Source organism: Mus caroli, chromosome 13 (assembly GCF_900094665.2).
Source record: "Mus caroli chromosome 13, CAROLI_EIJ_v1.1, whole genome shotgun sequence".
Taxonomy (NCBI): domain Eukaryota; kingdom Metazoa; phylum Chordata; class Mammalia; order Rodentia; family Muridae; genus Mus; species Mus caroli.
The window spans coordinates 36,901,271-36,973,359 of NC_034582.1; the positions used below are offsets into that span (position 1 = coordinate 36,901,271).

At 43.6% G+C, this 72,089-nt stretch overlaps 1 protein-coding gene across 1 annotated transcript; it reads left to right on the forward strand.

The window, feature by feature from the left end:
• Nucleotides 1-5,998: 5,998 nt before the first annotated feature.
• Nucleotides 5,999-38,836, forward strand: Tmem170b (transmembrane protein 170B). The gene is made up of 3 exons (XM_021180635.2): nt 5,999-6,404; nt 28,261-28,431; nt 31,933-38,836. The coding sequence occupies exons 1-3, from the start codon at nt 6,308-6,310 to the stop codon at nt 32,061-32,063; spliced, it is 399 nt and encodes a 132-aa protein (XP_021036294.1). The 5' UTR covers nt 5,999-6,307; the 3' UTR covers nt 32,064-38,836.
• Nucleotides 38,837-72,089: the final 33,253 nt, after the last annotated feature.

Below are 72,089 nucleotides of genomic sequence, written 5' to 3' on the forward strand. Positions count from 1 at the left end.
AAACAAACATATGTTTAACTTTGTACTTCATTTAAACTTAGAAATATGAGACAACTATAAGGAAGTGGATCATAAAATGGGAGGTTCCCTTGACAGTCAGACTCTTGAGTATTTGAAACGTTCTCTGGTTGCAAGGAGGAAGTGACATTTTGTTGTGCAAGCCGTTGGTCATAGAGTCCTTGGCAAACTAAGAGGTGACAATCACCCACTGCCTAGCTCAGTGAATTTCTCAACACGTATTGGCTAGTGGGATTTTAAAATCCCATTGTCTTCCATTCCTCTCATAATTAGGAAAGACAGAGATACTTGGGGAGGGAATAGACTTTTCTTTCTAGTTGATTTATTCATGTCTCAAACCTGAGATTAGATTGTAAGGCTGTGGACATAAGGCAGCTTCAATTTCTTGCTTTCACAAGGACAAATGCCAGATGTTTGTCTTTTCATAGTTTTTATCACCTCAGCATTTATGGAAAATAGATAGATACAATTATGTGTTATTGAGTATAGATATATAGATTATGAGTATATATGCATATATAATATGTTCAATATATTTACTAAGTATATATATATGTATGTATATATATATATATATGTATATATATATATAATGTATATATTCCCCTCTATTCTATTTTCTTTCTTATCTAGTGTTAGGGGGTTAAAATGATGGAGAAGGGTGGAAAAAGAACCCACATAGTAGTAAAAGATGCTCTGTGTGTGTGTGTGCATGAGTGTGCACACACACTCAGACTTGCCTGTTGTCTTCTATGAAGATGCAGATGTCCTGTATCTAGGGCTCTTAGTAGCATTATTTGGGCTCCGATAACGATGCCAGCCCTGACTTTGCAGCTTTCTGGCTTGTACTGTACTAGCCTGTCTCTGAGGCTGGCTTCACTTCCATGATTGTAACTCTCCTTGGTAGATACCCGCAACATCCATACCAGGTCCCCATTAACCGTTACTTTTCTCTTTCACAGCTTCATGCAGTGTCCTCTTGTAGACTTCTTGTATGGCATCTGACCTTGCCACACACTGCTTTCGGCTTTCAGCTTTCTACTACAAGCCTCTTGGTACAGCTTTCTAGTACAGTTTTCTTGGTACAAGCCTCTGGGTTGCCCTTACTTTCACATGTTTCTTGTCTGAAAAACTGTACGAAGAGGTCAAAGCTACCATGCTCAGTTGTCAGCCCTAGATGTAGCCCAGCCCCTTCTTGAACCACAGTTTCATTTCCTCTGTGTGTGGAGCCTGGTGAAACATTTTTTCTAGGTGGTTGTTTTGAGCAAGGAGTCCCCTCAGTGGGTTATCAGCCTCAGCTCATTCCTTTCATATGAATTTGAGTTTTCCCATGTTGGCCTTACTGCCAGAGGGCTTTCTTTTGTTAGGGGTCTCAGTAATTTTCCCATCACCTTGAATCTTTCCTGCCAGGCTACCTTCCCTGGCCAACCACACAGTTTTCATATCTTTTTGTTCCATTTGTCTCTCTCTCACTCAGATCTGGATGAGAGCAGTTAACAGCCACCATGCCATAGCCTGAATTCTCTCCTGTCTTGAATTTCCCTCTGCCAAACAAATGAGTCCATCACTTTTGAATTTAGCCACACTCAAGTTCTCAGGGCACGGGCAGAGTGTAATTCTCTGCCAGGATATAACAGTAACGCTATCTAGCCTGATTCTTGACAGAGTCCTCCCTCACCTATGACCTCCCCTCCCCACGCCCCATCCCATCCCACCCACACTTCCTTCTTGTCCACATCTGCTGACATTCTTCTGAACGCCCACCAGAAGAACCATTAAGCATTGCCCACAACACTGGAGGGCTTTTCTAGTTCATATTTCCAAACACTTTAACATCCCTCCCCAACGCCTGCTCCAAATGCCCAAGAACTACATGGTCAAGTTTGCACTCTAATAGCCTCACTTCTTGGTACTGATTTTCTTCTGTATTCTATTTGTGGAAGGAATACTAACTTGTTGTTTGAAGACCTTATTATTTAACTATATGCAGGTCTGTAGGCAAGTGCCCTCAGAGGCCACAGGATCCTCCCTCTGCAGTTCCTGGCAGTTTCAAGCCATCTGATGTGGGTGCTGGGAGACAGCACTCCATTTCTGCACAAGAGTAGTGAGTGCTTTACCTGCCTGACCAATAATCTCTCCAACTCCCAACCTTTTGTTTTCAAAGCAAACAGTCAATGAGGTTTTGTCAGGCTGGTGCAAGCTCAGAGCAGTCTGCCGGTTGTGATTTCAGAGCCTTCACACTGACCCTTAGAGCTTTTCCATGACACCACCGCTATGCCTCTTGGCTCCTCTGCTCTGCTAGGTGGGCAGCGGCCTCTGCCTTAGCGGGGTGTGATTGGCTGAAACAAATGCTACAAGTGGGGTTGTTTAATGTATTTCCCATCGTTCTGGAGGCTGGGAGTTGCACATAAGGGTGCCACCAGACTCCGTGTTTATTGTGGGACTTTTCCTTTGCAGAGAAGCATCTTGCTGATGCATTACAAGGATGAGAAAGCTTCTCTCTCATCTTTTCTAATAGAGTCATCAATCCCATCCACGAGGGCTCCACTGTCAAGACCTCATAATAATTTGGGAGGTCCATCAATCCAGAGAGATGCAGTCAGTACACAGCACGGTCTATGCTGCGGTTCATGTTATTCAGGTCTATTGTACATCTTCGAGGTCAGACCCAAGCTTTTCACAGGTCAGGGAAGGACACTACAAAAAATAAAAATGAAGTTTAAATATGTCGATTTTTTTCTCATTCTTCACAGCTAGAGTTGATGTTACTTCACCTGGTGAGAAATTGGGAATGATTCATAAAGGCCTGTAAGTGAGGTTGGCTGAGGAGCAGTGAGTAGCTGGGGTGCAGTGGAGGGAGGGCCCTTCTTAGAAGAGTTTTGAGCCACAGGACTACGGTTATAATTTTCAAAGTAGGAAAACATAAGTAGATGCTTTCCTTTCAGGAGAATCCTTCACAAGTTCCTTTTGCTCGTTCTTTAGAAGAAATATTTACAGGGCAGCAATTTTCATCTGGTTTAAAAAAGTAGCCATATTTAAATGTGACAGCAATAAAAACAACAACAACAAAAAACCCCTAGCACCTCATGTTATCTATAGATCCAGATTCCATTCTGAATGCGTAAACACCTACCTGTTAAGTGCTCGGATCCTCAGAATAACTCAAGAAATATTGCAATGAAATGTAAGTATAGTGTAATATGTTCTCTACAGTGAGTGGCATATGAAATACATGAATATCTATATAAAATGAAATAGATAAGGAAATATTAAGATGTACAAGTAGTGAAACTGAAGCATAGTGATTAATAACCCATTGTGATTAAATGTTCACATTAGCTGATGCAGTCAAATTAGGGCTAGAACCCAGACGCTTAGGCTTTACGAGTGACAAAATATTCAATCTGCTGAGCTATGATCGGGAAAGCAGGGATCAGTTATGAGGAAGTGGGGATGTTTGAATCTTAGATTGTTTGGAGTGAATGGACAATAGATTCTCAACCGAAGTGCTTTATCGGTTGCAGTGATAGTACCGGAAGCAATCATAGAGCCAACCTCAAACGTGGTCGTACAGGATTTTCCTTTAGACGGGAACGCTTCTCCTTGGACGGATGTAAGGGGACTCACAACAAAGTTACAAAACCTCACAACAACAGAGTTAGAGGCCTTACATAATCTTCCTGAGGTTACATAAGCAATAAACATTTGCTGGGTAAAGACTCTTGAGCTCATGTTCGTGAGGCAGAGGAGGAGGAGGGCCTATCCGTCCATAGGCAGCTGTTAACTGCTGTCAACATACTGCTAAAACACATTATGAACACCATTACTGTTAATGGTAATTTCTTAAATTATGGGCTCTCTTTCCAATATTCATCTACTAGTAAAGATGTTGGGGATGGGTTAGTTTGACCATTTGGCAGGTATCGACTCTCCCTTGTATCTCTGTCAGCCTTGAGCAAAAGGACTGCCAGCCAAGCAGCCGCTCGCTCTACCAGCACCAAGTATCTGGAACATTCCACGGATGCCTTAGGAAGGCAGCTTCAAACAGCTTGCCCTGTACTGTTTGCTATACAGCCCTTGATGGACTCTAGCTGATCCTGCAACTGCTTCTGCCTAGGGCAGCAGTTTTTCCTGGCAGCCTAGTAGTAGGATGGGTGTTGCTGATACAAAAGGGACCTCTGTGTAGTTGGTGCAACCACAGCCCTCCATTAGCATGAGTGATTTTTTGCGGTTGTTACAAACATCTCTTCTTTGGCTAGTTAACAGGTTTTCTGGTTCATTTTGCAAGCCGACGACAGGAGAGTTTAATATGTCCTTCGGAGACTTGGCTATATCAGTCAGTGAATGTGCTCATGTTACCTAATAATGTTAAATCCCTTCACAGCACCATGAGGTAACTTCCCATTCTGAACTTTAATTCAGACTAGAGAGATGGGACATATACTATGGCTGCCAGGAAGAATTCAAAAAGAGGAAGAAGAAGAAGAAGAAGAAGAAGAAGAAGAAGAAGAAGAAGAAGAAGAAGAAGAAGAAGAAGAAGAAAAGAAGAAGAAGAAGAAGAAGAAGAAGAAGAAGAAGAAGAAGAAGAAGAAGAAGAAGAAGGAAGAAGGAAGAAGAAGGAAGAAGGAAGAAGGAAGAAGGAGAAGGAGAAGAAGAAAGAAAGAAAGAAAGAAAGAAAGAAAGAAAGAAAGCCCCTTCTTTATCTAAAATGAATTAGGATGTTAAACTCATTTATGTCTGATAGTCTATACTCCTAAATTGACACTTGATTCAGCCATTAAACCCTACACAATAGTAGGTTTTAGTACGGTTCCTCTTAATGACGCCCGAACTTTTTTCTGGGAGCAGAACAAAAACATGCATAAATATAAACCTGCATATACATTATTGTCATTTTTAAGGTGCTCACCAAAAGCAACAATATTTAGGCAATTCGAATCTTCAGTGTCTGGGCAAAAACACTTGGTTGGTTTAGCTATTCTTTCTTCACTTCCTTCTGTAAACTTTAGCAGCAAAGTATTTGGGAAAAGATGGAATTGGGTGAGGGGGGTGGGGTGAGGAGCACTAACGTTTTTTATGCAAACACGATTTTTTAAAAATTTTTTCAAATTAAAAGGTTTCAAACTTCAAGGAAGACTGTAACCAGCATAACTGGAGTTAAGATGCTTCTGAGGCTGACCTTGGATTTGAAGGACAGGGAGAAGAGGCTGAGTTAAAGTGATGGGGAGATTCACAATTTTAGATAAAAAGAGTCCTATCTGGAAGAAGCGCTTGAGCCTGCCTGGGCCAGGAGGATTCATTCCGACACCTACGGGGCACTGCGTCAGTAAGTGGTCTCAGATCCTGCAGCTAGGGGAGTTCGTTTTACTGCCGGCCGGCCAGAAGGCTGGCTGAAATGACAAAGAGGATCTATTTCTGTTTTAGTAGATTTAGCAAAGGGAGAGACGTATCCAGGTCACTTGACGCACTCTCAGACAACCCTGAAAATGAAAACATGAGCATTTACACCTTTGCAAAAAGTTGCTTGCAGACGCCCTCACGGAGAGGGAAGGATCTGGAGCAGCGAAGCGCAGGCTCCAAAATTCCTGGCAGCTCCCGGGATCTATACACAGCTCTCTCATCCCCGCCCAGCTCACTGGCTCCAGGTCTCCGGGGGCGCGCAGTCAGGAGGGGGCGAGGGGCTTGGAGTCTGTTCCCTCGGAGCAGCCAATGAGCGGCGAGACTCAGCGGTGGCGCCAGTGACGTAGGCGCCGCTCCCTCCGCCCCACTGCGGGCGGACGCTGGGAGCCGACGGCCGCCTGAGCTCCGGGGTGCCGAGGGCGGCGCGCGCGCGCGCGAGGAGCGGGGGGAGGCAGTGCGCGTGCGCAGCCGCTCACCCGGGGGAGGCGGGGCCGAGGAGCGGACACGCGCATGCGCGCGCCCCGGGGCGGTCGCGGGCGGAGGGGGCGGCTCCTCGAGTGTCGGCGACCCAAAGGCCGAGCGGCAGGCGGGCGGCAGGTGCCGCGGCCCGGCGCCGCTGCCTCGACGCGCGTCCCCGCGATGAGCCTCGTCTCGCGGCCTGCCCCTGCCGGCTGCCGCTCCGCGCGGGCCTCACGGCGTGACCCGGGCCTCGTGGCGTGGCGGGCCCCCGCGGCGCGACGCGGGCCCTGAGCGGGAGCGGCGGTCCCTCCCGCGGCCCCAGGCCTCGCCCGCCAGCGCTCCTCGATGTCTCCCCGGCGGGGAGGACGCTGCCTGCGACACCCGCCGAGCGGCGCCCCCCGGAGCGCCCCGCTGCCGCCCCGCGGGGACGATGAGGGCGGAGGGCGCCGACCACTCGATGATCAACCTGTCGGTGCAGCAGGTCCTGAGCCTCTGGGCCCATGGCACGGTGCTGAGGAACCTCACGGGTAATGCGCCGGGCGGAGGGAGCGGTGGGGGACCCACTCCACGGGTGTTCGGTGCGTCCGCGAACCCGGCCCGGTGCGGGCCGCTGGAGCACGCGCGATTCGCGCCAGTGCCCCGACTGGATCACAGTTCGTGTTTCTGTCATTAACCCCCCCACCCCCGCCTTTCCCCGTGCGCGCGCACACACACACCGCTTCTTGCAGTTTCGATCTTTTTTATTCTTTCTTTCCTGGTTTAGCCCTTTTTCTTGCTGACAGATGTCAGACCAATTGCAGTACTTCTATTGCCTGCTCACCGTGATCACGGTGGACCGACCGTTCATTCCTTTATTTGCAGAGAGAGAGAGAGAGAGATGACTAAGTAGATTATAGCGGGGTCAGGGGCTGGACCAAGGTCTAGAGCAGTCGAAACAGTTGTTTTCTCTGCTATTTCCTTTTGTCTGGCTGTCTCCTTCTGGCTTCAAGTTGCTGTATTTGTGAAATTGGAGAATTCTGTGTATTTCCCTTCATTTATCAAGGTGATTGGGAATGGGGTTTAGCTATATTATAGCATCAGGTTGTCGGAGTAAGCATTAGTACACATAATATGATTTCATATGCAGGTTTGCTTGTGAAGAAACTTCTGGTTTTCTCAGTGTGGAAGTGCTTATACTCTTGAGTTCCGAGTTTTAAAAATAGCGTCTAAAGAGTAATATTGACTGGAAAGCAGTAGGGTCAACAGTTTGACTCCAGAGTAGCTGCTTTTGTGAAACCACAACCAAAACCCCAAACAAAAACTCAGTTCTTAACTCCAATTGAACATTACTATTTCAAAATCTGTGTGATAGCAAATTAATAGTATGTAGTATACATACATTTATAGGCAAAATCTGGCATGATACAGGGTTCACATGTTCAAGGAGAAAAATATAACGGCATTACGTACCTCCCAGATAATTTTCAGGTTGCTTAATTCCTTACTTATGAAAACCACACAAGTAAAGGAGACCCTGGAGCCAGCAGAGGCATCTTCTTGGTTGCATTTTTATAGTTCTGAAAAGTTAAATTTACATAAAGATCATCTCAAGATAGACTCCTTTATTTTACTTATGACCTTGTTCGTATTTGCCCACAGATTCATATTTATAAAGCATTAATTGTTTATTAAAGTACAATGATTAAAAACTTAGCGATATATATTGCCTGTATTAATGACCAGCTTGGCTCACTGAAGCTGTCTCATATGTAGCTTGATAGTCAAGAGATGCTGTCTGCTGTCCCACGTACTGCTTAGCCTGTCCAAAATAAGCAAGCAAATTCAGCTCCCAAGATGAGACAATAAGCTCACCATTTACTGAGTGTCTCCTCTGTATTACTCTAACTCTGCAAAGCATATACACAAAGCAATTCAGACAAATTAAACTGCCCTAAGCCAGATAGTGAGCAAGTGGGCCTTCAGAGCCAGTCTGCCTCCGAGTGCCTTCCCTTTACCACTGTATAGCTCTTCATTCAGCTTTGTCCTCTGCTCCATCAGACTGGGTGAATTTCTTGCTTCATCCTGCTACTTCTGCTGTTTGTACCTACTTCTGTTTTTAATCACATTATAATTTTTATCTCTTCTAGCTTGAATGTGTTTTGAGAGTAAGGTCTTTGTCTTGCTGAATTCTCGAGTCCTAGCAAAATCTGGCACATAATAAGTGCTGAATCCATGTTTATTAAAGTGAGGTTGTGAAATAATACCTAATGCAGGATTTAAACCTGATGCTGTGTTGTAGTTCACTGGAGTAAACGTGCCCTTAAAGTACAATGTGGCGTTTAAGCAACTTTTGTAGACAATCATCTCCCAGACTTGGAAGACAGGCAAGTGCATACTGAATGCATTTGTATTCTGTGCTGAATTCTGGTTTCCATTTTCTTTATTTGATATTTTCAACAGTTTTTGAGAGATTGTTTATATTCACTTTACAGACATTGAAGCAGAGAGCATGGTTATGTTTGGTAGCTAACATGAAAAAAATCTTTACATTTTCTGTTAATTCAGAAGACATTTGGCATCATAGCAAACTTGCAAGTAAAACAGATACTAAAAAGAAGCATAGTATAAAACAAGGCAGGCTATCTTGGATTATAGCTGAAGGAATTACAGAAGTCTAGGTATTAGGAAATTGGGTTAAATACCAAATCAAAGGGAAATAAACTCTTGCTTCTGTTCTTTGTACACACGAGCAAGTGTGATATTGCTCTTTTCTTAGGATTTTACCTAAGAAGCAGGGGGTCTACCTTTGGAAAACAGCCTTATGTGTGCTCTCCTTTGATAGGAATAAATGTAAACAGGAGAACTGAAAGCAGTAGCCTAGAGCAGGCACTAGAGTCTCTGAAATCTCTGTCACTCTTAGCAGCCTGTGGTGAGCGCTGTTGATCAGAGGCAGGGCCAGAGCCTGTCCCTGTCCCCACCCTCAGTTCCATGCCCATCCTTTGTGCCCCACATAGCTACTTAAGGCAGACAGGTCTGAGAGGCAGTAAGTCTTATGATACTTAAGATTAGCCTGGCACATATCTGTCCCAGCCTGAGGATATGTAAAGGTACCCCCAGTAGCTGGGCCCCATGCATTCCAATATATCCCTCCATCTCTCTCTCTCCCTCTCCCCTCTCCCCCTAACCCCAGGACTGCCTGAAACTACAGATAGCATCTAGTCCTGAACACACACACCTATGGTAGGGTATAGTTTCTATTAGATGCAGTAAGATGCTTAACAATATCACAATAAAGCCAAAATGTTTTTAACTCTGCAGTGTAATAAAATTCCCTGTATCACAACTGTTGCACTCTGGTGTTATTAAGTAAGTAAATGGGCTATTTGAACACAAGTATCACACTGCTAAAGCAGCCTATCTGATAGCTAATAGTCTATCTGATAAGGGAGATGAATCCGTATACCCTTGACAGAAATGATTCTTGCTTTGAGTGAGACAGAGCCGAACAGCATAAGATGTCTGAATGGCCAGCAAGTTAAAATGTATGAGTTGTTTGTTCCTAGAATTTTTCATTTACTATTTCCTAAGTGGTTGATGAAGCAGGTAGCCAAAGCCACAGAAACTGAAATCTTGAATGATGGTTGGCTAATTGGTCCAGTAAATAAAAGATGCTAGAAAATGTGAGATACTGTTGAGAAAACAATGCTTTCTAATCTTTTGAGTGGCTATCGTTCTGTAAAAGCTACCGACCCATGTTCACTGTATTTCCTGTCTTAGGAATCCTCTCAGACATGATCAGCTGTTTCATAGCGCTCTGTTTTAGAGACACTTTCAAGGAGTCTGAGAACAGCCATTCTCAGATCCTGTGTCTGCCACTAGAAGACCGCCGTCCACAGTTGCTGTGTGTCTACCCCTTTCACTGGGGTGTAAGTTTTAGGATCCTTCATTTGTTTAGCCCTGAATAGGTTATAGGCTTTTTTAGCCTATTAGAGAGATGAATGGTCTCCTTTCTTCATTCACAAATAACTTTTTCTATGACTGCATTCTAATTTCCCACCCCTCACTCTGAAGTGGGAGTCCATACTATGTCTAACTTCTCAGCTTTGTAAGTTGATTTTTAAAAAATTACTAATAATTAGCTGTATCTTTTTGTTTTATTTTGTTTTTCTTAACTGATTTGGCTCCCAATTTGTATTCTGATCCAAATTTGGTTACTAAGGATTTAGAGAAGAATTTTTCCTTCAGAAAAGGCAGATCCTTAAACTGCTGGCCAAATATAACAGGGTTTGTCTTGGGAAAGGGATATTAGGCCCTGGAAGGAAAGTGAGTATTGTCTTAAGTTTGTCCACTTTCTCTTTGACAGCAGAAAATGTGGGGCAAGTCCACCCCTCCTTTTCTTTATTGGTAATAAGTGTTGAGAGTCTGGGGTCCAATATATGATTAAAGATATATACCATTCATCTTACATATGTATACGTATGTATGTACAGTTGTTCCTCAAATTATGATGATTATAGTCTGATAAACTCATTGTAAATTTTTTTAAATTATGAACAGAAAAGGTACTTATACATCTATTTACCAAAACCAACACTTAGCCTGACCTGTCTTAAATGAGCTACTGTAGCCCTGGTTGACCAAAAGTCATCTTGTTGATCAAGCACACAGTGCAGAACTGAGTGGTTGTATAGGCATAGGCTTACAACATTGCAAAGCTGTAAATTTATAAGTCCATCCACTTCTAATTTGGAGTCTCGATTTCTCTGTGTGTTTTTACTTTTAGAATATTCATGTACATATTATCATAGTTTATGTTTGGAGCTTTATAGTTGATATAAACTGTTTTTGCAGGCAGCCAAAAAGGGAGGGATGGTTCACTGACCACTGGCTGGTGGTTCAGTTGGTGCCTTCCTCATCTTTGTTTTCAGATAGCTGTGCCTCCCTTGGTGTGGCTGTGTTCACCACTAGATTACTGTACCTTACGAAGGTGGCCGTATGTAGAGAACAGTCTCAGAAATCCACTGATGTCACTCATCCAGCACCTGCAGCATTAATCATACACTCTGCTTTTTTGGTATTTGTGCCATATCCCACAATTGACTATTAGTGAAACATGCGATTGGCATTTCTTATTCTTGTGTTATAGCATAGATTGCAGACAGAGTTGAAATTTGTATCATACATCATTCTAGAAGGCCCACTGTGTGTCTAGCGGAACACTTTGTAAGCTTTGAAAACTCAGGCTTACTGTCATTGGCTCTCACTCCATTATTTTGGAAGTGTACATAAGCCCCGGTTCTGGAGTATTGAGGATTCATTTTAAGATTATGCAGGCTATTCCTTTTGACTCTTTAATAATTAACTACACAATATAATTTCTTTTATTTATGCTTTCTTTAGTAACTAAGACAGTGAGATAATCATGGAGACAGGTCAGAGGTGTTGTGTGTCTGGAAACGGAAAAGGAAGGGACATCGGATCCATGGAAGGAAGCCAGAATAAAAGTGATCAGATGTGAGAGGCAAGCCCAAAGAGTTGAGCACTGACCCAGAGGAAAAATCCTAAACATGGCTACTCCACATCTCTGTATGCCTGAAATGAAGAGAACATTTCACATATGTCTCACTGGAGTTAGTGTCTAAATAATTTATTATATTGTGTAGGATTATATAAGGTGTGATAGGCTAATTGCATATTTTAATGACCTAGTATTTAAGCAATAACATTTAATTGTAGACTACATAGTAGTGCTATCAACACATGGAAGAAATACCATTAAATTATCAATTTCATTTGGTGACTTGAACTAAGTAGACTAAGCTTAAGGAAGCTTTTCTCTAAACTTGATGGAAGTAGAAGAAGCCAAATTTAACCCAAGTCTAAATGCCTATGCTATAATATAAACTGTAGAATGTAACCTAGGGGCACATATTGACTTCCTACGGGACTTAAAGAAGGTGGAGTGTACCTTCGGGGGGTCGGGGTGGGGGAACTGTGCAGACACGATGATCACCTTATTATCATGCTCTGTCCTTGCCTTCCTTTGAGGTGTGTGCTGTGTACTTGAGAATACATTGGATTTTTTCTCATTTTTTTCATAATTCACCATAGCTTATATTATCTTTATATAAAACAATTTGTGTTTAGCATTTTAGTTTTAAGGATGGGCACGTGTCCATGCTAAAAGCTTTATTTGTAGGACATAACATTTCCCTAAGCATTTTCAGTGAGCAGGACATGGCTCTAAGAAGATTTCATGTGGTGTTAGTTGATTCTCACAAGATTCCATGTAGGAGGCTCCATTAACTCCATCTTTAAACTAAGGGCACAGTCATGGAGAGATTTTGCCCCTGCTTACAGAGCATGCAGATCAGGACTTGAGGCATCATCGCTGTCCAGCAAATGTTGAGTAACTACCTGGACGCAGAGCTGTGGTAAACACAGAGGTGACTAGAATGTGGTGACCACCCTTGCAGGCCTCTAAGCAGAGAGGATTAGCTTACAAATTTGAGCTATTTGCCAATGCTGACTTAACAGTTACTCTCAAATTTCATAGCTCAGAATAAGGGGCATATCACAGGTCAGCTGCTCAGGAGTAATACTGGGTTGGATGCTCTAGTCCACCTGTCAGCTGGGCCTGTGATCTCTGCAGATTGCCCTGGGACCAGAGACACAGCTTTCACAAGCATATTGATACAGTAGGTGGCAGGAGGGCTTCCATGGAACTGGTCACTGTTGTTTTCCCCACAAAAGGTGGGAGGACTTAGACCAAAACAGAAGCTACATAGTCCATTTGACCCCAATCTAGAAGTGTTATTGTAGAGTCAGGTTGTATTCCATTGTCACATGGGCCAGCTCCTGTCTAGTATGGAACTGGAAAACAAAAGCAGGTTTGCCTGGCACAGTTGGGCCTGCTTGGTCGCCAGCTTAAACACTTAAATAGGTGTGAGGAAAGGGAAAGAAGCCTTCAGAGGGAGCAATGGTGTCAGCACAGAGGGCACGGGCATGCCATCTTAGAGAAAGAGAAGCTGACAAGAGAGAAGGTTGCTTGACATGTAGAGTCCCATAGAGTAGCTGTGAGAAGTCCCTTCAAGAGCTGAGATCCCCAGGCTGGCCATTGGTACATACTGCTAATCAGATAAAATGATCATGGAGGACTGGACACTTTCAGAAGAGCTTCTTTATGGCTTGTTGACTTTGGAGGGAGGGGGACTGTGAAATAACTGAAGAGTGGGGAATGACCTTGTATGCTGGTAGGAAGTGAGCAGAGAGCGGCTGCTTGTAGAATGTTCCAGGCTTACTTTGCTAACAGGAGTGATGCCCTTGGATGTGTGTGCCAAGCAAAGGTTGGTTGTTTTGTTTTGTTTTTAAGCAGTAATAGAAAATGAGGTTTCTATCCTTAGATTCTCTTATCCCTCTGCTGTGCACAACTTCAGGCTGATGTAGTTGTAAACCTGCTGTCTATGGGAACCACTGGGGCTGGTTGTACTGGGGAGGTCCCAGTCCTATGTATAAAGTATGGGTCTTCAAGGACTTTAAACCAGCTCTCAGGTAATTCTGCCATTGCATGCTCAGCAAATGAGAATGTGTGCTTAAAAACTAAGAAGTCTCGGGATGAGGTTTAATGATGCTGTAGTGTGTGATAGATGTTTATATGGCATATCCAGGGTGACAGCAGACAGGATCTCTATATGAACAGCTCACTTCCAAAGGCAAAGGGTGATTGGCTCTATCATAATTTATATTGAAATATTTTGTTTATATAATCATTAGCCGTAAAGAATGATCCCTATTAATGTAATAAAAATTTAAGTAGTTTTATTAAATCCAAAGTATATAGAAGAATTAAATATTTAAAGTGTTTGTAAATACATAAGATGTAAGTTACTGAAGTGTCCCTGACACTAAGCTTATGTGGCTCTTCTAGGTTTATGTCTGTAGGTAGAATCAAAAGAAACAAAAGAATTTGTGTCAGGAAAAATTTGGTTGCTGCTGTCTTGTTCAGCTGTCTCACTCTGTGTTTGTTTGTTTGTTTGTTTCTCTTTAGATTTGTTTGTTTTAAAATGTATGAGTTTTGCCTGCATGTGTGTATGTGTACCACACGTGAGCCCACTGTCTAGGGGAGGTCAGAAGAGGGCATTGGATACCCAGGAACTGGAGTTACAGATGGTTGTGAGCCATCATGTGGGTGCTGGGGAGCAAACCTGGGTTCTCAGCAAGAGCAACAAGTGCTCTAACCACTTAACCATCTCTCCACCACAGCTGTCTTACTTCAGGCAAGCTTGTACCACCCAAAACTCGCTTTCTTTACCTGTAGCACTTAACTAGTGTCAATTTTGATCTAGGCATGCACCACCATGCCTTTAATCGCAGCAGAGTCAAGCCAATCTCTGTGAGTTCAAGGCCAGCTTCATCTACATAGTGAATTCCAAGCTAACCAGTGCTATGTAGAGAGACGTTGTCTGATAAAAGAAAACAAGATTAATAATAATAATAGATATTAAGGGAAAACTGACAGAAATTTTAAAGAGTTAAGAAAAGTTCAGAAAACATTTTTAAATTTATTGATTTTTATTTTATGTGCATTGGTGTTTTTCCTGCACGTTTGTCTATATGAGGGTGTCAGATCTTAGAATTACAGACAATTCTGAGCTGCCACATGGTGCTGGGAATTGAACCTGACTCCTCTGGAAGAGTGGTCAATGTTCTTAACCACTGAGCCATCTCTCTAGCTCCAGAAATTCTTATGAGGATTCCAGAAAACAATTTTTCCTTTGTATGTAAATGTCTCATTAATCTTTGGATTCTCTTCTTTTCAGGCAGCCCTTCTTTAGCCCTTTAGTGTGCTCACTTGTAGGATAAGAGCTGTTTGATGACTGCTTCCTAGCCCTTGGACATTCTTCCAGTTCTGAAATGACTGTTGTTTTGTTTTGTTTTTGTTTTAGTCTAATGTGTTTGTTCAACTTCTCATAGTGTTTCCTTTTAACACTGAGAGTTTCCACCTAGGTCTTAGCATCCCTGCCTGGTGGATTTGCTGACTGTGCCATCTGGGTCAGAGTTATGTTGATTTGCTGTATTCTTATTGGTGGGTTTCCCTGGTTTTAGTGTATCTCAGTTTTTATTGTTGGATGCAAGATGGAATGAGATAGAAAATCTTCACTCCTGGAAAAGACCAGCAGTGATCCAGGCTTGGTTGGGCTGGACTTGAGTTTAGCTGTTGCTGTGGTTACCCTTGCTGTACCAAACGCTTCACACTCTCTGGAGGTTGCTGCTATTGTGTAGTGCTTGAGATGGGACCTGGGTGTTGAAAGGCCTGCCTCTAGTTAGTGCTCCATTGTCAGCCTTCAGTCATCTCTGTGTGCCTGCATGCAGTAGGGTCCCCTCATGTGCATACCTGCTGCTGAGCTTTTGCTAGTGACAGTGCTAGGCTTACTGTGCAGATTCCCTGCCTTTGGGAGCTCTGCTGGCCAAGCTTGACTTTTGTCTGCACTTGGTCCTGGGTAGGAGTTTCCATGCCTTCAGTAGGAATGGACCCCTGCTTGGGGAAGAACCCTTGGTTTGTGGACAGTCTTCTTCTGTCTTTCCCTATACTGAACTGACAGTATATTTCTCTTTGTCTCTGGAGGGTAACAAGGTTTGCAGGCCTCCCCAGTGGCTGAAGGTGTTTGCTCTATGTAAAAGGATCCCTAGAGGCAGGCTCTTAGCTCCTCCTGTCTGGCCTACCACATCCACAGGTAGCTTTTCTAATCTGCTTACCACCCAGTCTTCCTAGAGCACACCGAGGAGACAATGTGTGTCTCTCGCAATGTCGTTTTACTGAGGACAGCACACCGATTGCTTTTTCTTACTCACTTATGTGGTGCCCACCCATGGGGGTAGGGTGTCTTTTGACTTTATTGCCTAATACCTTCCTCATGAACTGAGGAGAAGTTTTGATTTTCTATACTATATCTGTTAAGGAGGAGTGATGATTTTGTAGTTTTCTATATCCTAAATTCTGATTCACATTTACTGTTTGAGTAAACAGATTTTTAAGTATGACAAAACAGATGCCACATTTAGGTGAAAGTTTAACATATAAACTCAAGGTATAGGTCCTACCAACTTGATGGATTTGACATTTTCCTGTGTTTCCTTTCTTTAGTTCTCATCTCTCACTAGCATTTGGCTAGTGTTGTAGATAGACCAAACATGCTTTTTCATGGGTGTAAACCATCTACTCTTATCTATCTACGGATCCTTTCTAGAAACCTGGATGGCCAGATAGGACATCTCTATTGTCCCCTTATCCAGGCTAGACCAGTGGTCCTCCTAAATATGTCTCAAGTTCTTTCCATTTAAGGTTAGTATCCAAGTCCAGGACTCCTGACAGTATCACAATTGCTCATCTGCTCCAGTCTCAGTTTCCTGTATCTATCAGAGAAATGTTTTTAAAAGTTAAATTTGGTTATATAACTTTTGTATTTAAAATCTGAAGTAAGTCCAAGCTATGGCAGGGCCATTGCAATCATGAGCACAGTAGGAGCTGTGGCTATATACACACAAACACACACACACACACACACACACGTGCACACACACACACAGTGGGGAAGGAGGAAGGGAGGGAGAGGCGTATGACAGTAGTAGGGAATGGTTGGGAAGAAGGGCAGTCAGAAGAAGGGGGAGATGACAGAGGGTAATGGGAGTGCATTTTATCATAATAATATAGTGTATGCATATATGAAAATGTCCAGAGTTTAAAAATGAAAGACTTCTTTGGTTGGCTGCCCCAAACCTTCCACCTTCACCCTAAAGTGTATCTAGAATCCCTACCTGCTTTGGCTCCAACTTACCATATCTCCCAACAGCTTTTGGCTTTGGTCAGATCAGAGTTTTTTAATCACATACAGTTGTGTGATTTGAATATCGTGTCTTAGAGATGATGCTCTACTGTATGTGAAAATCACCTGGGAAACATTAGAAAAATCCCAGTACCCAGTGTGTGATTGGCATGTACAAGGCACAAGACCCTAGATTTAGTCCCCAGCCCTGAATGACAACAGCGGAATGCTACTGTCCTCTAAAGCTGTGATTCTCAATCTTCCTAATGTTTCCTTTAACCATTAACACAGTCCCCTAATGTTGTAGTGACTCCCAACCATAACATTTGGTTTTGTTGCCACTTCATAACTGTACTTGCTACTGTTATGAATCATAATATAAATATCTGTGTTTTCCAATACTCTTAGGCAACCCCTGTGAGAGGGTTGTTTGACCCCCACCCCAAGGGATCTTGACCCACGTGTTGAAAACTGCTACTCTAAATCAAATATTCTTATCCATAAGTTATTCTCCATCAACAAAATGAGTCAATTCAGGCCGAATTAAAGTATATAGAGGCAGGTTTATTGGGGGGACAGCTCTTGACCAGGTTCACTGATCCCAAGGAAGTAGGCCTGGGAAATTGCTGCGGGAGAAGGAAGAGAAAAAAGAGCATGCATAGGCAGGGAGAGAGAGACTGTAGGGAGGGGGAGAGAAGGAGATGGGAGAGCAGAATGTCTGGGTTATACAGGGAAGGGCTTCTCAGGGAGAGGAAGCCTAGCTCCTGGCGTGGGGAAATCAGGGCAGAGGTGTGGTGTGCCAGCTGTGCAGTGTAACAGGCAGGAACTGAAGGATGCTGGGAGAACCTGGAGGCCAGGCCTGCTTTGTACGTAAAATATGCACCTCAGCCAAGTTTGTCCCAGGCCCGAATCCAGCACTTAACATTCTGTAAGTAGTGAATTATTTGGCTTGGTGGCCCTTCTTTTTTTTTTTTTTTTTTTTTTTTTTTTTTTTTTTTTTTTTTTTTTTTTTTTTTGTATAGCCCTGGCTGTCCTGGATATCTGCCCACCTCTGTGTCCTGAGAGCTGAAATTAAAGGCAGACACCACAATCCAATGCTCTTGGTGGTCCTTTTTTTTTTTTTTTTAAAAGNGGACCTTCGGAAGAGCAATCGGGTGCTCTTACCCACTGAGCCATCTCACCAGCCCCCTTGGTGGCCCTTCTTATCTGTGTCACAGCTATTCTGTCTACCATAGTAGTATGAGAGCATCCATGGATGGTCTGAGCATACTAGCTGGTATTCATGTAGAATTTGTTATGAAATATTGCTTTTTATATATTTAAAAACCTTGTTTAACTGTACAATCATTTTTAGCCAGAGATTGTTCAGAAACAATGCAGAGCAGACATGACTCCTAGGCTATATGCATTTATTGGCCCAAATCTAGGGGGCCTTACCAGATTATGAATGTAATGGATCCCATAACAATCAATACAAGATCAGAAGTTTCTGCTGTTAGCAGTGTAGTGGGAGCAATTTCTGTATGTTTCAGTTCTCTGGAATGAAAAAATAAAAAACCAACAACTCTGCAGTCACCTTATTTTAACACATTATTTAAAAATATTACATGGACTAGTTATATACAGTAGAAAATTATGAACAGTTCCCAAACATAGTCTTTTATGTGTGTTTTTCAGCTTGGGGGATAGAATATGTTGAATAGTGGGTTTTTACCTGTTTGCTGGTAACTTTATTTCAAAGGTGTGTGTGTGTGTGTGTGTGTGTGTGTGTGTGTGTCCGTGTCCACATGTGTGTGTGTTGAGGGAATGCATACCTGCCCATGTATAAGAACCATAAGATGACATCAGGTGCCTTCCTCTATCACTGTGTCTCTGAGGGCAGAGTTTCTTCCTGAACTGGGGGCTTGTATTTTCTCAGCTATCCTGGAAGTCAGTAAGTAAGGCCTGGGCATCTTCCTGCCTCTACCCTTCTCTGAGCTCGGGTTGTAGGCCTGGGCCACACACCCAGCTTGTCGTGTGCTGGCACCTGAACACAAGTCCTCATGCTTGCATGGCAAGCACTCTTAACCAGCTCAGCCATCTCTCCAGTCCTCTTGTTCTCCTCCATTGTTTGTTTCTTTGTTGGTTTTTGACACAGGGATTCTCCATGTAACAGCCTGGTTGTTCTGACTTGCTATGTAGACCAGGCTGGCTTTGAACTCGCAAAGATCCTCCTGCCTCTGCCTTTCGAGTGCTGGGATTAAAGACTTGCACCACCACTGCCCAACTCTGAACTAAATGTTATCTTTTTAAGGACTAAATGTTCAATGTGTGTCTTATTCTTGTACTAGAATATTTAAATAAACAATTTTTTATGTAATGGTAGCCCACTGTTTGCTTCTGTGCTACACATTATGACTACTGGAAGGATTTGATAGAAATATAATTGATTAAGTCTTACCTCTAGGGAATAAGTTGCTTTTTAGGTAATTCTCAGGAGCAACCATTAGCTTAATAGAGCATTCTATCTCCTTGATGAGTTAAAAAATATGATAAAGCCCAATTTTTAAAAAGCATATTTTCAGTACAAATGTTCAGAAGTATTTTAGACTGTGTTCAATAGTGAGCACTTTAAAATGCTGTTACCCATCATCCATCTTATGTATCTGATACCAGGTCCTTGGTTGGTTTCTAACAAGCAGATCATCCAGTGTCTGCCTCTCTCTGATGCTTTTACTCAGTGATTTCTAGCTGTCTCAAGAGATTAATTTATCATAAACTATGTTTGTTCAGATTAAGAACAAAAGCATAGAAGATAGTGAGTGACTTGGTAACTAGGGCTGATGGTTGTTACAGATGGGAGGGAGCTATTCTAGTACTGTTTGGAAACTAGAGTACATTCTCATTCTCTCAGTCTCACCAGAAAGTAAGCAAACACACTGCAGTGACCCAGATGAAGTTAGTGTAAGGGGACGGTAGCCGTGCATGTGGCAAATGACTAGGAAGGCTGTGTTGTGTTCTGGGAGAAGACATGTCTCTTGCAGTGAGTTATTGTGATTATTTGCAAGAGGCACTTCAAAGTGTTTACTTCATGTGTTGTAATTTTTAGCTGTTTGTTTTATAGTTTGTTTAGCACCCGCAGTGTCATCTGATTCGGCCTTTTTCCTTTATTGCCTAGTTATAGGAGCTAGATGGGAGATGAACAAATAGAAGTAAGGGTGGGATGGGTCTACATGTTCACATTAGCTGTGCAGGCTAAACAGTTGCCCCCACCCAGTTCTGCCAGTGCTGGATAACTACACTTTCCCTCTCTGAAATAGTGGACATTGCTGTCAGCTGCCTCTGATACAGCATAGTGGTCCAGGTCAGTGCTCACACATCAGCAAGTTCAGATTTGGTTAAGCTCAGGAAGGTGAATTGGGAATTTTAGTATTGTGAATACTGCCTGTCAGCCAGTTGTTGGATATTTGGAAATTGTTGGTGAACATTCTAGTCAGGCTTTGCTCCCTATTTGGCAATGCATAGTTTTAGCCTGACCCTACCATGGACGGATTTGTGGACTTTGTAGAGTGCCATGCTGCTGTGATTGGTTCAGCATGCTCCCTGTTCTTAATGATCTCTCTGTTGTGGAAGTTATTATAAGACCCAAAACATGAGGCCTGGTTGGATCTTATGTAAAGCAAAGTGTAAGACTATAGGGAGCAGAGGAAGCTGAGTGGGTGAAGTCATGAGTGGGGGTGTGCTGTTGCCATCAGCTGCCCATGTCAAGGACCAAAGCCTCACTCAGGCCCATTGGAAATGGACAGGCTTTTCCTCAGGTGAGGCTCAGAGGGTCAGCAAAGCCTTTCTCTGGTCCAAGTGTGAATGTTGATCCTATATGCAGGAAAAAATTCATCCTAGCTTTCCCGCCCCTCCTCCTGAAGACTGTTCTTACTGTCTCTGTCAACCTGCCCCTTGTTTATCTGTATGTAATAGCCCTGCCTCCCTGTTCAACTGTATATAATACATGTGCTAAGCTTCTAGAGTACTGTGGCTTCTCTATCAGAGAGACTAAGTCTACCCAATCTCTATGTCCGTTCGTTCGTCCCTCCCTCCCTCCCTTCCTTCCTTCCTTCCTTCCTTCCTTCCTTCCTTCCTGATTCTCGTCAAGTCAGTCCCTGGAACCATGCAGGATAGGCCCAAGACCACAAGAGGACATCATGGTATGTTGGGCTTGCATTTGCCCAAAATATGTGCTATAATCAAATGAGATGCTCTGCTTTCAGTCCCATCATACTGCATGTCATATTGGAGCAGACTTTTGTTAACTGATATGATGGTTTTAGTACAAATACTTAGATGGCCTTTCCAGATGAATACATTCTAGAGATCCATTGTTTGGTGGATGCAACAAAGGAGAAAAAGGCTCTGAGAGTACCCTCTTGGTATCATTCTTCCTTAGGGATATGGGTGCCTATTACTCAGGTCCTATAGTTCTCTTTACTTGAGCCAAAGGTTTTCTGTGATTGCCACTGGGGAGTGGGTCCTTAGACTTGCTTGCCCAGAGTGACCAAGATTTAAGAAGACCCTCTCTACCCTGAAGGCCATGTTGAAATGTCAGGAAATTAAAAACAGTAGTAGCAACTCTGAATTCAACCTAATAATATTATCAGCAGAGGTCAGTGTTTTCTAAGGTGAATAATATAGCATAATTAAGAGAATAAAATGGAACCATGCTTATAAACCTAACTTTGGGGTAGTTTGATCAGAGTTAACTTGACAGATGATGCTGGCCTGGACCTTGGGACCTCATGAGGTTGTATATTAGTGTATTGTCTTTTGATATCTTGGATCTTTATGAAACATTGAACTTGAACTCCCCTTTTCCTTATTAAGTACATTTACTGTATAGAGGTAATATATTCAGTGAGTAAATAGCCCCACTTTTATGTTAGATAACACTGTGTCCACGTGTTAACTATAGTCAAGAATTACTCCCTCGTGTATTACAGGGACATGGAAGAGGACCTTGGGGGTAAGAAATGGGTTCAGCTTTCCTGAGTTTGCTGGGCACACAGGCTTTTGTTGACATCTGGCACTGCATTGTTGGTGGCCACAATGAGATTGTGCTGGTCCAGAGTAGGATGTGGAAAGCACTTGCTGGTGACACTCACCCCTTCCCTACATTTTACTTTGTTGGGCTCACTTTGTATATCCTTTAATATACAGATATCTGCTGAGCTAGATAAACTTTTCAATTCTTAATGCAATTATGGTTGAAGCTGTTAGACTATGATATGAAAGCACCTTTTCCCTTAATTATCAGAGTCTTTAATTGTTGGAAAGCATGTGTGGTATTTTATTTAGCACACATTGTGAAATATGTCAGCTGTCTCTTCCATGAAACGATCACGTTTTCTGATTCTGTTCTGTGTGTAGCAGGAGAGCCCATGCTCTCAATTTTGTTTTGTGTATTTCTGTCCTTCTCTTCCTAATGATTAAACCTTTCATTCTGAGATAATTATAACTCCACAGCAGTGGTAGGAAATAATATGTAGGAGAGAGCTGCTAAGCCTTTTATCCAGTTGGCCTGATGGATGTCTTTCTAAGACATTAGCTTAATTTCTAAGACACAGCTGAGTTACTGACACCCATTCGGTCTGTACTCAGCTTCCTCCAGAACCGTAGATGTGCTTGTTCTCGTTTGTACACCCCTTCTTTCCACCCCCCCCCCGTATCTGTGTGTGTGTGTGTGTGTGTGTGTGTGTGTGTGTGTGTGTGTGTGTGTGTGAGAGGAGAGGGGGAAGCTCCAGCAGGGTCAGTGTTAGGTGTGTGTGACCATAGAGCTCACACAGTGCCTTACTGACTGATACACAGTGGAGAGCAGCCCCTGACCACAATGTTGCTCTTTTGTACCTTTCTTCATTTTCAAGATAGTTTTTGTTTTTAATTTTTTGTCATTTATTGTCTTGACATAAAAATAAATGCTAGAAATTTATATCTATGTTTTACACATTTTAACTAATTTATCTCTTAAAATAGTGGTTATAAAAATAAACATATAATGAGACACATTGATTATTTACTCTCACAGGGAGGACTCTGGGACAAGCAGTTCTCCAAGGCATCAACTAGGTGTCCTGCCATTCCGTTCAATTCTGACATTTCACCTGGAGTAACACCTGGTCCCACAAGTCAAGGGCTCAGTCCCACGGACTGCCTCACTTCAGATGCCAATTCAACATCTGGACTTTCCTTCCTACTAGAGGTTTTGGGGAGCTCCACCTGAGAGGCCACATGTTACTTAAGAAATGAGTCTCTTTGGGCTTGTAGTCTCATAGATAAGAAGAATTTAAGAATGAATTCAGAAGGTAGCTCAAGGATAATTTTATTGGAGTTTTCTTTAAAAACAAAACAAAACAACAACAACAAACCCAACACACACAAAGCAGTGGCGAAGGCAGGCTGGCCCCCTGAGCAGCTGCGGGAGTAAGGAGGATGAGAGTTCCAGGAGGGGAAAACTCGCCTTTTGAGTTAGGTATTGAGGCCAGCAAACAGCCACTTGGCACACAGGACAAGGAACAGGGTGTGTCTTCAGAGGAAAAAGGAAGGACATGCAAAATGTCAGAGGAAGCTCTCCAGGCATGGCTGGCATCTAAAGGGAAGAAAGAGATGAAAAGGCAGAAGGATAAGTTACTAGGTCCTGAACAGTTTCATTCTTGTCTTTGTCCAGAAGCAGAATTTGTCTTTGATTCTCTGGCCAGGAATGCCAAAGAGAGTTCTCGTTTCTTCTCTCCTGAATGAGAACTTGCAGGCTACATGAGCAGGTGATTCAGAACTTAGGAAGGCTGAGCTGCTGATGGTGGCTTGACAAGTGACTGTTCTGACAGCAGGAGACTTCTGGGAAAAATAAGTATATTACACTGTTAAGGTGATAATTACTCCCCTCCCCCTTTTACATTAATCTTCCGAGGCCTTGGTCAGAGGCTTGGGTAATTGACAAGTCCAGCTGGATTAACTCTCAAAAGAGGAGACAACATGTAATCTAACCTTCAGAACAGATCAGGACGCCATGTGACTACCTAGGGCCAGCATAGACCCCATTATAGAAGGGGTCCATACTCAGTGGCCTTTAAGGCTCCTGTAACATTCCTCCTTCAAAAATGGGGACCTAAAATCATTTAGGAGATAGGCCAGAATTTGGGACTAGATATAACTAATTTTTACCATGGAAATGTGGCCTCCTGGCTCCAAAGCTGTTCACCAGAGGAGATGAATGTTTGGACTGGAGTTTGGGCCACCCACCCAAGCACAGCCTGCAGACAGGCATGTTCACGTAGGAGGAGATAAGAAGCCATGACACTGGCATTTGTAGCTGGAGAACCAAGGACAGTGCCTGCTTCTGGCAGAGGAGCAGAATGGAATTGTTCACTTTCGAGGACTCTGCTCCAAACTGCATAGCTGATTTCTATCTCCTGTTCCCATCACTATGTCCCACCAGAGGGTAATCTATGTCCTCCGCTTGTGATTTGGTTGTTACTAAGTGACCCCAGTACTCATAAAGATCATGTAACACATGCCCTTCAGTGACTGATGGGCTCACTCCACAGAAGTACACAAGGTTCATCCAAGGTGAATCATGTGACAGAATTTTTTCTCTTTTTAAAATGAAACCATTTCCCAAGATCTGTGTATGTGACATTCATTCATGGGTTGATACACACTTGGGTTGCTTCTGCCTCTTGAGTTGTGGTGGATATGCAGGCATGAGCTTGGCTATGCCAGTATCTCTTGGAACAACTAGTGTACTCTTCATCCTTTTGGGTACTGTATTCATCAGTTTTATATTACTGTGATAAAATGTTCTGACGAAAATCACGTTAAACGGTGATAGGTTTATTTTGGCATATAGTTCCAGGGGACTAGAGTCCATCATTGTAGAGGAAGCAGGGCATGGTGGCAGCAGGAGGAGGCTGGCTGATCACATTTGTCCTACCCACAGGAAACAGAGGTAGAGAACAGCGCAGGAAGGGAAGTGAGTCTGCATACTCTCAAAGCCTGAGAGTGATGTACTTCATTCCACAAAGCTCCACTTCCTAAAAGTTCCATATCTTTCCCAAATAACACCATCAACTGGGGATCAAGTATGCAAATACATGAGCCAAGGAGGGACAGTTCTCCTTCAAACCACCATATTCTACCTCTGGCTTTCAGAGGCTCATGGCTGCCTCATGATACAAAAGTGCATTTAGTCCAACTTTTAAAGTCCATATAGTCTTTTAACAGCTACAGCACTGTTCAGAAGTTCAGTCTCTTCTAAGACACTTGAGATATTTTTAAGAAAATTTCTTAACTGTGACACAACTGTGAGACTTAAAAGCAAATTATATACCTTCAGCATATAATGCCACAGAATATACGTTCACATTCCAAAAGGGAGGAATGGGGGCATAGTGAGGAAATCATGGACCAAAGCAAGGCTGAAACCCAGTGGGGAAAACACCAAATCCTGTCTCTCCACATCCAGTATTAAGAGTTTCAGTTTCAAAGGGCTTAGTGACTCTGCTCCTCCAACTTTTTGCTGCCTGCAACATGCATCTCTCTTTTGGACTGGTCCCCTTGCTTTAGGCAGATCTCCTTGGCAGATATTTCTCATGGCTTTGGCATCTCCCAACATCTTGGGTTCTCTGCTACAACACAGGCTTCACACAAGTTCCACAAGTTCACACAATGACCTCTCAGAGGCTCTGTCCCTACCACATGTTGCCGGGCCTCAGGAACTGAGATAACTGATATTGGTTGTCAACTTGACTGCATCTGGAGTATTAAAACCAAGCAGCTGGGCAAACCTATGAAGGATTTTCCTTGATTGGATCATTTGATATGGAAGATCCACTCTAATCTGTATCATTTGAGGTTGGAAGACTCACTTTAAATCTGGCCCACACCTTCTGGTGGCTTGCCCCTAATGACACTGAAGAAAGGAGCTTTTGGTTTTTGCACGCTTGCTTTCACTCTTGCTGGCAAATTCATCTATCCTGCCATTTGGGCATTCCTTTGCTGGTATTGGAACATACTTCTTCAGCCTTGAGCTGAATGTGGGCAGCTCTCTAGGACCTCCCTCAAGTGTCCCAGCTTGGGCCTGCTCAGATCCATCCTCATAGGCTGAATAACTACAGGACTCTTAGCTTTTCTCTTGGGAGACAGCTATTGTTGGATTAGCCAGACATGATAAATCCCCTTTTAATGTATTTATAGATGCATTCTGTCCGTTTTGCTTCTCTAGAGAACCCTGACGAATAGAGCCGCTCTCTGAAATTCTGGAGAAAGAACCAATGACTTTCTTAATCATGCATCTTTCATGCCTCAGGATGCAGGGCATGTGGATGGCACTGCCAAGTTGAGCTGCCAGTGTGGAGTAGACGCTGCTCCCTCCCTTGAACCATAGTTGCAGAAGCTTCTCTATACAGAAGCTGTGGGAAACCGTGGCTAAGTGTTTGTTTACCTCTTAGACTTTATCCTGTCACATGGTGTATGCTTAGCTGGGGGAGGCCTTGCTGTAGAGTATCTTTTCTCCCAGTGCAGGGCACAAAAATTGCCTTTTGTGATGTTTTTCTCTCTAAAAATCACAGCCTTTTTTTTTTTTAAGTTCAAATGTCTTTATGGCTGCCTTATGCTTCCTATCATCCTCTTCCTCTTTAAGCCGCACATCCTTTTCTTTCTGCCCTTCCTGTTGCTTTTCTTTATGTAGGCCTGCATCAGAGTAATCAGAAATAACCACATCACAGACCTGGTGCCTTGCTGTCTTGACATTTCCTCTGCTTAAGCGTTAGTCCACCGCTCTTTATTCTGGCCTCAGAGAAGTTCCTAGGACATAAGCAGAATACATACTAGCTAGCTTGCTTGCTTCCTTTCTTCCTTCCTTAATCCTTCCATTCCTTCCTCCCCTCCCCTCCCCTCCCCTCCCCTCTCTCTCTCCCTTCATTCCCCCCTTCTTTCCTAATTACCAAGACGTTTTTCTCTTTTTCATTATGTACATGTATATACATATAAACAGAACCTGCTGAGTCTAGTTTTGTTTGTGTGTATGTTTTTCGAGCTGACCACTTGGTGTTGTACACCAATTATGAGGTTAATCTCTGAAGAATGGTTTTTCCCTCTCTCAGCAGTCATCAGTTGCCTGCCTATAGCTCTCCATCTGGTGTTAGGGGCCTTGTAAGATTTCCCCCATTCACTCTGGCATGGTAACTGATAGCTGGCTTTCTTACTGTTGCCTACATGTATGTATGTGCACCAGGTGCCCATGGATGCCAGAAAGGGACATGGATCCCCTGAACTTGTATTACAGACAGTCTTGAGCTACCATGCTGGGTGCTAGGAAGAGAACTTGAGATAGCTGGGCCATCTCTCTAGTCCCCAGTTAGATTTCTTATATAGTCTAGGAATGACTGTGCCCACTCAAAGCAATTATCAATCCAGATAATCTCTCACAGACAAGGCCACAGACCAATGTGATCTGAGCAGCACGTCAGTTGAGGGTCCTAACCCTAACCACTCAGATACACACCAAGAAATGGCATTGGGTCATGTGGTGGCTCTGTTCTTAGGTTTCTTGAGGAACTACCATGCTGTTTCTCGTGGTAATTTCCACCATGATGTTTGGGAAAATAGCCCTTGCTTTAAAAAAGTGTCCTCTCATAAGGACTTGACAGAAAGTCCAAGTAGCACAAACGGCAGAGGAGACCCTTCCTCATAGAGTGTTTGCATACCAAAGAGGACCCTCTCAAGGGCGCTAACCATGCTGGTTGGCTTTTCAGTTAGAAGCAAACTTTCCTGAACTGGTTCACTTGAAGCAGGTGCTTAGCAGGGAGAAACTGGGATGTTGTCTCCTGTATAAGGAAGTAATATGGTAGACCTCGGAAGTTGCTGAAACCCAGTCTTGGTGGCCTCTTGTCATTGGTGGATCTCTTTCTTTCTTTCTCTTCTGTGGCCTGCACTGTGTGGTGAAGGAAACAGGTTTAACTTCAGTTACCCAGAGATGGAGAAGAGGGAGTGCATTGCAATCAAAGTCTCCCAGAGAAAGGGGCTCTTCAGCCCCACACAGAGCAGCTGCTGCCTCTTGGATGTGGCCAGGGAGATGGAGTTATACCAGTCTCTAGGGGAAGTGTGTGGAGAGTGAGAAGCAGCAGAGGCCTGGAAGAAAGGAAGTGAAGGCTGGAGAGGCATAAGGGGGTGTGCTCCATCCCTGTGGTGTGTTAAGTCAGCAGTGAACAGTCCATTGGGAGCATGCTGAAGACAGCATAAAGCACAGTGAAAGTCCTGGGTAAAGTATTACAGTTACAGGAGGCAAGCTGATGGATTGCTTTCTAAATGGGATGTGCAGAGGAAGCGACAGCATGGCCTTCACCTTTTGAGATCATGGAGCTATTCTTCCATTAAGCCTTAGTTAGCTTTAATAATAGTCCCTGACTCCCTTTCTCCTGTGGATCAGATAGCAGGTGAGGCCTTTTATGCACGCTCTCTCGTTTAGGGTTCTCCGCAGCCATGGGTACTCACTGTTTGCTGGCTGAGGCTTCCGAACTATACTTCTGCAGCAGGACTAACACTGTTCTTTCCCTTTCAGAGATGTGGTACTGGATCTTCCTCTGGGCTCTCTTCTCCTCTCTGTTTGTCCACGGTGCTGCGGGCGTGCTGATGTTTGTGATGCTGCAGAGGCACAGGCAGGGGAGAGTGATCTCCATCATTGCTGTCAGCATCGGGTTTCTGGCTTCTGTAACTGGAGCGATGATCACTAGTAAGTTGACTTGTTTTGTTTAAAGATATAATTTTATATGCAAATACTGCTTCGGTAAGTGCTGTTGTTATTGTAAAAGAAACACTATCTTTCATGTAGACTGGTCCTCAGCACTTACAGCCTAGAAGGCAAAGGTGAGTTGATTTACTCACCGGACAGACACATGTCACTATGTGCGTTTGCTCTTCGTGGATTTGTGAGAAATGGCATTGGCAAGAGGCATGGCTGATTCAGTCTGAAAGTGCTTCATAGCAAAAGAAGTCTCTGCTTTAAATATGCCTCCTCTCTATTAAGGAAAGAAGATAGGCACTGAAGATAGAGCCTTTGAGTCTGTGGGCTCATCTGCCTGTGACAACAACCGCTTATGACAAAAATTTCTCTGCTTCAGAAAATGTACAGTTTTCTGCTGAGCTGTCTTGTGGATTTCCTTAGCCTGTCACCTAGTTTTGTTCTTCTGACACTGAACTTGGCCCTGCTCCACCCTGTACTTCAGAGTTAAGTTCTGGTTTCTGGGCTGCTGCTCGAGCAGAACCCAGTTGCATCCTGGAAGCCCCTCAGCTGCTTTCTTACTGGGTTGTGCTTACGGCTGCTGACTTAGGTCCCTGCTGCTTTTGAGACATAGACACACAGGGCAGGCGTTCCCTTTGGCTGTCTTCTACACTGTGGGCCCTTACCGCTGCACTGCACTGTTTGGGGCTCTCCACAGGGACTTCTTTCTTTCACTTGATTCTGGCCACAGAATATGAGGAAAGCCTTACTTTTATAGTACCGGCCCAGGCACAGGTCTAGCTCCTGGGGTTCTCAGAGAGTCACGAAGAAGAGACTGGAGTAAGTGCTAAAGGATCTTGAAAGATTAGTCAAGAAGTCTGGAGTTTTTCCTGCAGGCCACAGAAAACAAGTAGATATTTTTATTTTCCCCTTTTTTAAAAGATTGCCTGCCTATCTGTATGTCTGTGTATTTTGTGCATGTAGTGCGTACAGAGGCCAGAAGAGGATTGCGAGCCACTGTACTGGAGTTACAGCTGGTTGTTAGTGGTCACATAGGTACTGGGAACGGAACTGTGTCTTCTGAAAGAGCAATAAATGCTATACATGAACCTCATGGGTGGGCTTTAAGGACATAAACTTCTGAGCATCTCTGGGCCACAGATACGGGTGAAAGCTCTTCAGTCAGATTTTGTTTTATAACTTTATGGAGAGTATGAGAAGAAGCAAGAGAAAACTCTTAAAGGCGGGGCCTTCATTGCCACACCCACTAGTAAAGCTACCTAGACAGTTGTTCTGTTAGCTGGGTAGGTGGGGTGAAAGAAAAAAAGAAGGAAGGAAATGTGTAGAATCAAGAAGGGAAATAAAGAGAAAGGAAGAGGAGTTGAGAGCTATGAGTAGAATTTATACTGTCACTCATTCCTGGCCTAAGTCTACCTTTATTGTAGGTGTTAGTTGGGATCCCCTCCTACACAATAAGCCAGTTTTTACCCCAGTACCCACAGGAGTAACCTGTCAGTTACTTATCAGAGTACTGCCTTCTTATTTGCTGTATTCTCAACATCCACGGCTACGTCTCTTGTGATTGGTTCATCTTCTGTTTCTATTTTCTCAGTAGGGCCTTAGTTCTTCGACCTCTGTGGTTTTGTAGTGTATCATGGAGGTGCTTTGGTCTAGTGCGTGTGTCCTAGGTAATTCAGAGTTAGTGTAGCCATCTGTTCATGGACTGTTCTTTCATATGGATTTCAGAGTGTATCTACTGATTCCCCCCACCCCCCGAGCATGAGTATGGTGTTGTTAGAACCCACTTGGGAAGCTCTGGGGTGTTAGGGGGTGTGACGTGTCATGTCCACTTAAGGAACCCATCCTCCCTCTCATTAGAGAGAAAACTGCTTCCTCAGTAGGAGTTGTGTGCTTTGCACACCCCCTGAACACCTGGTGTGCATGGTAGTTCTTGGTCACACGTTGGTCGTTCTGGTGTGAGGAAATCGTGTGACTCTTGGGTAGTTGTGTTTAGGAAGAATTCACAGAGGCCTGGTGCAGTGAAGAAAGAGGTGAGTGGACTGGGGACAAGCTAAGCATTAAGTCAGGCACAGACCGGAACTGAAGAAACAACTGAAGTGTAGTCAAAGATAGAGAATCTAAAATGTCACCTTTATTGAACAGTTACATGCTGCTAAGTGTAAACTGTCAAAATGGACTTAAGGAGGAACATTAATGGAACAGTGTCTTTAAATCATTGAAGTTCTGAAGCCACCCCACCCCCCCACGCCCAATCTCCAGACCCAAATACAGTATTTGGAGCATCCCTACCAGAATGTTAAGGAACATTTACCCTCCCTCCTTTTTAATCCAAATTATTGCAGAAAATAGAGTAAAATTTGTATGACTTTTGCTGAGACTGGTCTGACCATGTCAGGAAAGATAAAAAGGGTAAAGACAGCAGGCATGGGCTCCTAGAATACTGTCCCTGGGTGCAGAGATTACTTGCTGACATCTAGGGCTTTGCTGTTTGTTTTTAAATTTTATATATTTTTATATAGGCATTTTACCTGCATGTATGTCTGTGTACCACTTATGTGTCTGGTGCCCATGGAGGCCAAACAGGGCATTGGATCCCTTGGAGTTAACAGATAGCCATGAGCTACCATGTGGTTGCTAGGAATTGAACCCAGGTCCCTTGAGAAAGCAGTGATTGCTGTGAAACACCGAGCCATCTCACCAACCCATCTCACCGACCCATGTTTGTTTGAGAACTCACTGAGAACCACCTGCCTCTGCTTCCCGAGAGCGAGCAAGTGAGCGGTGGTTGAGGTGCTGCTGTACCTGGCCCTCTGCCTTTTCTTCTCTCCTACTTTTCCTTTATTGCTTCTCCCCTCCTCTCCTCTTTTCTCCTGCCCACCCTCCCTCCTTTCCTCCTTCCCTTCTAACCTCCCTTCCTCCTTTCCCACTTCCTTCCTTCCCTGTGGTTTTAAGGCCCTCTCTTTCGTAGTATACTGAATCCATCCACTTGGTTTCCAAGTTTACAGCTGTGGTTTTATTTTTAGCCTTTTCTTCTTTTGTGATGGCATGGTGTGAGGTAGGACCAGGGTGGCCATTCCAGCACCATAAGTTGGGTTGTGAGGCACTGATAGTTCCTCCTGCCGTGCCTGTTCTCTAGAGTTAGTGCAGAGTGCTGGGACCAGTACCTATTTCTCTCCTTTTCAATATGTGCATTTTAAGGGGATGGATGAGAGTTTATTCTGAGTAAACATGAGTGGCAGTTCTTATTGAAAAGATCCTCACATTAAAAGTGCTGAGAGCGTGAACTGTGGACTGTAGCGTTCCGTTAAAAGCACCGTTCTTGAGTTGTGTGGTTCTGTGGGGTTTGGTAAAGGTTAACCAGCCGTGTGGAGAAGGAGATCCTCAGTCAGGTGAAGAGTGCGGAGGTTTTCTGTTTAGGTGAACTGAAAGGCGGGCAGCCGTGCGTGTGTGGCAGGTGGGGCCCTGGATGACTCTGCTCTGCTTCCCTCTCAGGTGCAGCAGTGGCCGGCATCTACAGAGTGGCTGGGAAGAACATGGCCCCACTGGAAGCCCTGGTGTGGGGCGTGGGGCAGACTGTGCTGACACTCATCATCTCCTTTTCAAGGATCCTCGCCACACTCTGAGTTCTGAGGGAATGTCTTCTTCACTAAGGAAACGGGTGGACATAGTCCCCGGAAATGTGTGGTTAGCCAGCTGAAATGAAGTGGTACAAGCAGGGACCCAGCAAGAAAAACCTAGGGAAGACCTTGAGCCGTGTGGAAAGCCTGCCCTCTGGCGTCCAAACGATTGCACTACCGCACTGCACCTTACGTGCCTCCATCCCAGGCAAGGTGCACAAGACACTCTGTGAAGCTGCAAGAAGAAGCACCTTGTTTAGTTGCCAATCAGGTTAACATTGGTGTTGAAATCGTCGTTCTCAACAGTGTTGTGTTAAGTTACAGGAACGTTTTGAGAAATTGATCTATGTGCCAAACTTTCCTTTCTGTTAACATTGATCATGTGACAGTTTGCAAGTGTAGACATAGGTGAGTGCTGTGAGTATACTTGACATGGATTCAGGTAACGTAGCCAGGCTTAGCTTTGTCATGTTAATCCCATGAGTGTTGGATAGTGGGCTTTCAATACCAAGGATGGTGTTCGGTTTGTTAAGCTGAGTGTTCTGGGACTTGGGGCTTTAATATGTCTCTGTGTTGTTATTTAATTTATGTGAAAACCACTGGTCTCCTCCATGGAGGACTCGCTGAGCTGTTCTATGGACTCAGACTTGTAGGGTGCATACTTTTCAGTAACCTACACCTTTCATAGTTTCCCTCATATATCATATTCTATTTATATGGATCAAACCTTTATGAGTCAAACACATTGTCACTTGTGTGTCATAAAAATATAATTTACATTTTTCTTATAAATTTTGTAAGGAAAAGTCTAAAATGCATGTTGCATTCTTCAACCCTTCTAAAGGTTTTTGCCTCCATCTCACAGAATATTCTAATTCATTGCAGTGGGATTGTGTGTACCGTGTACGTGTCTTGAGTGTCTTGGATTCTGTAGTACTAACTGCTTAGAGAGTGGCCTAAATTAGGCTCTGGGATTAAGAATGCTTCATTTATAGGAAAATAATAAGTACCTTACATAGGAAGAGCAGTAAACTGTCTCCCTCTGTGTATGTGGCAGGGAGAAAATTACACTTGGGAAGACTGGGGGACTGAGTGGATTGTTTTCAAGTTGGCAGTTAGTCTGAGTATATCAAGACAATGCAGAACCTTTACCTACGCGGGGTGTTAGCGGTGTGGTTTACCTTTGTGATTCTAAGTTATTACCTGAGTCGAATAGAGTCTCAGGTCACATTCATTATCAGTGGAAATGTACTTTGTTTATAAAACCTTTTGGGAGGTTTAGAAAAACACAGTTGTTTATTACAAATACAGGAAGTTGGGAAAGTACAGACCCTGGTTGAACTGAGTGTGTGTGTGTGTGTATGTGTGTGTGTGTGGTGTGATAACCAGTTGTAATTACAAATGTGCTAACTTAAGGGAAGATCCATTGTAGAAATTATGAATTTATAGGTAATCTAAAGAATAGCACAGCACCTTGAGCTCCTTGACTTAGTTTGGTTGAAGGCGTTTACTATCCCTGCCCCTTTTCTCTGACAGAGAATGCATTATCAGTTTCTGGAGGAGCTGCTTTGCCGGTGCATCAGCCAACTTAGACTTACTAATAACATGGCTTGGAAATTTAACAACCCCCAAATCAACCAAGAAGCAAAGCTATATCCTTAGAGATGTCAGAGAACAAGTCTGAAATGGATTCCTTCTGCTGTGCCCAGGCCTGCTGCTCTGCCCATGCATTCTTGTATTCTTGCTGTTTTCTAAACTTAAACGTGAGCATCTTTTCCCGGTAACCCCAGTTCTCTCTCCTGTTTGGCTGGCTTTGCTCTTGTCAGCAACTCAGAGCTTTGTGTGCCAGCGTGAGACTTAACTGTCACTGACATTGACTTGTGTACAGAACAAATATTTGTGTTAACGTGGTTATCTTATGATCTGAGAAAGTTATCATGTTAAAGTAATACAGAGCCCATTGTTCAAATCTAAAACTAACTAAAAATTACCTTGACGCATTGACTATGTGAATGAATGGACCAAAGAGAATTGCGCTTGTTTTGTGCTCTAGGGTGAAAGTCTAAGGGGGTTAGTTACCACTTTAGAGACTGTCCTGCGGTCATCTCATTGTCAAGCTAATTTGCATTAAGAATTGTGTTCGTGTGTGCACTTTTAATTTGATGGGCATTTTTAGTTTCTTCAGTTTTTTCCATTGGGATTTTGTGTAACTATCACTCTTGGTATTTTGAACTGCAATTGAGTAGTGTGGATTTATGAAACTGTCTATATATCTATTTATATGGTAAAGTTTTCAAGAAGCTGTTTCTTATAGAGACAAAGTGTTTAATGAAATATATATATATATACACATAAGTATATCATTATATATACATATATAGATAGCTATATATGAAGAATACAGTCCAATTGGAAAGCTTTGTTTGATGAACATTTTCCTGTTCTTCTGGAGAAGTTGATACATTTGTTTGGTTAAATGATCTTTCAAATAGACTGGAGGGTATTTAAGGTTTTGGATCTGACAAAAGCCCTCACTGACATAGTCAGTTCCATTTTCTTACAAGCTCAGCCGTGGATTAGCAGCACATTTTCTTCCTTAGCACCCCATCTCATGTGACCAAGAGTGCAGCCTGATAACGATACAGTTCCATCAGCTTCTCGGGAGACATGGTTAACTCAAATCCTCATGTGTGTCAGCTCAGCCAGTGGTAAAGGCTTACCCAGGATTCTTTCTTAGTATTCAAAACACAGAATTCCATGGCTCCTTTTCTAAGCCTTCAGGGGATTTTTTTTTTTTTTTTTTGGGTGAAAGAAGGGAAATTAGGTGTGTTGTGAAGAACAAGGATAATTAAGATCTGAGGATGCTATAGAAAACAGTGCCTCCAGGGCCTTCCATTCAGAGCGTGGAAGGCTGGGTGGCCTCTTTGAGATGCCTAGGCTGGTACTCACCACTTAGCTCAGTTTGCTGAATTCTGTTCTATAGATCTCCTGTGTACAAGGATGGCTGAAATAGGATTTCCTCAGACTCTACCAGGAACTGGACAAGCAGTTTCAAACTCTAAAAAGGTTGGATAGTACCTTACTACTTCCTGAGACTCATCCTTTCTCCCTCCCCGGACCTCATTTTTCTTTTTCCATCTCATCCTCTGAGTTGGACATTTCAGTGTCTTAGGTGTTGCTCTGACAGGAACCAGACTCTAAGCCAATGGGAGAGACTGCAGTCCATGCTCCATCATGTGGTTCACTTTGGTCTGAGTATCATTTAACCACTCTCAGCTTTAGGTCTCCCTTTGAATTGATTAATACCTCCTATGAGTAGACAGTATGTTTCTGACAGTAAGTCAGTAGAATTCTAAAGTTATATTTTGCCATAACCATTGGGTTTTATGAAATTCACCTTCATTTCTAATTTTTTTCTATATATTGAAAGAAAAAAGACTTTTATATAATTTTACTTTCATTACCTCCTCTTTGCCCCTTAAAATCAACAGATAACTTTTCTAAGGAGACTTTGAGGAGTTGATGATGATGGGTGTGATGGGTAAATAGGAATATATTACAGGTTCTGGTCACCTCTGGTTAATGTAGAGAGAATGGGTGTGGCCAGCATTTCCTCCACTGCCATTTCCTACTTGCTCTTTTTGGTTTGACTCAGAACATCCTTTGACTGGGTCCCATATGCAAAGTACTGCCCTCGTATTAGCTCCCGCCCCTCCTGGTCATCTGTCGCTGTGACGTAAAGAATATGGAAACATTACTGAGGAATTTCTGATGATGGCTTTAGATTATAGAGAAGTATGGTAACATAGCTTGAGTATGACTGGGTAGTTACTGAATCTTTTTAAAATCAGGGGGCTGTATTCTCGGTGGTTAGACTTGACAGTCATCCAGTAGTCTCCTAGTTATCCATAATTTCTCATCCTTTGAAACTGTTCAGGATATAAAGGGCATTATTCAGTTTTAAAATGTAATGTTTCTTGAATGTGCAATGCCATTTGTAACAGAGGGAAATTCAAAGTGGGGGATGTTAGAGAGGCTAATACACAAAACAAGAGCATATGAAAACCCTCTGTGTTTGCAAGCATAGTTCCTCCATCCTGTTAAGACCATAGCCACCATGGAGAGAGAAGTTTGCTCATGCCTTGGTCCAGTGAGTGTGGGCTCTACAAAACACAGGAGCTCATGGCACGTTTTGTAGGGGGGACTTGTCCTCCCTTGAGGATCCCTGTTTTCTGTAGGTGATCCTGGGTGGTGGCTTAGTTTCTGAATTTGCCTATCTTAGCATCTAGCTGGAATCTGTTTGGGAGAAATTAATGTTTCCTATGTGAAATGTTTTCAGGAAGCAGGGTGCTGCACTGCTACATCTTTCTGAGGGCACTGGCAGCACTTACCTTTCTGAGCAAGCTGAGCTGGGATGCAGAATCATTTCTTCATTTAGATCGGCTTTCACATTCTTTACCTACATGTGTGGCACATGTATTGAACATATATAATGGCCTTTTGGGATTTGCAAACTAACATATTTAGCAGTTTCTCTAACAATCTCTCTCCTTTCCAAAGCAGATGTCATACATCCTAACTTAGATGTGTGCAGTTCTTGACAGAAGCTGGCGTGCTAGTGCAGAGAGACTGTTCAGTGCCCATGTTTATGCTGTGGTTATCTCATTGAAAAGGATGCATTCAAGGCACAGGGCTGGGGGTGGGGTAGGCAGAGAGTCCATGTGATGCTCCTGTTCTCCTTTGGATGATGTCCTGCACCCACACCTGCTGTGTAGGCTCCATGACACAGCCTTTCCCTTTGGGGAATGCCTAGCTCCATACTCTGATGCTGATCATCTGGACCCACCCGACGAGCACAGCACTGCCCTCCTAGACGTACACTGGGGATTCTTTTCAAGACATTCACTTGTTCAGAGGCTTGAGAACGCTACTGATGTTTAAAGGTTTTGGTTTGGTTTGGTTGTTGCTTTCTTTTTTTTTAAGTTTTATATTTTTGAGATAGAGTCTCACTCTAGCCCAGACTAGCTTTGAACTTGTGATCCTTCTGTCTCAGCTTGTCAGGTACCAGGATTGCAGATGTGTACCACTGTGCATGGCTCCTCCTTTTTCAATCAAAAGGTTTACGTTTCATCTCGGAAAGTGGTTGGAATAGAATAGTTTTTTAAAGTTTTCTTCCTAGAAAGAAAAATACTCTTGTTTGCCTAGGGTTTTTTTCATAGTGCTTATGATAGTAGCTGTGTTTTCCATGGGGCACTCTTGCTCTTCCCCTGTGCACACCTTTAGTCATGAGCTCCACCTGTTTCATGAACAAGTAGGACGCTCCCCTCAGCTCATTGTCACCATATGATCTGGCAGAATGCTCACCCGTGCTTCTAGCCCAAGTATTAGCCCCTGCCTTAAGATGTCCTAGGATGAGAGAGCAGCTTTAGTTATATGATAACATGGCTTTGTTTAAGTAGCACAAGTATAGCTGCTCTAGCAGATACTAAGAAACTATCAGCCAGCCCACTGATGAACCATTTAGCTAAACCACAGTATAATTTTTTTAAAAGCTAAATGATATCTCAGTGCCTTGAAAGTTAAGAATCTTTTGCAAAGTGGACTTAGGGAGGACTGGGGTTTGGCCAATGAGCTGGCTTTGTGCACACCACCTGCAGAGAGATCCCAGAGCTTACAGTGGGCCACTGAGACAAGTCCAGCTACTTATTCTTTACAGTTCCGGCTCCGTAGACATTAGCCACTGACTATAACAGGCCACAGCTGCTTTTACAGCCCTTCACCACACGGGGGCAGTTTCCTCTCCTTTTTTCCCTTTCTTTTTTTCCAAGTAAGTATGAAAGTAGAAAAATGTAGACAAACAAATGTGGGATTTTAAAGTTGAGTTTTAGGTAAACTAGAGATTCCTGTGTGGACAGTGTTAGTTTAATATTGTAGTTACAAAGGCAGACACTTTATGTAACCTTTAGAAATATGTTTACCATCAGGGATTTATTTTTACAATAGAAATATTAAATGTACTGTGAAGCTAAGACAGGAAGACTAGACGTTGGAGGGTGATACTCAGACAAAAGTGTGTTTGGTGAGGTGCCCGAGTTATGTGAAAATGACTTCCCCTTCTGTTAAGACTATAAACTACACTGTATGAGTGTGTGTGTTGCATGTTTACATAAAACAATTTCATTCTGAAGGATTATTTCAACTATGTTTATATGTAATACCTAACAGGTTGTAAATAGTGTATACTATTGATTTTTAATTTTATATGAGCGATTTTTTTATTTCCCAAGTCATGTACAAATCTCATTGTGTATATAGCATAACTCCCTGGAGACACAAATTTTGCAGTGAATTTTAAGTATTTTAATCGCAGTAAGCATCATGTTAGCCTCAGAGATGCTGGTCCTTATTTTAAATTATTTTTCACCACACATTTTCTTCAAAGGGCAGCAATAAACATATGCAAGTTATTTTGATTCTTGAAAGTTGGCCTCAGAAGATAAGAGTGCAGTTCAATTCACAGCTGTAAAGAAAAGATGCACAACTCACACCATCTGCGTCTGGTCCCAGGACAACTTCTGAGATCCATCTGCACATGGCTCTCCTCTTTGTAATATACAGGGTGAACTGTTGAAAACACACAGGACATCTGTTAAAGTGAATCCAGCACTTCAGTGTCATTACACAGAATTTATTGGATTAAAGTTTGTAATATACAGTATTTTAATAAAGTTTCTGTATTCAATTTCATGCACTTATATATATAAATAAACCTGTCTTTAAAAACTATACAGTGCTGAACTCTTGGCTTATTTCCATCCTGTCTCTTCCCACCTCGTTCACAGCGGACTCGCTGTGTTATCATACACCAGTGGAGTGGTCTGGAGGCAGTTTGCCTGCATCTGTAAGATCCTGGGTCCAATCCCTGGTTCCACAAAAGCCATAGAAAATAAAACTTCATGGCCTCTCTGGATCTTCTGTCAGTTTTGTCTGGGCCAGTTTCACCTGTGGACTTTGAAAGTGTTGAAAAGGTTAAGCAGCAGGTTGAAAGACAGTTTAGTTAACTGTTATATTTGCTGGTAACCAATCTTGTCCTAAACCAACCCTGGGTCACATACGCATTTATTTCTACAAGTCACTATTCTAAAAATGAAGTCACAGGACTGGGGTGGTGGCTCAGTCAGTAATGCTGGTTGCATCCAGAGCTCCAGCACACATGTAAAACATCAAATGTAGGGTCACAGAGACAAAAGGCTCCCTGTGTTTGCTCCTTAGCCAGTCCTGATTGATAAGTTCCAGGTCCAGTAGAGACCGTCTCTAAAAATAAGGTATCCTTAGTGAGATGGGTAGTGAATGAAGGCACTTGCCACAGAATCTGATGACCTGAGTTCAGTCTCCAGTACCCATATGGTGGAGAAGGTTCAGATATAAATGGAGAGTGATGGGAAGGCATCTGTCATTGGCCTTGACACACATATACATGGAATATGGAACCTGAGAGTCAAAATGTAGTCAGAGTTCTTAAAAGATTGCTGAGGGAGATGCCAGGCTAACCATCCTCTTGAGGAGGGAGCAGAGAGCCATTCCCTCTGAATGTCGCTGGGACAAAAAGTAGCCTAACTGTATGTTAAGGATGCAGACAATTTTCACGTGTCCTGGTGTTTATCTAATTCTTACATTTACTAAACTGAATGTACTTTCCTTTTCTTTTGGAACAGAAGATGTTCTCATTCTACCATAAGAATAACTTTCCAGCTGGGCGTGGTGGCACACGCCTTTAATCCCAGCACTCGGGAGGCAGAGGCAGGCGGATTTCTGAGTTCGAGGCCAGCCTGGTCTACAAAGTGAGTTCCAGGACAGCCAGGGCTACACAGAGAAACCCTGTCTTGAATTCCCCCCTCACCCCCAAAAAAAGAATACCTTTCCACACAGACTGTGAACCCAATCCAACCAAACAGGAACTTGAGACCGGAGGTACATCTTGCACAAATGCACACAATGTTTATTACTTTGTATTATCTTTCTTGGGCTCAGAGTAATATTTTGAAATGTTTTTGAAACGGGTAAGTATCCTTCAATATTTTATATCAGCTGAGCATTGCGAGAAGACCCTAAATTTCAGACAAGATCAGAGACATAGAAAACCCAGAAAAAAAGACACTTGAGTCCTCTTCCAAGCCGCCTTGTGGAGGACAAGGCCTGCTCAGGCAGGAGAGACCAGCTCAGACTCACTGTCACTGAATGGGTATGCACACCTAAGTTAGGGATGAACAAGGTCTGTGTTTTTAGGGACAATGAAGGAGATCAACAAACCCCATGGTGGATCTCTCAGAGAGAAATTGGATCTACCTCCAGAAACACTTGAGAAACATCTCTACCTCTTAGGACTGTCTACGTGCACTGAAGTTTTGTTATTTTTTTGTTACCAGAGTCAGTCTTGGGCTCGTAGTCCTGAGGAAAATTTATAGAGGGAATTGGGTTGGGTGGCTTAATAGCCAGGCTACATTCTGCCGCTAGATGGCAGAGGCGTTCCACCTTTTTCTACTTAGGCATCCAGATTAATTTAGTTTGTGCTTTTGGGCTTATTCCCTTAAGACACGGCTAATTTTTTTTTTAACTCGTGAGTAAATTAAACATGAGAAAAAGCATGGTTTCTGCATGCCATTATTGATCAATTTTTACTTCTTAAGAATGTTTAAGATACACTGTTGAGGGTTATTTCCAAATAGAAAATTTCACATTAGTTGTAATAATGTGTTGTTTTTTTAAACTATGTCACTAGCCTGGCCTTGATTTATGTATTTTTTAATTCAAATACTTATTGCCTAATGATACTTTATCAAATTGAGTATAGTATGTAGCAACTGTCAGTTACATAGTGTCTGCGGGAAGAAGTCTACTACAAATATTCCACAACCTTACAGCACCATGACAGTTGCCTATCAAGTCCTGGTCTGCCATCCGTTGCTTTAACATGGCCATGATCAGTTTCTGTGACTCTCAGTTTAAACATCAGTAAACCCAGAATAATTTCTATATTCAACCTATAATATGCTTCCTCTGTCAGCCATTTATTTGTCTTCAGGACAGACAGACAGTAATTTTAGGGAGTGGTAATAAAGCAAGAACCAGATTCAGTGTTGGGGAGTAGGTACGGTGCATTTTGAGAAATTTCTTTCAAACTTAAACTGTCCCCTTTGACCAGGGTGCTACTTTGGCGACAGAGCCCGCTGGGGGATTTTTTTTTCTTTCTTTTTTTAGAAACAGTTATGGAGAGGAGCCTTACAAAGCAGAATGGATGAACTTGCTCAGCCAGCAAATTCCTTGCATTCCCTAGACCAAATATGTCCACGCTGAGGAAGCCACAGCAGTGACTTTAGTGAGGTCCTCTGAAGGACAGGCATGACGTGCCTGTCAGCTGTGCCACCAGGTCACCAGCCACCTCAGATCCTGTTGCTGTTGGCTTTGTGTATTGTTGTACAGAAATAACTATAGCTCGGACCCCCGAAGGGCAGGTGCTTTTATGTCCAGAGCTTTTTTGACTTGAAAAGCACACAGCACATTACACAGTGTGCTCTGACCTCTGTAGGGACTGTGCAGACAAACACGGAAGGCGCTTCCAGCTGTGGTCAGGACACCTTGAGAAGAGGACCTGAGAGTTTTCATAAGCCTGCTGTTCCTTCCTTGTCTCTTTATGTTGGGATTAGTGCCATTGGGTGATTCCAAACAGTGATACAAAGAAGGTAGTAGGGCACCCTACAGAAATGGGTGAGATTTATCCCAAAGGAGAGACCTAGTCGCCTTTCTGGGCTGACCTCTGTGGACATGAGCCTCCATTTTAAACCTAATGTCTTGTCTACTTCCCCAAAGTAAATGAACTCTCCTTCTCTTCTCAGAGGTTGAGCTGCCGTGCTTTGTGTAACACCATCTGAACAGGTGCGTTCTCTTACATCCCTGGACTGGGACTGAGCTGTCATTGTGAACTCAACACTAACCTAAGCTCCAGCCTTAACCCTAACTCTACCCTCAACACCAGTACTATGTTTGAAACGTTAGTCTCTACAGATTCAGTTCAAGCATGTGTAATTTGAGCTACTTGGTTTTTCAAGGTCAATGAGAAGGCAAGAGAAATTCAAATTTAAATCATAACCTCTCTCTCCCCCACCCCACCCCCGTTGTGTGTGTGTGTGTGTGTTTGTTCTCATGTGTGCCTAGAGAAATATAAAAGCTGCTATTATTGGCAGAGCAGTAATTCTGCTGTTTCCCAACCTTCAATGTCAAATCTCTTCAACATGCTTCATTTTATCTTCCCAGTCTGATATTACTCGGAAAGTATTATTGTTGTTTATTTAGGGAATTTTTTGGTCCTGTTTGGGTTGCAACCCAGGGCTTTGTGCACACCAGGAAAGCATTCTTCCATGGGGATAAACCCCAATGTGTGTTTTGTTCCTGCTTTTCTGTCCAGAATACATTTACTTGTTAAACAAAGGTCTTTCATGGAACTTGGGCAGCTGGTTAAACAAAGTCTGTTCTGAGGGCCACCCTACAGTGACTACAGCAGCCCTTGTCTGGACTCTGGTAAGCCTCGGGGGCCAGTGGGTTCTTTGGGCATGGATTATTTCCTGGACAGCCTGAGTCCAGCTCTTCTACATGCCTTAAAGCTTCATCTTAACCCTTTGTAAAGAAAGCAGAAAGGCCTACCTGAGACTCGGGTGGAATTCTGTTTGATCGTGCTAGGGGTGGGGCAGTTACCCAGTCCCTTCATCATGGTTACACACCAGTGTCCGTGGACTCGTAAAAGTATCCCTGTATTTATTCAAGGCCTTAACTAACCAGACTGTTTTCCTTCATAAATAAAACCTGTATGGGCTCCAGACTCTTAATTCTTCTTCACTGTCAATGTGTAGCACTGGCTAGCTGGATCAGAAAAATAAAATCACTAAGTCAGAACTAGTCTTTGTAGTTATTTTGAGTTCAGCATAGACTAAAGAACTAAAGGATCCTTTGACTGTCACAGTAGTGGGATCCTGTGTTTGAGAGATGTCTGCGGGACAGGGCCTGAAGAGTGTCAGCAGCTGGCTCCATGGCTCTGGTGGAAAAAGGGAGCAGCGAGCTGAGCAGCTCCTGTCAGGATCAAACGACAACATATCAGTTGTGACAACGGGATCCATTTGTGGTGTCAGAGTCTGTCATGGAGAAGCCATTAAAAGGTTAGGCTGGAATTTAGCTTACAATGATGTCCCCAAATAAAGACTAGCTCAACATGATGTCATCTCTCCTATTGTAGGAGGGGATGGGGGCAGAGATAATAGATTGACAGGCAACCCTTAGAGAATTTCTCTTTCATGTTGAATGGTATTATCTTGCATGGATCACATTCTATGTTAAAATGTCCCCCCTCCCCGCTTCAAATATGTCTACCTGACTTCAGTCACCATTTCTGTGATGACACAAGGCTCTTCTCACTTTGCAGTGTAGAAGAGAATTAAAGTAAGAAGAAACTAGATGTGGGCTTTCCAAAAGAACTGTCCCCAAAATGAACCAAAGAACCCTTGAGGTTAGCCCCAGTGTGGAAGCAGGGCTTTTCTTATAATTGAAAATCTGAACAATGTGGAAGAAAATAAGTAAGAATTGGTTTATTCTTCAATATCTATTCAGTGTTTTAATTTCTGGAAGATAATGAAATTTGAAAAAAAAAATGAAAGCAATTTGAAAAACACCACTTGGTGGGATTCCAACTTTGTAATGCATATATACCTCAAAGAAGTCTTTGGTGATTTTGGCTACTCCTAATCTGGACTGGCCTCATTCTTTTGTTCAAAAATTGCCCCAAAATACTAGCTTTTAACACAGTAAAATTTGGCAAAATAAACATATATCTCTAAAATTCTCCAATCTTTCCCTATTTTTTTTAACAAACAATTAAACGTGGATCAGACTAAATGTAAATAGCATTCATTAAACATGTTCCAAAGGGCATGGAATGAGAGGCTTTTGCACAGAAGTATCAGCCCAAAATGGATACGGTTGGCCTCTATACCCCTATCTTAGAGATTCACAACTTAAATATGTATATTTAAGATGGTAGAAAGAGCTTAAGACCCTTTCCAGTTTTGTTTAATTTCCATGAATATTCAGGAAAACATCAAACATCTCCCCAACTCGCCCTCTGGTTTTTTGAAAGTGTTGTGAGCATATTTTAAAAGTTCAACATGGTCTCCCCATCTCAAAAATAAACTCCAGCCCTCTAACCTAAACCAGGGCTTTGACCATCCATTTTCACCCAGACCCCTCACTCAGTATTGCCCCTTTCTTGTCTTCCAGTGTTGGCCGACCTCTTTTATTGCTCTCTGCAAGGCTCCTGAACACTAGCACCATCCCAGTCCTAGGATGTCATGCCTGGCATATCTATGCCTGGGATTCCCTAACTTGTGTTTCCAGAAACAAGCCTGTTGGCTAGCCCTGGTTATCCATGTCCTAACTCAATAGCCTGTAAATGTAGGGACACTCAGACATCCAGAGTTGCATCTGGTGCATGTCAAACGAGAGGTACAAGCTAAAGAGCATCATAGCATTTGGGAACTAGAGGAGCTCCTGGGGGCGACATGAGCATGGGTGGCTTTCCTGGTGACTGGACTTGGAAGTATGAGTTTTCTAAAAGTAGATGTGGGGTCTTTAGCCAAGAAAATAACAGAGATGAGCATCCGGGGGGATGGAGCAGAAGAACCCAAATGTGAGGCCTGCATTTTTGGTATGAGATAAAAGTGATTGAAACTCACAGGGAGATGGTGCTAGGCGGGCCTCAAAAATGAATAGGCATTACAAGAGTCAATGTCACCAGAGTTCTTAGGGCCAGATCTTTCACCCTGGTCCCCTAAGAGCTAGGCTTGGCCATTTGTCACCAACAGACAATGAAACAAATACTAGTGACAAGCAGAGAGAGGAGATTTACTCCTGGTGGCCACGTGGGGAAGATAAGTACAGTGACACCCTGAATTTGGAGTACTGACATGAGATTTGGATTTAGACGTAGCCCCAGTCATCACTGATCCATCATTGTCTAGGCTTCCGGTCTATCCAGTAAGGTCATCAGACAGGTCAGAATAATGTGAAGTCTCTTCCTGGGAAACAAGTCCCTCCTTTGGCTGGCACCAGCTTTAGGGCTTCAGTCTTCTCCTTTTCCCAGCAAGAGATTCCTGGGGAAATTCCAATTCCTTGGAGACCATTGTTTGGTAGTCTGATAACCCCAGGGAGGGGCACAAATCTCTCTCTTTAGAATAGCCTTGCTTTTACCAGGATGGTTCTGCCAAGAGTACCAGAACAATGGGTTTGGACTTTACACTGCAGGCAGAACAATAATGCTTTGTCCAATCTACTTTCTATGAAAAAAAAATACATCTCCATCTAAAATTATAAGGTAAGAGAGATGGATTGCTGTCTTAGTTCATGCTGTGACAGAATACCAGAGAGCAAATCATTTAGAATGAGTAGGTTTATTTAGCTGGCAGTTCTGGGCCCTGGGAAGTCCCAAAGCATGGCGCTGGGTGGCATCTAGTGATGGACTTGTTGCATCGTGGCAAGGTGGAGGGGATCACATGGTAAGACAAGGCAAGGGACCAACCCAGCCCTCTCTCCTTCCTTAAAGCCAGTGATACCGAAAGGTCCCATTCTGGTGACCTCAGCCACCCCTCGTTACTTCCCAAAGTCCTCACTACAAATATCATTACCATGGGTTTGAAGACTAAGCTTCCAATACCCAAACACTGGACGGACATCCAAACCACAGCAGAGTCTGCGGTCTGCCCTATCATCTTTTCAGCATCTCCTTTCTTGATAGTAGGAAAGATCAAAGGTTTCCCTCTCAGAATCCCCATCTGATCCCACCTTAGCCAATTACTAGATGCTGGGAATGTAACATTATTTCTTTGAGCCTTGGAAACCATAATTTCCTTGAGACTGGAAAACTTTGGACATCAGATGATTTCCAAAGCTACACCAACAATTTCCTGGAAGGCTGAACAAGCCTGAAAAAGAAACCATGGAACTTGGGGCTGGGGAGATGGCTCAGCAGGTAAGAGCACTGGCTGCTCTTGCAGAGGACCTGGGTTTGGTCTCCCTGCACCCACAGGATAACTCACAGCCATGGGTAACTCCAGTTTCAGGGAATCCGATGCCTCTTCTCCACAGGTGCTCCACACATGTGGTCCACATGTGTATACTCAGGCAAATGCACACGTAAAGTAAATAAAATAGTAAAAAGGAAAAGAAACTAACGGTGGAGCAAAACTCACCTGTAAATGTTCTGTAGCCGAGAACTTGTGTATGCGTGTGTGCGTGTGCGTGTGTGGTGAGGGAGGGGGGTATTCTGCACTAGTTTCCCAGCCACACAGCTGCCTGCTCTACTTGTTACCCAGCCTTTCTGAGCCCACCCTGCACTGATCACCTACAACAGAGAATGGTGTGGCACTGAGCAAATGGTTTTTCTTTCTATCTTAGACTGCAGCACCGCCCAACACTGCCTCCTCCCCCAACGCCATGCCTATGATAAAGACTAGATACCATATTGAAGTTTCTGTGACAGTGGAGGATTGGAATGTTGCAGATCAAGAGCCAAAAGCATCACTGGCTGTCTTCAGTCCCCGTAATAGGCATTTTTATCACCCACCTCTGTTTCTGACCTGACAGGCTTTAACTATCAGGAGGAACCTTTAAACCTATGGAATATGTCAGCTCTCCAGCCCACTAGCTTCCGCTGACCTAACTGCTAAGCAGGGCAGGACATCAGCCAACGTCTGGGACCTGTAGCAAAGATTTCCCCACTTTGTTAAAACCTCCCTACCTGATGTCTTCACACCCCCATCTGGTACCCAGGCCAGGTATATTGAGTAAATGAGTTGACTGGTGATGGTTTTGGGTTTTTTGTTTGTTTTCTTTTTGCTATGTGACTATAAAACATTCATTAATTGATTCTACAGTAAATGTCATTGAGGCAGCCATATTTGGTTAGGAATATACTATCTTTTAGTAACCCTTTGGAGAACAAGGTATGTTTTGCATGATAATTAAGTTAGCCTGTGTTGTTTGTGTTGGTATGAGACCCTCACCTATCTTTTTTTTTTTCCTTTATTAGTATCAGGTTTAGTTGCTGTGGGCAGACAGCCACCTGGGCTATCTCAAGAAGATGTTGTCCTGAAACTTAATCTGCCCAGTGACCTCCCTGCAAAGCAGCAGATCACAGGAGGTGAAACCAATTGACCCCAGTCTGTCAATGCAAGCCTGCGACTCCAAAACAAAATTTGCTTTTGTAGTTTCTATTTTTCTCCTCTTCCAAGGTAGGTAGTTAGAGCAGGCAGCCTGGTGGGGGTTCTTGCCAATGGCCATCCTATGGAAACTATGTGGGGCCAAAACTGTTGCAAACGCTTAGAAGTAAACTCTCATAAAATGAGAATTTAGCTGTGAGACACAGAGCAAGCAGTTTGTACAGGTCAAGGGGATATTTCTGTCCCTGGTCTATTGATTCCATCTTCACTGTGTCTAGAAACGGAAGTCTTTCTGGGTGAAAGGCAGGTTCTTCATGTGATCCATCACTCCTTGGGGTGTGTCCACCACGTTTCCCACAAGCCACAGTCCCTGGATGATCCTAGCATCAAAGCCTCTCGTAGATAAGGCTGGGCCTGGGCAAATGCCTCGGTCAGGAGGAAAGAGGCCAGGGGAGAAGGAAGAAAGAAGTAAAGTCTTGGAGTAAAGTCTCAAAAGAAAAATAAGGAGCCTCCTGAAGGAAGAGGACCGCTGTTGTGTGGAGTGTGACACTTGGTCTCTATATGCTGTCGCTATTCTGGGAGCCTGTGAAGCCATTCTGGGGTGAGGTTTGTCTGAAAGAAGTAGGCCACTGGAGTAGTGAGACAGGTCTTTGAGTCATATTCTCCCTGGCTCCTTCCTATTGTCCTCTCTTCTTCCTGGTGTCTAAAATCGAGGAAAAGCCTCCGTATATCCTTCTATACCCGGATGCTCAGCCAGAGCTCATGGGGCCAAGTGACTGTGGAATGAATGCTTTAAGCCAAAATAAGTCTTCCCTCCCCTTAGGCATTTTCATCAGGGATTTGGTCACAGTGATGGGAAAAGTGACACACAGCCGTCCCACAGGACGTCTTTTCCAGCACTGCAGAACAAAGGGAGACAACACTGAATTCAAGGAGGGGCTGGGGAAGATGGCTCAGTGGATAAAGCTCTTGCCAAGCAAGTGTGATGAAGACTTTCAGCCTGAAAACCCGTCTACGCCCTGGTGTGGTAGCACATGTCTTTAGTCTCAGTGCCCCTACAGTGAGATGGGAGGTGGAGGCGGGAGAATGTCTAGGAGCTCATGGGTCAGTTAGCCTGCCTTATGCAGACCTTGCATCAACCACAAGGTGGAGGTAAGGATGCATCCGAGTTTGTTCTCTGCCCTTCACGTGTGTGCTGTTCATCCTCACACCTGCACACTGAAAACTCACTGTTCCCAGGGAGACGCTGCCCCTCCCAATGGCCCTGCTACAGGGCTGATTAACTGATGAGAGCTTCAGCAGATCTGGTGGAGAGGTTGGAATGTTGCGGGTCCAGAGCCCAGTTACATTATCTTGGCCTAACCTCGGTCTTCTAAATAGTCTTTCCTTGCCTACCACCCTGGTGACTGACCTAACATTCTCTGGCTGACAGCGAAACAAGACAAAAGAAAACAAACAAACAAACAAACAAACAAGGAATGTGTTAGCAAAACCTTAGTGTCCATCAACCAAAAAGCTCCGAGTGTTATCAGATAGCATCTGAGGCCTGTAGCTGAGCCGTCTCTGCTTAATGGTTCCCACCACTGTGTTTAAAATGGGCTTTGGTTTTTGTTTGCTTTGCTTTGCTTTCTTCCTTCTGTGACATTCACACATGTGCACACAAGTACACATTGCACACAAGGTTGGTGCCAGAACCTCAAATGCATGTCACCACACTCTTTGGGGGTTGAGGTGAGGCATTTGGGGACTAAATTCAGGTCCCTGTGCTTGCAAGGCGAGCACTTTACTTGACTGAGCCATCATCCCGTACAAGTATAGATTATAATGTCACATCGGTGTTAAATTTCCTGATTTATAACTATATTGGAGTTACATACAAGGGTAACCTTATTCTCAAGGAAACTATGGTGTGTTCAGTGATACACACACACACATATACATACATACATACATGCGTACATACATAGAAAACCTATCCACCCATGTATCCATTCACCATCTATCATTCCCCTAGATAAGTGGCAAGGAAAAGCAATGTGCATTATTTCTGGTATACTGCATGGTGCTTTGACATACGTTTGCATCATGCAATGGTAAAGTCATGCCAAGTAACATAAGTGGTATTCAATATTTACTCATGGTGAGAGTATTTAACATCTACGCTTTCTCTGGCACTCGGTACCTTTCTGCCAACTGTCATGTGTGTTACTCAGGAGAGCCCTTGTCCTTACTCTCCTGTATAATCACATTCCTGGTCCTTTGACCAACATCTTTCTAATACTGCTATACTGCTGCACACACCCTGGCCCTATACACTCTTCTGCTCTCTGCTTCTCAGTGTTCTTTCTATAGACACACATCAATAGATCATGAGGTTACATTTCTATGCTTGCTTTGTTTCACTTCACGTGAAACATATTGCTGCAAACAGCTTCGTTCTCTGCCTCATCATCTCCTCCTCCTCCTCCTCCTCCTCCTCCTCCTCCTCTTCTTCTTCTTCTTCTTCTTCTTCTTCTTCTTCTTCTTCTTCTTCTTCTTCTTCTTCTTCTTCTTCTTCTTCCTCTTCTCCCCCTATAGTATCATCTGTACACCACACTTACTTTATACATCCTGCCATCAGTAGATGCTCAGGTTGTCTCCATATGTTAGCTGTCATAAATGATGCTGGAGTAAACACAGGGTTGAAGGCACGTGATACCATTCTTATTTCTGTAAAGTATCTTTTCTGCAGTGGGATGGTTGGATCATAGGACAGTTCTATGTCGAGTTTCTTGAGATCCACTATACTATCTTCCATAGTGACTGCCCCGAATTACCTTCCCACTAACAGAACGGGAAGGCTCCCTTTCAAGACTTGGGGATTCCCATGCTGACCATTCCATGAAGAAGGACAAACCCTCAGTGATATAGTTCCCTCTCTCCCTGGCATCCCTTCTCTTCCTGTCCTTCACCTCCCCTTCCTTTCTCTTTCTTCATTTCTATTTAAATTCTTTTCTTTTCTAAACTTTGACATACAGGGACAAATGAGAGCATTTCAAATCAGATAAGCCAGCCTCAATTAAATGCTGTCCTTATAAGAGTTGCCTTAATCATGGTGTCTGTTCACAGCAGTAAAACCCTAACTAAGACGGTGGAAAATTCTCAACTGAGTGATGGAGCCAAATTCTGGCTAAATTTATGTGACACACAGAACACTGGCCCCAAACTCAAGACCTAGTTGAGAAGAGATTTGGGGTAATTATGAATAGTCTGTGGTCAAAGGTGCTTTCTCTCTCAACCTCTCTCTCTCTCTCTCTCTCTCTCTCTCTCTCTCTCTCTCTCTCTCGCTCTCTCTCTCTCTCTCAACATCTTGACACAATCTCAAACCAGATTTCCTGGTCCTTTGGCCCTTACAATATTCCCACTTCCTCTCCTACTATGTCTCCTGAATCTTAAGTGTAAAAGTAGTGGTATAATTGTGTGTGTCCCTTGGGCTTGGACACCCCATGATCAGCTGTTCTCTGCATTGTGCCCAGCTGTGTATTGGTATAATGGTGTCTGTCTGTTGCAAAGAGAAACTTCTCAGTATTCATAACCTTGGCCTTTCTAGCCCAGGCTTAGCAGAGGATCCTGTTAAGGCAGATCCACAAGATTACCCTGCCCTGATGTCTCCTTTGAGTAATTTTCCACTCACTGATCCCTCACTCTTCTCCTCAGCTGTGTGAATCTTCCACCTCCCTTGCTACATTTGGAGTTGAGTCCAGTCTCTGTTCTCCTTTGGAACATTCCAACTACAAAGATCTTTCTCACTCTAGCAGATGTCAGAATACCTTTATCTATAACTCTATAACGATGCATTCTTTGCCTTTTTCTCACAGAGCTGTTAAAACTGGTCAAGACCTGAAAAGAATAAAGAGTGACACAGAGAAGAGTGTGTCATGGAGAGACAGGCATGCAAACAAAGACACTTTTTAAAATTAATGCCAAGAGAAAAGAAGGGAAGGAGAGAAGCAGGAAGAGAAAGAGGGAGGAAAAGGAGGGAAGAGGAGGCAGGAGGAAGAGAAGGAAGTCGGGAGAGAAATTTGCTCCAAGTGGGAAAGAACAGCAGGTCATAAATTTGCTCAGATATGAAAGGAATTTGACATCTTGCTATTCCATCTCAGAGAGTGTTGCTCATAAGGGGTTACCCAGGGCTGGGCTACGGAAACAATGAGCCTGCAGGGCTTAATAGCCCAGTAGGCCTAGACCTCCTTTGTGTAGAAGTCTTTCCTGCTTAACCAAAAAGTGATTTCCAAGCCAAGTTAGGTAGGGCAATTGTCACAAGAATATAGATGCCAAGTGTATAAGTCAGAGCTCTCTAGAGTCACTGAATTTATGGAATATCTCTATATGTTAAGGGAATTTATTGTAATGACCTACAGTCTGCAGACCTACTAACCCAACAATGGGTAGCTGTGAATGGGAAGTCCAAGAATCTAGTAGTTGCTCAGTCCCATGAGGCTAGTTGTTTCAGCTGGTCTTCTGTAGAAGTAGGTTCTAACAGATGTGCTGGCAAGTAAGTGCAAGCAGGCAAAGATGAGTGAATCCTTCTTCCAATGTCTTTATATAGGCCTCCAACAGAGGGTGTGGCCTATCATGCCTGGATCTGGGACTTGTTTTGTCCCAGGCTGACCTTGAACTCTAGATCTCCTTGCCTCAGTCTCCTGGGATTAAAGGCAAGTTCTGCCTTGCCAGGGCCTAAGCTTTTCATGGCCACTATGCCTCAAGGTCTCCATGTCAAGATCCAGGTTAGAAGCCTGTGCGCCCTCCATTTCTTGATTGTAGTTCATTCCAGATGTAGTCAAGTTAACAACCAGGAATAGCCATCACACTAAGTTACCCTGAGCATTTAAATTCTGGGCTGTGATATAGTTTGTATCTGGGGTGTGCCTCCAAGGCCTACATGTTGTTGAATGCTTGGCCACCTGTCTGTGGTACTATTGGGGGTGCAGGAACCTTTTTGAGATGGAGCCTGCTAGGTAGTGAAAGTTAGGTCACTGGGTTTAACCTTGCAGAGGATTTGAGCCCCAGGCCTCTTGTTTTCATTGCTTTTTTGACAGCCACAAGGGGAGCAGCCCCCCTCTGTGGCATGCTCCTGCCCAAAGCAGCAGAGCCAACAGACCACTGGAGCCTTAACAAACCTTTCCTGTTATGCAGGTGATCTATCTCGGGAATTTGTTACAGTAACGGCAATCTGACTAAGGCATACTATGTGATCAAGAATAGATAAAGAATCAGAGGACAGGATGTTCTGGAAGATTCCAGTGAAGAGCAACCTATGTCTTAGCCCAAATAAGTAATTCCATAAATAGGAATTCCAAGTAGCATCTTGGGGCAGCCATCTTTGCGTGTGCTATGGTGAATAGAGAACTGTTACACCTTCCTCCAGGCGATTGGTTAATTCACTGCAACTGGGAACCCCATTCCAAAGATAGAGGGTTTTAATTCTGCACATGTAAAGTGAGTGCATTAGTCAATAGCTTTGCTATCCTAAAGGGAATTGCCAAAAAAAAAAAAGGAACCTTGGCTTTAGACCTTAAAATGTCAGAGGAATAGCCAGGCGATGGTAGGTATACACCTTTAATCCCAAAACTTGGGAGGCAGAAGCAGGCAGATCTCTATGAGTTCTAGACCAGCCTAGTCTACAGGGAGAGTTCCAGGACAGCCAGGACTACCTGGAAAAAACCCTGACTCTAAGGCTCCTTCCCCCTCTCCCCAAAGAATTGTTTTGACTCTGTTTTCTCTTTTGCAGTAAACTTATTCTTTTGGTCCTTTTGACACTGACTGGTGAGTCCGCAGTGGGTGGAATGAAGGAAGAAAGAAGACTAAGAAGACAAACATTGGCACCAGTGCCTGGAAAATGATTCCCTGCAGGTGGGAAAATCTTTCCGCCATTCCTCCGAGGCGAGACTGAAAGCAGAGAAATCATGCAGAAAAGCGCACGGAAAATCCGAGCAAGAATATTTTTAGCTGGCTGACCTTTTGGTGAGAGTATTATCTCCTTGAAAAGGAAAAATTATCAAAAGAATGCTCTCTCCTCACAGAGGCAGGAGGTGGGGACAAGCCAGAGGTCGAACCACTCCAGCCTGTGCTTTACTTTGTGGGGTCAGGGTGACAGCACCTTGTCTTTCTGCCTGAGTGAGACTCGGGCTTTGTTCTTGTGTAACCATGTCCCCACTTGGTAGAGTGTGTGTGCGTGCAAATTCTGGATTCCCATGATGTCTTCCTCCCCTTTCTTTCTCTCTTCTCCCTTCTCTCCCTGTCTATTTCCCCAGGCCTCTGTTCCTGTTCCCTTTTGTGCCTCTTTGTCTTCCTCTCTAGCCTGGCTCTGTTGGACTTGGGTGGTTTGCTTTGCCACGATACTTTCTGAATTGTCTGCATACTGTGTTCTGCTAAGTTCATTGATAATAAGTTTGTTTTCAAAATTCTCTGCTGTCTCCCACATCAAGTCAATTCCCAGTAACATTATGGGGTGGACAAGGCTTGGCTCTGGTTTGCACTCTCTCTACATTCATTGTTTGTTTGTTTGTTTGTTTTTGTAGACTTCTCAGTTCTATCTCTTCTCCCCTGCGTCCTAAAATCCCAAGAACTAAAAGGTTCCATGACCTGCGGGTTCATATTGTCAAAACGTAGTTCTTGTGGCTTTGCTCTCTTCATTTTCCGAAATGAAGGTCCCATTTTCCAGGGACCTTTCCTGGCTCTCATTCTTGGCGTGGCTGCTACTGGCTCTTTTCTTAGGAAGGAGCAGAGGTGAAGCCAGTTCACGAATGACCTCGATAGCTGATTCCACTTTCCTATTCCTCTGCAAGCATGTCTGAGGAATGATCAGCAAATAAAGGTTTGCCGCAGACCCTCTGGGTCCCTGTGTCTGCGTGGAACCGGTCTCTCAACGCGGGTGGGCAAAGCGTGGATGAATGAAAAACAGACACACACAGGAGAGATCGAGTGGAATCTGAATGTAACGAAGTTATAAATACAAACGTACTGTGAAGTAATGGTTTCATCTATCTGCCATTCATTTCCTCCCATTTTGATTTTAAAGGCACAGTTATAATAAAGAATCACTAGCTCTTTGGTTGTTAAGCTTCTGGCTGCTATCACATCCAACTCACTGTCCCTTTCATCGGACTGGCTCCAGCCATGCTCAGGCTAGTGACCCCTGTGATGGCCTGTATATACTTGGCTCAGGGAGTGGCACTATTAGGAGGTATGGCCTTTATTGGAGTAGGTGTGTCACTGTGGTGTAGGACTTACGACACTCACCCTAGCTGTCTGGAAGCCAGTCTTTCATTAGCAGCCTTCAGATGAAGATGGAGAACTCTCAGCTCCTCCTGCACCCTGCCTGCCTAGATGCTCCCATGCTCCTGCCTTGATGATAATGGACTGAGACTCTGAACCTGTAAGCCAGCCAGAATTAAATGTTGTCCTTCATAAGAGTTGCCTTGGTCATGGTGTCTGTTCACAGCAGTAAACCCTAACTAAGACAACCCCTAGGAGACTCTTGGCTAGAAGGTATGAATGCTTGGTCCTGGCTGTCAAGTTGACTGCACTGAGAGATACTCAGGACATTATTTGCTCCTGTGTGTCTGTGGGGCCATTTCTAGAGAGGACTGACTTGTTAAACCGGGACTGGGATGGAAAGACCTGTCCTCAATAGAGGTGACATCTTCTAGGGTTGGGAGTTGCTAGAAAAGAAGTTCAAGGTAAGATCAGTGTGCACACACCTGACTTCACTTCTTTTTGAGCATGCGTATCTACCCCTGCTGCAGCCACAGCTCATTCACATTATACTCCAAGTTCTTCAGCCTTTCAAGGTGAGCTCCATACCTGAGACAAGGAATTTCCAGGTTCTCGGTGCTAGACTGGAACTATTAAAACATCCAGCTTCTTGGACTCCAAAACTATTGGGTCCTTTGCTTCTCCTACATGCAGATAGCCATTGTTGGATTATCTAGCCCTTATGATGTAAACCAACCTAACAAGCACCTTTATTACCTATGTCATCTACATTGTATCATCTGTCTATCCATCTGTCTGTCTGTCTATCCATCCATCATCTATATTTATTATCTATCTATCTATTATCTATACTTATCATCCATTCATCTATCTATCTATCTATCTATCTATCTATCTATCTATCTATCATCTATCTATCTCATCTATCTACTTACCTGCCTATCTAGTTCTGCTCCACTAGAGAACTTTGCCTAATACAATGTAGGGTGGGTTCACTAAAGTATTAAGAGCCAGATAGAAGCAGGTCTGTTAGGTCACAAAGGAGAGGTGAGGAAGTAAATGGCTGTCCCTTGCAGGGAACAAACTGATGGCCCAATGTTTATAGTGGACATATAAACCTTGCCTGTCTTGGGGGGTCCTGTTGAGCTCACTGAACCCTGGACACTCAAGGCTAGGAAGCCTCCAGGGCTTAAGAGTCCTGCAAGGGTCCAGGCATCCCATGTATAGCAAGTCTCCCAAATGTCCTGTGTATAGCAATGTCTTTCCTGCTGAACCAGAAACTGCTTTCCAAGCCTTTTTTCATGCTCTCCAAAATCCGTTCTCTGGAGTATAGTCCTGTTCCCCCTTCTAGAAGCTTCCTGTTTCCTAAATGTCGGTGGCATTCTGTGCTCATCTTCTTTTTTTGATATCATCCTATTTACCACGCCCTCTCCTCCTCCTCCCTCAATCAGGCAGTTGCCCTCTAGTATCGAAGCAGGGACTAGCCAAATGATCTGTGGAGTGTGGAGGGGGAATTTACAGTGTGGGGAATTGGAGGGGCATCTGTGTATACATAGCAAAGCTCTCAACAAGGTGTAGTCAGGGATGGGGTAGTGAGGGACTGTACTCTGGAACATTCGTCCATGATAAGAGTTGACCCATACAGGTGAGGCAGGTGATTTCATTGAGGAAGCCATGGAGGTTTTTATCTGTGGTGAGACACTGAACCTCCTGAGGGGAACAAGAGTCCCAGGATGGGTCCAAGTCAGGAGGGGGATTCGGGAGATGGTGACAAGGGAGGACAGGTGGCTTGGCATGTGCACTTTGGATGTTCCACTTGATCCCTGTCACCACAGTCAGAAAGCAGCATTCCACACCTCTGTTCACTGTATGCTCTCTAGCAGGGCTTGCCATACTTTGACAGTTTCTCTCACATGACTGCAAAAGGATACTTGGAAGAATATCGTAGTTTTGAGTCCTGTTCTGCCTTTGAGGCTAACATGAACCATTTGTCAGTTTCCAGAACCTTCCATGGTATGTATATTTTACAATGCCAGTCACCACCTGATTTTAGGGTCTTGGAAGCAGTGATAGAAGACAAAGAATGCCACAGGGAAGTTACACGTGGAATTACACTGGCCCAGCCCAACCAGGGAAACCCATATCTGAACAAAACAGAAGCTATTGGCAACCTTTCCAGTCAGGAGTCAGCTCCTGCCCTTGACCTGGCTGGCCCAGGGTGGGGTACAGGGAAGCCCTGGGAACTCTGGGAAAGGAAGAAAAAGGACTATAACACTACTTGATTTGTCCTGGTACCCTCCTTGCCCTCAGCTCTAGCTTGGACACTCATGAGCACCATTTGTTCTAAAACAAAGGAAAAAATATATCTGTTATGAGTTCCCTCCTCGCTTGCCTTGGGGACCTGATATGGGCTGCTTTGCTGTATGGGGTTTTGTTGTTGTTGTTGTTTGTATGTTTCCTTTCTTTTCTTTCCTCTTCTTTCCTTTTCTTTTCTGGGGCAAATGTCTAATAGAAACAAGCAGTCTGGGGTTGCTGCAAACACGAACTCTACAGCTGATTAGCCTTTCTTAGGCGCCCCATCCCTAAGAGATAAATATACAGAAAGAAACTCTGGAACATAAAGGAGGAAGGACGCCATGTCAGCGGGAGGCCATGGTGACAACAAAGGGGGTTATGTTGGGTAGAAGTTGAAAATAGCACCCAGAAGCTAGCAGAGCTGGGGTAGACAGGGACAGACTCCCAGAAACCAGCTCTAAAGTAAACCCCAACCTCCCAGGAAAACAAGCAGAGTTCAGCCTGGTGAAATTGCATCTCAAAAAATCCATTTTGGGAAACTGCTATCGGGCCAAGAGGCTGGCAGCCACCAGTGCCCAGGTTCTTAGGGGTAGTCTAATTAGAGCAATTTGTAAACCACAAAACTGGCTTAGCACAGTGGGCTTTCTTCCCTACAATGTTTATTTGTTTGCTTTTTTTTTCTTTACTTTTTTCATCTCTAAGATCACTGAAAAGAACCCATTATTAAGAAGGCATTTAAACCTGGAATATATATTTTTTTCCTCTCCAAAGAACTGCTTTTAATTTAATGGTGTATTGCTGTGTTGCTGGGACAGGGTGGGAGTCAGGAATTGTGCTGGAATAAGCTACTCTGACCTTTTCAAGAGAAAGACCGCAGGAGGGAATGCTGGAGAGGCTGTGTGTTTCTAAGAGGTGGCCTGGGACATTCATATTACACTTAAGCATCTTCTTCCAAAGCAGGTGTTCTCCCTAAGTCCTTCGGAGGGTTTTTGGCAAGCTTGCTAAGACCCAATCAAGCAAGTCCAGCCCACCGGTTAGCCGGGAGCGGGCTTTATCTTGTGCAGTATCTCTTCCTGTGCACAATAAGCAGCTAATACAGACCATGCCAGGGAAAGGTTATTTCTTGTTTTAGATTCCACTTTAATGGGTAGTTAACCTGTGAGTCAACCGTTTCAGAATCTAGGTTCAGTTCCTCCCCCTCGCCCCCCACCCACACCCCCGCCCCTGCGCAGGCTCTTCTGTGCGCCTCACTTCATCTGGGTACATCTTGTTTACAGGGCACCAAGCTTGTTGGAGATCCAGCTGGCCATTTTCCCTTTTGTAACCCGGAGCCCGCTGAACTGTGGGAAGATTGGGTCAGCTGTGGATAAAGCCAGGGGGTGTGGAAAAACCTTAAGGGAAGGAAGCTGCCCTTTAGAAGCTTTGACCTTCTGATTAAAGTAATAATTAAGCCATTATGTCTGTTTGGACGGTCTTTGGGCTGGCTCCTTAGCTTTCCAAATAAAAATCTTCAACTACAGACTCCATCCAGCCCAGAACATCACCACTGGGGTGTTCAAGATCAGCACTGGTCACAAACCAATAGGTTTCAATGTTAGACACTTTGTCATAGTCAGCTGCTTCTGCCTTATATTAGATTTCAAGATGAAAGTTATCTCCAAAGCAGCTCCAGCTATCCAAGGACCCTTTGTTCACCTCAGATTTGGAAGGGAACCGCAAGATGAGTTGTGTTTATTGGGGATGGGGTGGGGGTGGGGTCATCTGAACATGTGCTTTTCTGTAGGTAACCACAGAAGCACAGGGGTCCTGATAGAAGCCCATGTAATTGTGCATGAAAGGACTCTCTGGGTGCCTTGGGACCCTCATCTCTTTCTCCTCCATCCCACCAGGATTGAAGTCTTTTTCATACCAGTATGTGGTGAGCTTTATCAGGAGGTTAGAGTATGGGAACTCCTGCCCCAAAAGGATGGACAGAGACAAACACAGGAGCTTCAGAAGTCGCCAGGGCCTCCGAAGGGCTCTTTGCAGCGGGCCTCTTTCAGCCGGCACTGTGGAGATGGGTACTTTCAGAAATCTCTGAGCATGGAGGGCTCTGACTTAGACAGAGGTTCATGGCTCTGTTTTGTTGCAGATGGTTCAAGTTCCTTTGTTTGTTCTGTGGAAATATAATTTTATTCTGTCTGAACCCCAGCCCATGGGACAGTGTCACTGACATCCAGAGCGACCTCAGGCCAATCATTTCTAGAAGCACTGTTGCACCTGTACATGCGCACACACAGCCAAAGGCATACCTCACTAACGGCCTGATTTGTTTCTTAATCCATTCATTTTGATGTTTACAAAATCAGCTATCCTATGTTATAAACTTACTTCACAAAGGAGAAAGGGGAGGAAGGGACAAAAAAAAATCAATAACAAAGAGCAGATATATTGCATGGGCACTGAAAGTTATGAATGCAACTGGAAAAAACCAGAGCAGGAAGGAAGGGTACAGAGGGTGGTTTGTGACAGAAGAGGGAGCATCGCCATAGGAGCTTCAAGTGTAATTTTAATGAAGCAGGGAGAACAGGAACAAGAGAGGGTTTTTATTTCTTGTCATGAAGAATTGATATTATCAGTCATGGACAAATGTAGGACATATATATTCATATATATGTCCATACCAATGTGTATATATACGCACATATCCATCATGCCAGTATTTGTAGGTTAATAATCTAAAGATATTTATGTATGTAATAATATTAATATTATTTATTTTGTAATTAGATGCCTACATAATTATGTATGCTTTATGTGTGTACGTATACATTTCATAATTTTAATAACGTCTCTAAAAGGAAGTATGTGCCCTCAGACATTTGAATATCTCATCCAAGCCAGGCAGCTACGTGAGAAATTTCTAGATCCCCTCCTAACATGACCCAGTTACATCTCTCAGTAATGTGAGCCGTGGAAGTCTGTGCTTTTGACCTGTTACTTTGATCAGGATTCGTACTACTGCGGGTAGACTTTAGTTTGAGGTGAGAAGGTACCGGTAGCAGCGAGGGTTCCTGGGATGCGGCTGATACCTGAAGGAGGGGAGGCTGTTGGTGCAGGGCGCGGCTAGCGCATCACGCTACATACACCACTCCCAAGTCAGCGTCCTGGTTTCTGTTGTCTCTGAAAGGTTTTAATGCACAAATAAGCAAATAAGAGACAAGGAATGTCCAGTCATTGTTTGCAGAGTTTCTGGAATTTCGCGCATTGTTAGTTTAGCTGTTCAAGAAGGCTTTGCTTCGCTGTTTATCAAACAGCAGCAGGCTCGTGAATAACTTCCTCGGGTACTGGCCCACATTCTCTGTCCCCTTGGCGTCTCTTGCCCAGCAAGGCTCATTCAAGGCGTCTTCCCAACATCCTGTCTGGGAATGCGCAGTTTTTCTCTGCTTACTAAGCCCCAGTGGTCCTTATTGAAATGACCTCCTGCCCAGGAAGAGCTGCTCTGGCGCCTGGCTGGAAGCAACCGTGGTTTCTAGGAAGTCACACACACACACACACACACACACACACACACACACACACACACGCGGTCGTGCATGCGTGCGTGTGTACGTGCCCATGCTGGAAGTCGTGTTCACAAAGGGCAGAATGTTCTTCCTAAGGAACTTTCCTGACCCAAGAACCAGCAGGTGTTACAACAACAGCTAAAACAGGCTAAGTCAGGGGCAGGGCACACACGTGGAAGCCAGCCAGAACCGCAAGCGGCAGCCCTGGTGACTAAGGCAAGCTGAGGCGGCATGGGGATTTTCCATGGGCATAAGAGAACACACACCATGTGTGTGGTTGTGTGTGTCTGTCTGTATATGTGTGTTTGTGTTTGTGTATGTGTATGGAGTATGTGTGTGGAGTGAGTGTTTGTATGTGGACAGTGTAGAGTGTATTTGTGTATGTATGTGTGGAATGTGTGTGTATACATGGAGTGTGTAGTGTATGTATGTGTATGTGTGTATAGAGTGTGTGCATGTTGTGTGTAGTGTGAATTGTATATAGAGTATGTATGTGTGTGTGTATGTAGTGTGTGTGCTTGGAGTATGTGTGTAGTGTGTGTGTATGTTTGGAGTATGTGTGTATGTGTGTGTGTAGTGTGTGATCATAGGTGCATTCAAGTGTAAAAATTACTGAGATATCTTCAAAGCCAGTGGCATTTAAGAAAAAAACTAACAGCAGAAATCCATCTCAAAAGAATGTTGCTTACCTTAGCTAAGCATGTTCTAAAGCTATTGTGATTCTTTTCTTTTCACATCTTAAAGCAGTGAGTTACCATCCCCCTGTGTGAGTGTGCGAGTGTGTGTGTGTGTGGGGGGGTGGAATGACTGTTTCACAGGGGTGGCCTAAGACCAATGGAAACCGATGCTACTCACATTGCAATTCATAACAGTAGCAACATTACAGTTATGAAGTAACGTGACTCTATGTTTGCCGTTGCCACACCGTGAGGCACTGGATCAAGGGTTGCAGCATCAGGAAGGTTGAGAACCACTGTTTTAACGGGTTACCAGTGAGAACAGGGAGACCGGAAGTCTCCAAACACCCTGTGTCTTAGTTTGGTTTGCTGTGACAAAACACCCTGACCAAAAACAATATGGTGAGGAAAGGGTTTGTTCCAGCTGACAGGATAGAGTCCACCATCAAGAGAATGCAGGGCAGGAGCTCAAGGCAGAATCCTGGAAGCAGACACTGAGGCAGAGGCCAGGGAGGGGTGCGCTTACCGGCTTGCTCCCATATGACTTGCTCAGTATTCTTTCTAACAGCACCCAGAACCACCTCTCCAGGGGTGGCACCACCTACAACAATCTAGGCTCTCCTCCAATCAATCATTAATCCAGAAAATGTCCCCCACAACATAAGACTACGTGATAGTCTTATGGAGGTATAAACTGAAATTTCTTCTTCCTGGGTGACCTAGCTTGTAGCAAGCTGACAAAATCATCATCATCACCATCATCATCATCAGCAGCAGCAGCAGCAGCAAAGACAACTGCCTGAACATAAAAAAAATCTAAAGCAGTAGAATAGTAAACTTTTTAGCAATGACAGTTTTGTAATTATTATGCTTAAGACATCCATCCTTTAAGGATTCCAAGGACCAAGAAACTGAGTGCCTTGCAGAATCATGATTCCAGCTTCCAGATGCTTAAGGTACTGTGACCTCTCTCATCAAAGCCAGTGTCACAGGTGTATGACATTGACACAGCCCTGGACTCAAATGAGTTCCTAATCCGGTTTCACATACAACTGTGGCCATCTTGAAGCCCTTAATAGTTTTATCTAACTCGAAGACTTTAGTATGACACAGGTGAGCTGAGTTATGACAGGAAATGCATCTATTGGTCCTTGATGCTGGCTCACATTTAGAATTTGTGATGGCCCAAGAACACAGATTCTACTGAAAGAAAATATGAGTGAAGGGTGACTAGAACTGAGTAAGGAAGGAAGGTTGTTGACTTTGTCCCATTTATACCAGAACTTGTCTTGAATAAAGAATGAAGACCCTGACTGAAATTCCAAGAAACACGACTGGACACCCTATGTCCCTTTTGTTTAATCTTGCTTCCCTGACTTAGGCAAAGTGATGATACAAGTTAACAGGGAGAGAGAGAGAGAGAGAGAGAGAGAGAGAGAGAGAGAGAGAGAGAGAGAGAGAGAGAGAGCGCACTGGGAGAGAGAGAGAGCACTAGGGAGAGAGAAACAAAGAGTGTACTTTGTCCTCGGTTATAACATTTTTGTTTTGCTACAGCTACCTGTGTATGCAGAAGCCACAGATAGGAGTTATGAACAATGTAATTTCAGCAGCTGCATACATGTTAAATACCTTTATGTTTGAATTTTTAAACCAACATTTTACAACATAAAGGTCAGCAATAAAACTCATCCCAGACATTTTTAGATTTAATTTTCTTTACTTAGAATGACATTAAGTCGCAAAGTAAAAGATTCAGAGGTGAATGTGATTGAAGAGATGTACGTATGCGAAAATGTCATGCTGAAATCCATTATTATGTATAATTAATATGTACTGATTTAAGTCAATAATGAATCGATAAGGAAAAAAGAGTTGGCAGGATATGTGTATATATATATATATATATATATATATATATGTATATATATATACACACACAAACACACACATCTATGCATATATGCATGTGTGTGTGTGTGTGTGTGTCTGCTGGTGATAAATCCAAGTTTCTGTGGAAACACAACGTCACTCTTGGCATGATTAGGGATAGCTCATTGAGCAGTGTTCACGTGGCATGGATCTGGGGTCCACTGAAGTGGTTATATTTGGGGTTTTCCTGAAGCACCCCTGAGACACAGAATCTAATTTAAGATGATCTTGACAAACACCCAGCAGTAGTGTTTTAATTAAGCTGTGGAAGGTGGGAGAGCCAGTGCAAAGGTATTGAAAAGGCAGTTCACGGTGGGCACCCCAGCTCATTCCTCCTGCAATTCCTGGGAGGCCGCGTTCTCTCCTAATCAGTCCAGAGAAAGAACAAGAAAGCTAGAACATCTGTCTCTGCCTGGTGGGAAGTTGTTCCTGGAGGTGTTAAACCCCCATCATTTTTGACTTGTTCTGCTCCTGGCTATGATGACCATGGAAAGAAAAAGAGAAGTAGCCCTAAAGGAAGAGGGTTGCACGTGTAGAAGAGGTTTATCAACACCCGTCACACTAGTCAAGCAGTACAAAACAAAAGAAGCCTGCTAGATTAGAGAGACTCCGTAGCACCGAAAATACTTCAGCCCCAACTGTCAGAGCTCTTGTATATCCAGCTTGAATGTTGGTGTCACATCAGGCTAGGTAAGCGTCAGCTAAGACGCTTCTAGTACTGTAGAGAAATGCAAGAAACTGAAGAGACTTCTGCAGAGACCATAGGACAGCCGAGGGGACACTTAGTATTGATCAGGAGGTCTGGAAAGAAAACCGCTGGATCTTGTCAAAGACCAGCTTCAGACCTTAGAATCTACCTAGCCTTTAATGACTCTGACCTAGCTGTTCATTTCTGATTCGTTCAAGGTATCTAGGAACCAAAAATCTACCGTCCACTCTCCGGCACAGCCCCAGGGGTGCACACACGGAAGTCACATAACAAGTGGTCATGGGCTAATACCTAAGGTATGTTTATTCAGCTTTCTAATGTGGGATCGAAGTCTTACACCACGGATGTGAAGTGCTAATCATAGGTAGATATAAACTCACTTAACACAAGATCAAGTTTGACCAGTCAACCCAGGAGAGTATAGAGTTTTGCTAAACCTCATATCCTGCTTTTTGTAAACTATGTACATAATCATTTATATCAGTATATGTGCACTTGTAAAATTTCATGTTTATAAAATTATGTTGACTTAAACAATGGTATTTATAGGTGAGCACTACTCTAAATCTGTTTGTTTTAATGTTTAAGTTAAATATAAAATGTGAGTGTGAATGTGTGTATGCATGAGTGTGTGTGTGTGTGTATGTGTGTGTGTGTGTGTATGTGTTTGTTACTCACCTGAACTTTACCTCTTATTTTAAAAGTTCAGGAACATACATACTATTTTTATTCATTTGTTACTATTGTATTGTACAATATTGTATTGCATTTAGTGACATTGGATTCACCATACATAGGAGCCAGTAAGTCAGCCTCTTACAGTTTCCTGATTGCTGGCAGAAGCCATGAGATTCCTTGGTCAGAGACAAAGACTTCTGTTAACTAATTCAAGACAAGCCTGTTACCTCCCACCTGAGCACCACAGTCTGGCCTCTATGATGTTACTCCCTCAGTGTGTCTGGGGTAGCTAGTGTTTTTCTAACAGGCTGTAAGCAAACGAGGGGTTTGTTCACAAAGAGTCGGGGCTGCATCTCTCTGGGTGACCTGTGAAGAAAGATGGGGCCTTGCAGTACTGACATGCTTAGCAGGAAGTCCAAGGATACTAAAGCACGTGGCGTCCAAACACTCTATATTTTTGAGAAGAGAAAAGAAAGCATCTGGACAGCAATAAGTAGATGTGGATTAACTATTGAGATAGAAAGACTGCAATGGGGATGGTGAGATGGCTCAGTGGGTAAGAGCACCCGACTGCTCTTCTGAAGGTCCAGAGTTCAAATCCCAGCAACCACATGGTGGCTCACAACCATCCGTAACGAGATCTGACTCCCTCTTCTGGTGTGTCTGAAGACAGCTACAGTGTACTTACATATAATAAATAAATAAATAAATAAATAAATAAATAAATAAATAAATCTTTAAAAAAAAAAAGAAAGAAAGAAAGACTGCAATGTCTGTGATAATGTTGCAATGGACGACCTTGTGGGAAAACACAGCCAATGAACTGGAATTATCGGTGGACACTGTTCTCAAAGAAACATAATAATAATAATAATAATAATAATAATAATAATAATAAAGCAAAGATGAAGGGAACATGAGTGAGCTGGTAGGCAAATATAAATGATGTGTGTGTGTATGTGTATGTGTGTGTGTGTGTGTGTGTGTGTGTGTGTGTGTGTGTGTGTAATTGTCATTAAACTTGAGAAGGCAGACAAAGTAATGTTTTGAAATAGGGCCTGAAAACCAGGTAGTGTGTGGGCTGACCGTCAGGAGAGAGCAGAGGCAAGGTCAAGAACGACTAAACTAAGACTGAGCAAATTAGGTAAACAGCGCATTTGGGACAACTAATTGGAAAAACATACTCTATATGTCAAGAAACTATAGGCCACTCATATGAAATGGAAGCCCTGGGCTCTCTGCCCTGGCAGGTGGACCCAGAGCTAGATTCAGTCATATTTAGTCCCAGTCCAGACACATCTGGGCAGAGAGCACCTGTAGAATGCAGAATGAGAGTGTACTGGTCCTGAGAAACAACAGCCAGTCAGCAGCGCTTACTGGAATGTATGGGCAAAGAAGACCACATAAAGGGGTTCCAAGAGAATGCAGGTGTTTCCCCAGGCAGACTAAGCCCTCCTCATCCCTATGTCTATCATTTTTATAGACTCCAGGATTTCAGAATTTGTTTAAGACATATTTGTAGTAGGAACCATGGTATTATGGCCAGCGTTGTCTCCAAAATTCCTAGGCTGAAGCTGGGACTTCTCATACCCAAGGATGTTACTGTGTTTGGAGACAGCCAAAGAGAAGCCAGAGTACCTTCCTCTTTATGTTAGACCTTCAGCCTCCAGAACAGAGGAGGATGAACTTCTTGATGTGTGTGTGTGTGTATGTGTGTGTGTGTGTGTGTGTGTGTGTACAGGCTCCTGTGGAGGCCAGAAGAGTCATTGGATCCCCAGGAGCTGGAGTTATAGGCTGTTGTGAGCTCTTTGATGTAGCTCAATACTGGGAAGATCTTGGAAGTTCAGTTTGGGAGAGTTCACCATCCTCTTAGTAGATCTCTGGACTTGGGTAAATTACTCAACGTCCTGATGTCGACATAAACTCAATTATAAAATGAGCTTCAAATAGCCATTGCATTAGAAATGCTTATTGAGGCTGAGGGAGACAGTGCAAGCAAAATTCTTAGCATGTGGGAACTGCTCAACATCCGAGCTCACTTTGTTTTCTACCAAGAGTAAAATTCCCCAAAGGCCTGCTTCATGTTCTTCTCTGTTCTTCAGATAAACAGTAGCATTTGTCAGCTTTTTTACTTCAGGGATCCAACTTGTACGGGAAATGAGATTGAGTTGGGAAAAATCAGATCTGCCAGGAGAATCCTAAGGGTAGAACATGAGTTTGCATGGTTAAAAGCCTCTTGTATTCCAGGAACTGTTGCATGCTTGGAGTAGTAGCCATCACATTTTAGCTCTCAACACAGTTAAAATGTCTTTACCTAACTCTTGAGGGTGTGAAAACCCAAAGTCCAGAACACTAAAAGGATTTTCCCAAAGACTGGAAGCACCAGTCTATGGCACTGAAATCAACCTTGGATGTCTTGACTCCAAATCCACTTATGCCATAACTGTTAGGATAGATAGAGTCTTGTTCTTGTGCGGCAGGCAAAAGCCTCTTGCTTACTATGTTATGTGTTAGGAAAACATGACCAGGGAAATACTGAACCATGCAAGCACACATTTAATAATATTAGACGTGAAGTCAGTTCTTGAATCCAATGAGGGTTTCCCCCTACCCCATTAGTCTGTCATTATTTAGAAAGTTAGCTGCTACAGTGAATTTGAATGAGAAATATCACCAACAGTGTTGGACATTTGGTCGTCAGCTGGTGTTATTGTATGGGAGTTAGGAAAGAGGTGTGGCTTTGTTATGTAGGAAGTATGTCACTTGGGGGATGGGAGGTTTAAGACCTTGCCCCACTCCCAGTTTGTTCTTTCTGCTTTGTGCCTGCAGTTCAAGACATGAACCTTTAGCTTCTGCTCCACCTGCCTGCTGCCGTGGTCCCCTGCCATGATGGACGCTAAACCCTCTGGAAGCAGAAGGAAGAGCAACTTTTTCTCCTGTAAGTTGCCTCGGTCATGGCGTTTGATCACAATAGTAAAAAAAGAAACTAATGCAATACTCTTTAGCTGGTCAGATCCTCACTGACTGACAGAGTGGTATTCTATGCACTGCAGATAGATTTGACTTTGAGGGATACTTTAACAGAAATCAGGGATAGTTGGATGGTTAATAGCACTTGCTGTTCTTGCAGAGGATCTGGGTTCATCTCCCAGCACCCATATATAGGGTGGCTTACAACCATGCATAACAGTTCCAGGGGATCTAGCACCCTCTTCTGGCCTCTGTAGGCACCAGGCACAGATGAGGTACACATACATGCATGCATGATATACACTCATACACATAAATAAAATTAAAACAAACCTTTAAAAATTGTTTTTTTAAATTTTATATGTATGACTGTTTGTTTACATGTATGTGCGTATGTATACCATGTGTGTGACCGGTGCCTGCAGAATCCAGAAGTGGGCTTTAGACCTCATGGAACTAGAGTTCCAAGCAGTTATGAGCCACCATGTGGGTGATAGGAACTGAACCAATGTCCTCTGCAGTGTTTGTCCCCACGACCCCTCTACTCTCTGAGGGATGCTTTCAAACTCTGAGGGATGCTTTCCCTGTATGGATGGGATATGAATTCAGCCAGCCTAATCCCCATCAGCTGAGAGAACCAGCAGAGCAGGAGTTTGGCTCTGTCTCTGCTACAAACTGGATGAATGACCTTATCTATTTCCCTACTCTTGGCTGTGGGCTTCTCAGTTGTGAATCACAGTAATTGTGCCTACTGATTTCCCAAACCTCTTAGAACTTGATTCTCTGCTTAGCCCTAAAAAAGTAGTAAGATACCCTGAGCCATATGAAGGTCAAGACCTGCCCCTGTGGCCTCTGCCTGTCTGTACACCATGCCTTTTAATGGCTGGCATTATATGTCAGAGAAAAACCATCTCGGAGTGCAGGGCCTTAATGAAGAGCTGGTTACAGAAATGAGTCTGCTGGAGACGTAAGGGAACCTAGTAAGCACTCACAGGTTCAGCAAGTACAAACCCCACAAGAACTCCCTGGCCACAGAACAGAGAGTCCCAGAACAAAGCCTGTTTTGATCCTTTGTCTTGGTGGAGGGTGATACCAAGTCTGCAGCATGGACTGCGGTGCTTGTATTGTTTGCGTGCCAGTAATCAAACAGGAAGACACAAGCAAGTGACTTGGTTAGTTTTGGCATGTACAATTCAGGGTGGGAAGTGCCCTTGAGTTCTGGCTGATCACCTAGTATTTAGGCTTTTTTTTTTTTTAAAGATGTGTGCTGCTTTTGAATACCAGCAATTCTTGTTGAAGTATAATCATATAGAAGCAAATATCCTGGTATTTGGGACAAACATTCCAGCTGACTGGCATCACAACCATTTCGGTAATGTCAGTGATAACAGCAGTGACCACAAGAGCCAGGGGAAGGTCCCTGGGGATCTCCCAGGGGAAGCCTTTCCATTTATGGAAAAACAGTTGGAAGAAGCAGGAAATTGTAACTAAAATCTAGATAGCCTTTGCTCGAAGGGACACTTCTTGGGCCTCAGAGAGGGGCTACCTGTGGTCGTGGGGGCCCTAGGATCATGACCAGCCTGGTTTCCAAGTTAACTAGGTGACCTTGGCTGATCTTGTATGTAGCTTTGGGAAGCTTCTGACTTCCCGGCTTGACGTTCACATCACTGTGGAGTTTGGTTCTTAGCTCTAATGTGCTATGGTTTGGATCTTGGCTGTTTCTGTTAGTTAGAGTCTACAGCCCATAGTGCTATAGGGAAGTGCTTGAACCTTTAGGGGCTGGACACTTGTGGAATGAAGTTATGTTGTTGGGGCCATGTCTTGAAGGGGGTGTGGACCAGGATCACCTCTCCTTCATCCACTAACTCTCCTTTCAGCTACCCAAGTTGAACAGCTTCCTCCACAGCAAGCCACCAGCTGTCAAGTGCTACGTCACCACAGCCCAAAGCAACATACCCAGATCATCACAAATTTCGAGCTCTGAATCAAAATAAAGCCTTCCAGTTTTCACTTTGACTATGGTCAGGCATTTTGTTTCAGTGATGGAACAGTAACTAACACAGAAACTGTGACTCATGACTTGATGCACCGGGTCCAAGAAGTTCTGGGCCCTTGCTCTCCATGTGGCACACAGACCATTCGACAAGAGTTTGTGAGAGACCAACTAAAATAAGAACCTATATTCAACAAGATAAAGTGATTCGTTCTCAAAAATCGTTCTTAAAAATTAGTTCTCAAAAAACAAAAAGTAGTGCTCCCTGTGGAAGAACATGAAAAGAAGCAGTGTTGCCCGTTATAGACAGCAGAGATAAGATAGAAGGCAGAACTCGAATTACTACAATCTGTGGGTGTGATATTTCTACCTTATGATCTATGACTAATATCTTTCAAAGGTCAAAATGAAAGATTAATTTTTCCTTTCTTTCTTTTTCCTTTCCTTCCCATTTATTTATTTATTTATTTATTTATTTATTTATTTATTTATTTATTTGAGACAGGCCTTCATATGGCCCAGGTTGGCCTTGAACTCTCTGCATAGCTGAGAATGGCTTTGAGCTCCTGACCCTCCTGCCTCCACTTTCCAAGTTCTGGGATTCTAGGTGTGTGCCACCAGAGTTAGCTTTTAGGATCCCGCGAATAGAACCCAAGGTTTTGTTCACACTAGGCAAACACTACACTGATGGAACTATTATAGCCCTAGCCTCAGATTTCTTTTCTTTAAAAAGATACTTTGAGGGGAGGTGGGAGTGGGTGGGTGGGTAGGGGAACACCCTCATAGAAGCAGCAGGGGTGGGTGGGGGTGGGATAGGGGGTTTCTGGAGGAGGAGAGGAAACCAGAAAAGGGGATAACATTTGAAATGTAAATAAAGAAAAATTCCAATTTAAAAAAATATTTTGAAGGAAAAAAAATATAAGCTGAGACAATTCACAAAAGAAGAAAAAGGATCTCTACTACGACTCCTTAAAAACTTAAGACCAGGCACAGAAACCTGAGTTCAGCGCTCCCAGACAGTGTCTGTTCCCACTCACAGAATCACCAGTTAACTGATTGCATTGTATTTTATCCTAAACACCCTTATGCTTGTACATTTGGATTTATATCTGTCCATAAACATTACAAGCTTGTTCTTACTAATTGTCTCTCTACATGTTTTCCAAGCTAGCATAATGAATGGTATTCAATGCACCCTTCTGAGAGGCCTCCACCACAGCCCTATTAACAGCTCTAACTTTGAAAAAGCATTTTGCTTAAAGGAAAGGAGTTGAGAGCCTCATGCAAAGCAAGATGACATAAACCAAATGGAAACTCAGGGTGTCATCCAGACGGCCTGCTCTCTCCACCCTCCTCTCTGCTCTCTGCAGTTCTGTCTGACACCTCTATCACAACAGGCTACACACAAGTACCCCCTCATAGGCTGTGCCTATGAAATGAGTATTACACACAGGGACGCACTGGTCCTAGAGCATCGAATTTCAGTAAGTGACAGGCGTCATGATGACCAGTGTATTTGCTCCCTCCATGTTGCATCATGCCAACTCCATGCTAGAGCACATCTGTACGCCCCATGCCTGCCTTTACTCCTCTGAAGGTCCTAAGCATCATTCTATTATAGAAACCCAAGCAGCTCAATCTTCAGGCACCAAGTCAAACCTCCTTTAGTTGGTGGAATATCCCTAAAGGCCACAGCTTCAGCACTTTTGTATTTCAGGCTGAGATACATGGAAGACGTCTATGTCCTCATCTTCTGAACCTGAGTCACCTCACACAACCAAAGGGACTTTGTGTACGTGACTGAGTTAAGAAACCAGCATGTTGAAATTGCCCTGGTGTGAGCCCACTGTCGTCCTTAAGAGATAAAAGCAGGAAGGTCAGAACCAGAAAAGGAGATGTGCCGAGGGGGTACAGGCCTTGAGTGATGCAGCTATGAGCTAAGGAAGGCAAGACTTCTTCTACGCCAGCCTCTAGAGCAGTGGGTCTCAACCTTCTTAAAGCTGAGACCCTTTCATACAGTTCCTCATGGCATGGCGATCCCCAACCATGAACTTACTTTGTTGCTACTTCATAACTGTAGTTCTGCTACTCCTGTGAATCCTAACGTAAATATCTGTTATGCAGGATATCTGATCTGTGACTCCTGAAGGGGTTATGACCCATGGAGAACTGCTATCAGTACCCGTCTTGCTAACACCTGAATGTTAGTGCAGTGAGGCAGGTTATAGAGGCATGGCTTCCAGAACAAGTGGTTTTAAACCACTACATCCTTTTTTATAGTCATAGGAAATGAATACAAAGGTAAGCAATAAAACCTGGGTCCCGAGTCCTAAAAGGGACAAATCCTTTTCCTCTAAAGAGAAGGAAGGATACATCTTCCCTGGCCTGTGACTGTGTCACTTCCTCAGATGATGTTTTTCAGAGCAGGGAAGTAGTAGGCACCAAGCAGGCTCTAGATTTCCTAAGACTACACGTGGCTTTGGTCAGGGGACAGACAAGGCAGAAAGTCAGGAAAGGGCAAGCTAAGTGAAGAAAACACTTGTAAGCTGTTGGCACTCTGGCCTTGGAGAAATGTGTGCTGTTATTATTATTATTTTGCTTTTAGAAAAACTCCAAAGGAAACACCTAAGTGGTGTAAAGAAGTTAAGTAGGCAGTTTGTCAAATCCCAGAGAAAAAGTAGAAAGCGAGGACTTCAAATGAATCATGGGAAAATTGTCCAGG

Bases quoted from the DNA above. Each gene is read 5' to 3' on its own strand.
- Tmem170b (XM_021180635.2), top strand. From the start codon at position 6,308: ATGAGGGCGGAGGGCGCCGACCACTCGATGATCAACCTGTCGGTGCAG. The intron at 6,405-28,260 runs GTAATGCGCCGG...TTTCCCTTTCAG, and splicing joins GGTGCTGAGGAACCTCACGG to AGATGTGGTACTGGATCTTC. The intron at 28,432-31,932 runs GTAAGTTGACTT...CTTCCCTCTCAG, and splicing joins AACTGGAGCGATGATCACTA to GTGCAGCAGTGGCCGGCATC.